Source organism: Gossypium arboreum, chromosome 6 (genome assembly GCF_025698485.1).
Source record: "Gossypium arboreum isolate Shixiya-1 chromosome 6, ASM2569848v2, whole genome shotgun sequence".
NCBI lineage: Eukaryota > Viridiplantae > Streptophyta > Magnoliopsida > Malvales > Malvaceae > Gossypium > Gossypium arboreum.
In genome coordinates this window covers 103,940,813-104,012,901 of record NC_069075.1, presented here as the reverse complement: position 1 = coordinate 104,012,901, position 72,089 = coordinate 103,940,813, and the positions used below count along the sequence as shown (strand labels likewise).

At 31.8% G+C, this 72,089-nt stretch overlaps 3 protein-coding genes and 2 long non-coding RNA genes across 9 annotated transcripts; 2 read left to right on the top strand and 3 right to left on the bottom strand.

Moving 5' to 3' along the window:
* Positions 1-14,114: 14,114 nt before the first annotated feature.
* LOC108486335 (reticulon-like protein B21) lies at positions 14,115-28,016 on the bottom strand. Its single transcript, XM_017790338.2, has 9 exons — positions 26,868-28,016; positions 26,709-26,765; positions 26,521-26,623; positions 26,367-26,441; positions 26,141-26,285; positions 25,994-26,063; positions 25,154-25,219; positions 15,177-15,299; positions 14,115-14,411 (listed from the first exon to the last, which is right to left on the bottom strand). The coding sequence occupies exons 1-9, from the start codon at positions 27,835-27,837 to the stop codon at positions 14,218-14,220; spliced, it is 1,803 nt and encodes a 600-aa protein (XP_017645827.1). The 5' UTR covers positions 27,838-28,016; the 3' UTR covers positions 14,115-14,217.
* A 9,034-nt stretch (positions 28,017-37,050) lies between these two features.
* On the bottom strand, positions 37,051-45,999 carry LOC108486134 (formin-like protein 18). Its single transcript, XM_017789978.2, has 19 exons — positions 45,743-45,999; positions 45,565-45,654; positions 44,496-45,196; positions 43,857-44,078; positions 42,087-43,780; positions 41,847-41,970; positions 41,359-41,430; positions 40,265-40,363; positions 40,046-40,087; positions 39,733-39,813; positions 39,596-39,646; positions 39,419-39,500; positions 38,945-39,039; positions 38,720-38,791; positions 38,518-38,634; positions 38,357-38,425; positions 38,202-38,268; positions 37,441-37,812; positions 37,051-37,341 (listed from the first exon to the last, which is right to left on the bottom strand). Exons 2-18 carry the CDS (start codon positions 45,635-45,637, stop codon positions 37,634-37,636), a joined length of 3,840 nt encoding a protein of 1,279 aa, XP_017645467.1. The 5' UTR covers positions 45,638-45,654; positions 45,743-45,999; the 3' UTR covers positions 37,051-37,341; positions 37,441-37,633.
* A 237-nt stretch (positions 46,000-46,236) lies between these two features.
* Positions 46,237-51,876, top strand: LOC108486135 (uncharacterized). Of its 5 annotated transcripts, none has more exons than XR_008284085.1 (6): positions 46,243-46,375; positions 47,033-47,108; positions 48,070-48,152; positions 48,894-48,969; positions 49,916-51,236; positions 51,633-51,876. It is a non-coding gene; the product is annotated as an uncharacterized LOC108486135 (long non-coding RNA). The 5 variants fall into 5 exon arrangements; XR_008284084.1 differs by having other exon boundaries at positions 48,065-48,152; XR_008284086.1 differs by having other exon boundaries at positions 46,300-46,375; positions 46,992-47,108; positions 48,065-48,152.
* A 634-nt stretch (positions 51,877-52,510) lies between these two features.
* LOC128293728 (uncharacterized) lies at positions 52,511-54,448 on the top strand. Its single transcript, XR_008283911.1, has 2 exons — positions 52,511-52,835; positions 53,469-54,448. It is a non-coding gene; the product is annotated as an uncharacterized LOC128293728 (long non-coding RNA).
* Positions 54,449-56,694: 2,246 nt separating this feature from the next.
* LOC108485515 (BTB/POZ domain-containing protein At2g24240-like) lies at positions 56,695-58,846 on the bottom strand. The gene has a single exon (XM_017789366.2). The coding sequence runs from the start codon at positions 58,264-58,266 to the stop codon at positions 56,938-56,940; it is 1,329 nt and encodes a 442-aa protein (XP_017644855.1). The 5' UTR covers positions 58,267-58,846; the 3' UTR covers positions 56,695-56,937.
* Positions 58,847-72,089: the final 13,243 nt, after the last annotated feature.

Genomic DNA, 72,089 nt, shown 5'->3' with positions numbered 1-72,089 from the left:
GCGAGAAGAGAAAGAGATCCTCGACACTTTTCGAAAGGTAGAAATCAACATACCTCTTCTTGATTCGATTAAAAAAATTACACGGTATGCAAAATTCTTAAAAGAATTATGCACAAGTAAGAGGAAACTCTTGGGCAATAAAAAGGTGAGTGTCGGAGAAAATGTCTTTGCTGTTTATACCACCTATATGTAAGGACCAAGGTATGTTTTCCATATCTTGCAAAATAGGTAGTATCGGTATTAAAAAATCTATGTGTGACTTAGGCGCATCAATTAATGTTATGCCTTTGTCAATTTATAAACTACTTAATGCGGGTACTTTGAAGGAAACAGGTGTAATTATTTAGCTTGTAGATAGATTTGTAGTGCATCCGGAAGGAGTGCTGGAGGACGTTCTTGTTAAGGTAAACAAGCTAATATTTCCTGAAGACTTTTATATTATCGACATGAAGGGTGACAACTCAGCCAATTCGTCTGAGATACTTCTTGGGAGACCATTCTTAAGTACCGCGTGAACGAAAATTAATGTTTGGAGTGGAACACTCACTATAGAATTTGACGGTGAAGTGGTTAGGTTTAATGTTTATGAGGATATAGGACATCCTAATGATAAGTTACAAATCGTGCCTTGCAGGGATGTAGATATCGATATTAAGCAAGAGGCGATGATAAAAAAGCCAATATGTGAAGCTATCATGAAAGCCTCGAAATTAAAGCTGAAACCATTTCCAGAACGTATAAAGATTCCGACAGAGAAAAATGAAAACTTGAACGGAGAAGCTCAAAGACACCTCAATCCACTAATGATAGGGGAATCCGAGAAGGGCTTCAAGGAATGTGAGCAAAGGTCGAAACTTTTCTGCAAGAACATCTAAGTGCACAAGATGAAAAAATTAATTCTCAATAAGCCAAACGGATAACATTTATGGTCGTCATGCTAACGATGTTAAGCAAAAGCGCTTTTTGGGAGGCAACCCAAAATTATTTTCATTTATTTAATTTTGAGTTTAGTAAGATTTAGGTTGTAAATAAATAAATTTTTATTTAATCCAGTGAATTTGTTGTTTTTAAGAACGTAACAGAGGTTATGAATTTTTCCAAAAGTCGGATAATGATGGCGGCGTAGGCAAGCCGTGCTAAATACTGACAATTATTTCCTAACGCCAACAACTTCATTAGAAACACATGGAGAGTATTCTTAACCTTTCTCTTTGCTTGTTGTTTGAGATACTGAACTTTATTGCATATAAAACATGCTTGAGGACAAGCATGAGCTAAGTAGGGAGATTTGTTAACATATTAATTTGCATGATATTTTATGTTTAATTCGGTTTATTTCTGTATTGATCCTAGCTAAATTAGTACTTTTATGTTTTAATCTTGTCAGGGATGCAATTGGAATGCTAAGAGACAAAAACGAGCAGAAAAATACCAAATTGAAACACAATCAATAAAAATGAGGCCGAATCAAAAATGTGGAAAAAAGCTAAGGACTCATCAGAATATTTGACTTTGTAAAAGTCAAAAATAGAAAAAAATTCTTATTTTATTTTTGTTTATTTTGATTTTATGTTAACTTAGTTAAGAAAAATATAACAAATTCTATGTGTATAAATAAGGCCTTAATGTTCTTTAGAAAATCATCATTTAATTTTACATTCCTACTTCAATTTGGAATTGAATTATTCTCTTTTGTCTTTCAAATTACAGTGAGCATAATGCTACTTTCATTTTATTTTTCCTTGCTTTTACAAAATTGGGCTAATTTCTTTCCAAGTCCTTTCTGTTCCTTTCTTCACCATAATAATCAAACCACTTCCCAAAGTTTACAAAACATAAATAATTTCATGCTTCACTAAATTTCATCTTAGCCTTAGGGCGGTGTTCTTTCCGGTTGGGAATCGTGAGATACGAGTTCGTGCTAAAAATCCTTCCATTTGGTATTCATTTTTTTTCCCTAAATATCGGGATAGACCAATCATCCCTTAAAGTTAAACTCGATTTCAAGTCAAAGTGCACCAATCATCCCTTAAAGTTAAACTCGATTTCAAGTCAAAGTGCACGTTGGGTTTGAATCGTGTTTGCTAACAGTTGGAGAAACGAGTCGATCATGCTATATTCGGATCTCCAAGAACAAATCAAGGAAGAAGTGATTAGGTTTAAACGACTCACGCGGTTGAGGCCGTTAATTCGAGTTGGGTTCTTCAGAACGCAAGGCTACCAGAATCTTGAATTGGGAACTCGTGTATCTCGGTTAGATAATTGGTAAGGGTTGGTTTGCAGGTCGTGCCGGAACTAGCTACGAGAGGAAGAATTGGTGATTAGGACGTTCTTAACTGCTATAACCAACTTATCGTTGGAGGAGAAGATTAATTTTTGAGGATCGATTATTGATACAGAATTTACTGAGTCTAAGGCTAAGGCTTATTATTTCTATTTGAAAAATTCTGAATTTATTTCCCGAAATAAATTTATTTCTAATATTATTTAATTGTTTATTTACGCTGATAGATTATTTACTTTCTAAACATTCTCGAAACCCCCCGATTACTTGTTTATTTTTGTTGCAGGTATGTTTGAAGTCATAAGTACGACTCTTGCCACGACCTTTGACACAACGAACATTCTGTTCATAAGTAAACACGGAAGTTGATTACAACATTCAATCCCTGTGGACTCGACCCTGCTACCACTCTTTACTACAATTTAGAGTTATTTTTGTAGGAATTATTTTTTGTGGTTTTGACGCCCATCAAAGAGGTAACTCCCCCATTCTACTTGGCTTTTCTCCATATAATTGTTGCAAATAGCTTACTGCCTTTGTTTGGATTTTGTCAGCATCATATAGCCAATCTTCGCTCTTGTTATGCAAGGCAATAATACGGTTAATCTTCATTCTATGCATTGTGTGACTATGAAAGAACTTCATATTTCTATCTCCTAACTTAAGCCAATCACATCTAGATTTTTTGTTTCCAAAGTAATTCTTCATGAGTAAGCATTTCATCAAGCTCTCCCCTAATCTGCATCTTCTTCCTAGACAAAGAGTTTGAATTTGACTTATCCATTTCCTTTGGACCCAACTTAAGGAACTTAACAATTTATATTTACAAACCAAAAATAAACTTATTTAATCATTCATAAAATAAAATATTCATACGTAACTATACAACATCTTCCTTTTATGAGGCCATACAAAATATCTAAATTTTTATTTAGTTGTATGTGTTTCGATTTAATTTTATGTTAGATTATTTAATAACGTGAAGACTTATTTGGTTAAATTTAAATTAATATTTTTATATGAATGCAATTTTTTTATAATTTATATAAATACAAGGTACAAAGATAAATTTATCTATTAATACTTACAATTTTGTTATTTTTGCACCTTTTTATAAGTTAAATTTGACTATCAACCTTTTAAACAGAGTCTAATTATTTTTTAACGATAATATTAAAATTTTAAATATGAAAACTTGCATAACAATTCTAATGTACTTTATGCTTTTCTTTTTATCAAATTTGAATATTTTTATAATTTTTTAAATAATTCATTGAAGTGTGACATATAAGATAAATAACATTATGTCAGTATGAAGTATACATTGATTGCCACAAGAATTGTCACACCAACATCATTAAAAAAGTAATGTTTTAGTCAGCATTTTCGATAAAAAAATATTTAACTCTTTTTAACGGGTTAATCGCCAAATTTAGTTTAAAAATGATCAAATTGACAAAAAATGTAAAATCTTAAAGGTTAAATTTGTAGTTATGTCTAAATACAATACTTAAATGTAATTATAATTGGCATAATGATAATTTTGAACTTTAAAGTTTACCCCTTTTTATTACGTTGGTCCTAATTCTTTTTCTAGTCTTTTATATTTCAACATTCAAAAATTAGTCAAATTAATTTTTTAATAAAAAAAGTTAACCGAACTTTTCAAAACTCAATGACACTTGTCTGGCAGCTCACGTGTCAATTTATATGACTAACATGAATAATATTTTCAAAATATGAACATTTCTAAATTTTAATAATTTTTATACATATTTATGAAATATACATAATTTACAATACAAATTGCTACATCAATATTATTAAAATTTAAAATTTTAATTAATTTTAAAAATAAATAATCAAAATGTCAAAAAAATAAAATTGAAAAGAAATAAAAGCTGCGTTTATCAATGTATCATTATAATTTTGAGTCGGTAACTTAATACAATTAATGTCCTTATTGATGTTGTAAGTAGAACTGATTATGGAATACTGGCCTGGGTCTGAAAGTTTGCTGAAAAAATAAAAGAATTTAATTAAAAATATAAGCTCAAAAAATGAAGTTAAACGAAAAATAAGATCCATCCGTTTTCTAAACAGGTTGAGTCTCAGGCAAAAATTTTTGGTCCGGACCTAGCTCGACTCGAATCACATGCTTATATATATATATATATATATATATATTTGTATTTTCAATTTATTGGAAAAAAGTTATTTTAATTTATTAGAAAACATTTATTGTAATTTTTAATATATTTAGTATATTATATTTTTAAATTTACTTTTATATAAAAATAATCTAAAATAATTATTACGATGGATTGAAGTCGAGCTTAGTATTTCTAATATGTGTTAAACTTGAATAAATTTTAAGCTGAAATTTTTAAATCCATCCTGCCTATAAAATTTGATTGGAAACGGAACATGATGTGGCGTAGTTTGTAAGAGAAAAACTTTTAAGCTAGGCAGAAAATTTAGGAGAAAAATTATCCCACATTATAATAATGAAAAATAAAAATTACAATTTCTTGGAAAAATAAATAAAGGAGAGTGCAATAATTGTGACAATCAAATCAAATCAAATCTGAAATCTTTGTTTTTCAATTTGATTGGCTGATAATATTTGTGGATTTCCATTTACCCTTTTGTTTGTTTCTTTGTTTTCTTGTGTGTTTGAATCGACACTTGTACACCCTTAGCTCTACCGTCATTTTCACTTGTGTTGTTTCTTTCGCTTTGTCCATTAATTTTTTCCCCAATCATTTAATAAATAGAAATTATACAATCATTGTATTAAATATTAATAGATGAAACAATAATAGAGTGAATTTTAATCTTTAAATTTATTACATATTTCATTGATTGGAAAAGTAAAGTGGACTTCTTCTTAACGTAGACTAAGTTCAAATTCTAGAGTTGTTACTGTTGAGATGACTTTACTTGAATTTGAATAAGATTGATCTCAAACCATAAAATGAATAAGAACGTGTGTAATTGTACCAAAAAAAAATTATTACATGTTTGGTATTAGTGCATTTATTTAATATTTGAAGTTTCTTATGCTTAGGATGTCCCAAGTTAGTCTATATAAAGGCTAAATGATAAGTGTTAAAAATAATATGTTTTAACCTCATTCTTAACGTGTTTTGGGTGATTATCTTATCCTAATTGTAAATTTTGTACTCTTAATCCTTTATCATATTTTAATGCTTAATAGAGCACTTTGGAGCAAAATAAGCAAAAAACGGAGCATCGGAGCAAGCTAAAGAAGCCACATGGGTTGCACCTTTATTGTGAGTTTTAAGCCTTTTATTCGATATTTCAATCTCAAGCAGTGTGTACAACTTTGGTTTGATAAAATAGAGATTATTTGACATCCATCCATTACAGATAAGATTGTGATTTCTAAATCTTGCAATTTCATTATTAAAAGTCATGGTCAAGTCGTCTTTATATAAACATGCAACATAAATTAAGTTTCTTTTGAAACTTGGTACATAGAAAACATCTTTTAAAATATTCTTCGTAAAATTATCAAAATAAAGATGTACATCTCCCACAGCTTTAGCTGCCACACTTGTCCCATTCCCGGTCCACTATGGTAAGCTCTTATCTCTAAGATCTTTCGTCTCCTCGAGCCCTTGTAGAGAAAAACAAACATGATTACTGGTTTTTGAATCAATGACATAGTGGTCTATTGAATCATCCACTAAACTAGCTTGAATCATCCACTAAACTAGCTTTTATCATCAAGAGTTTCACACCTTTACCTTTGGTAGCTAAGTATTCATTCCACTATTTATAATTTGTCTTAAAGTGCCCTTTCTTGCTGCAGAAGAAGCATTTAAACTTAGAAAAGTCTTTAGGCTGCCTTTCTTAGCTTGCTTTCCCTTCCCTTTTGAGGAAGAAGCGATGACTATATTCTCTTCTACTCTTTAGACTGGCTGACCACTGTTCAACATCAACTCATAGGATTGTAACTTCTTCATGAGTTGTATAAGCATCAATTTTTTGTTTCCAAGGTAATATGCGGCCCGAAAACTAGCAAAATATTTTGACAAGCTTTTGAACACCATCTCAATTTAAGTATTCTGTCCAAATTGGCCTCATTGCCCGCGGCCTCAACAAAGTAGCCCATAAGAGTGGTCATATGGTATTTGACCGGAGTGTCGAACTTTTGCTAAGCATTCATTAAGCTAGTTATAGCAGACTATTGAGCCAAGGCGACTTGGCCTCTGAATATGTCTTCTAGCTTATCTAGAATCACTTTAGCAATCTTATAGCTCTTAGTTGCTTATACAGAGTACTGGTCATGCTTGCCAGCTTATAGTAATGAGTTATCTCATCAAACTCTTCCCAGTATTTTCTAGCCTCAGCTTGAGTGACCAAAGGGCACTTAGTATCAAGAACTGTTTTAAGTGTCTCACAGCTCAGGACAATTATTAGGTTCCTTTTCCATTCTTTATAGTTATTTTTGTTCAGTTTGGTTTTTTAGTGAGTATGTTCAATAAGGGAGTTTGTGCCATTTTTGAACTGAAAATAAAACATTCATATATTAATATCTTTGTATTAAGTAAACGTTCGAAAAGCGTTTTGCAACATAACAATATGCATTAAGATGATACATAAACCTTGAAAATATTTGTAAGTCATTACAATGATAATTTTCACACCCATTGAATCAATCCACCTTGTGGTGATCATGATGAACTAGTAAGAACATGAATTTTCATCCAGTTAGTACATGAAACTAATTCCTTAGGCATTCACATATACTAATAATCGTGTAAAATTTTAGCCATCATTCTAACTTAAGCATAGCTCCTTGAGGAGTTACTTAACTAGATGATCGTGAGTGTATAACCATCAACTCAACACTTATCGCATCATGCACCAAAAATGAGTTATATTGGGACAATCTCACTAAGTAGAATGTTGTGACTAGTTGTCCTCTTTAAAGACAAAATTTCTTAATGCATTGCATGATAACAGCTACCATAAGGGTCGGTCTAACTATCATATGATCATAAGAAAATTCTGCTTACTTTCAAGAAGTCTCCTTAGTGAAATCCACATGACAACGTATACCTTAGGGTAGGTCAATTTCATGCCATAACAAGTTTGGGGGAGTTTGATCTAGTGCAATTCATTATATCAAATTAAACTAGTTTTCATACTTAAGGAGTTTGAATATAATCGATTTTATTATATTTTACTTAGCTTTTCAATTATAATTTTTTTATTAATAAAAAGTGTAATTTGAGTCGTTTATATGACCTTAAGGGCCAAAGTAGGCCTAAAGGAAGGCTAACATGTTTAGTGAGTTTTAAATTCATTTAATCAAAAGAAAGCGTCCATACAATATCCATAGGACACTACTACTAACAATCTCCTACTTGCACTAGGCCCAATTATTAAAGTATCTCATACTTATAAACTTAGCCTGACGATCATGTTTTGCTTGTGGCAAAGGCTTAGTTAACGGATTAGCAACATTTCATCTATTAGGACTTTGCATATCTTAACATCACTTCTTTCAACGATTTCTCGAATTAGATTATAATGCCTTAGAATGTGTTTGGATCGCAGATGTGATTTAGGTTCCTTAGCTTGTGCAATAGCACCATTATTGTCACATTAAATGTCAACATGATTTGTGATGCTAGGAACCACTCCAAGGTCACTAATGAACTTCTTGATCCAAATTGCTTCCTTTTGCTGCATCAGATGCTGCTATGTATTCAACTTCAGTTGTAGAATCAACAACAGTGCTTTGCTTTGAACTTTTCCAGCTGACAGCACCACCATTTAAACAAAGCACATATCTTAATTACGATAGGAAATCATCTTTGTTGTTTTGAAAGCTTTCATCTGTGTAACTGCTTACAACTAGATCATCTTCCAAATTGCCATACACTAAGAACATATCTTTGGATCTTCTTAAGTACTTAAGTATGTTCTTTACAGTTGCCCTATGACTCTCACCAAGATCTTATTGGTATCTACTCGTTATGCTTAAGGCATAAGAGACATCTGGTCTAATGCATAATATGGCATACATGAAAGATCCTATTACTGAAGCATAAAGAATTTTACTCATGCAGTCTCGCTCATCTTTTGTGTTAGGACACTAAGTCTTGCTAAGATTAATACCATGAGACATAGGTAAGAATCCTCTCTTGGAATCTTGCATACTGAAGACTTTGACTTAGACCAATCAACCTTTTAGATTAATCTCTATGGATCTTTATCCCAAGGATGTAGGCTTTTCGCCTAAGTCTTTCATTGAGAAACACTTCCCTAACCAAGACTTGATATTTAGCAAGGTAAGAAAAATTAGGTGAAGCAACCTACATCTTATATTATTAGTGGAAGATCGAGAGATCCTGCTAGGTTAATTGCTAGTTGACTGAGTAGAACCTGACATAGGAATTAATTATGACTACTGAAGTTAATTAGTCTCCCATCCTTAGATTTGATTGAATCAACAAATTAGTTTTCTTGTTTTATTCTTTTATTCAATTTATTTATTTTCTTATAAAACAAATTCTTTTTAATTTATATTCTATAGTAATATAATTTAATTAAAATACTAATTAGACCTATTAATGTTTAGGTTATTATTGATTTAATACTTGTCTCCCTTGGGTATGATCCTCGGAGTACTCACCTACTTTGTTTTAAAAAATTATATTACAACCTGACCTGTATACTTGCAAAAACCACCTAACTTTCATATTTAGTTGCAGGAAATTTACTCTAAACGTTAGTACATCCGGAGGCAGTCAATAGGCATTAAACAACTACTTAGCCCTTTTACAATTTTATACAACAAGCTATTTAATTTGACAAGTTTTCCTAAACATGACAACCACATATCAACAAGGTGAGTTCATCATATAACCATATCATATATCAATTCAACATTTAACAATTCTATTCTATTCACATAATCAAATCAACATTTAATCAGCTGAAATGCAAACTCATATAATTTCATTACCATTTTCATTTTCATTTTCATTTTCATTTTCCAATAATAATTTATCCCGAAGAACTCTATTGGATAGGTTCGGATACACGGGTAACTACACCACACCGGATTGCTTGTCAGAGCAGGAACTACACCACACCAGGGTATCGTAGTGCAAAGCTTGTAGGCTATCATTCATATAATTGTATAAAAATACATCCCTCCACCACACCAAGGTCTCCGTAGAGACATAAAACTCAGTAATCTGCAACAAACGCTGAATTCCAATATAATCAGTAATAAACTTCGTACAATCACAAACTCCGTACCATCACATATACCCCATACCAATGCACAAATAACCCTATTGGCATGCCAATCATATCCTATCATTTATTACGTTCACTCGAGCACATTTAGCACATATAATCATTTCTTTACAATTTAGTCCATTTCTCACCTTTTGTACCAAATTGGAAACAATTCAAATTTCAATCACATATACACGAGTTCATAATTCAAATATATAGTAATTAACATGCATTCATACCATATGAACTTACTTGACAAAATCAACAATTAAGTTGAATTTGTAAGGACTAATAATTTTATTTTTTTCCCGATTATCCTCTATTTGATTCAATTCCCGATCTATACAATAATTTTGTCCAATTTATCAATTTCAAACATCTTATATTATTCAATTATATGCATGGAATAGTTCAATTTTATTATTCAAATTCCCCTAAAGTTTTACATTTTATTCAATTTAGTACCTAAAATCGAAATGGTCATAACTTTCAAATTTGAGCTTCAATTTTGAAATCGATCTCAATTACATCCTTCTATAACCCTATATTATCTAAAATTACAAAAAATTCATAGGAATTTTGAAATTTATACACTTTAGTCCCTATGTTCAAAAACTAGCAATTAAATTTTACAAACTAGTCCTTTTTCACTTCTAAACTTAAAATCTATCAATTTAACATCAATTTCTTTAAGAACTCATCAATGAAAACTTTTAGAAATTTTAAAAAATTTTCAAATTGGTACATGGGCTAGCTAAATCAAAGCTTCCACGACATCAAAAACATAAAAATTATAAGAAATGACCAAATTGAACTCACCAATTGAGGGACTAAAGCTTAGAACCCTAAGGCTGAGTCTTTTATCCTTAATAATGGAGGTTTCGATGCATGAAGAAGAAAGGAGAATTTTTTTCTCCTTCTTTCCATGTTTTCATATTTATTTTATATAAACATAAATATATAATTTTAATTTTAATATTATTTTAACAAATATATTATTTTATATTTATGGATTGGTTTTATAGAAATGGGGTTCCGAAATCGCATTTTCTGACAACATAAAATTCGGGTCATTACACCAAAATCGAGCGATTCAATTTTATAAACCTCTTCTATGAGTGTTCTACCATCTCATGGTTGTAATCCTTTTTAAATTTACTGATTACTTGTCTCTTTGTTCTAACATAGCTCTTGGCTCTTGTACAATTTTTTCTATCATCCATTCTTTCTCTCTCTTAGTAAACACTTTATAGTAACTTCCTTTTTGTGACTATCTCTCTTATCACTTGCCAATATCACAGTGAAGCCAACCTTATTCGCATAGGTCTCGTAAAATAAGACTGTTTCAATAATGACTCAAACTTCATACCTTGAACGTATGCTATCATTAAATCGGTTGCATTTCTACCATTAAAAATCCATTAGATTCATGGTTCTCATCTAATTGGCTTTCTCTTATCGATGATTAATTGAAGATCTCACCTTATTAGATCTAACGCTCGTAGTCAATATTATCACTCATTTCAATTTTTCATAACGTTGATCCCAAATTACACTTTTCCAAAACCTTAATCCCCAAATCTTGAACACCATATAACCTAAAACTACCACTATTTCTAATCGACTTCCAATCAATTATATATATAGTAAACGGAGGCAAACACTTCACCGGAAATAGCAATGCCAGCTTTTCTTTACCTATGCTTGCCTTTTCTTCCATTTTGAATACCATTCCAAATTTCACCTTCACTTTGATTGGTACCATACTAAGGATTTGCGTGATCCAAGTTTTCATAAGAAATGCTATGAAAAGTGACTTCTTTTATCATCGAGAATGGAATGCAACCGGTTGAACCACCAAATTTGTAGGTATCATTTTATAACGCATGGCATAATGGACGGATCAGCACACCTCGTATTGCTCACCAACCTTTCAACGCCTCAAATGAGGATGGTTCACACGGTGGAATATATCGCACCTTAATTGATTAAATAGTTTTTGACTTTTTTCTTTCATTAAAATTGGGAGTTTGGGAGTGACATATAAATGACAATTAACAAGTTATAATTAGTGACAGTCCCCATCAGATTATGACAAAACAACAACGTAATAAGTCCTTATACACCTGATACCGTAAGTTTAGTTTCAAAATATACTCTCTTTTTTCAATTAAAAGTTTTTTAAAATATTTTATGTAAAAAGTTATTTTTTAATTTGTTCCTCAAGTGATAAAAAATGGGTGTATATATTTTATGATTTATTTAAAGATTATATAAAATATAAAAAAGTTAAAGTAATAATTATAATGGGAGCGAGACATTTAATACAGGTTTAAAATGATAACGATCCAACTTTCATATTTCATATTTTATTTATATAGATTATACATGTGAAATTTGATGTAAATTAAAATTTTATAACTATTTTCTTTATGCAAGAACTTTTAACCCTTCAATAAAAATTAATATATAATATTTCATATCAATATGATATAGATATCGAATCAGTTTGAAAATCTACATGTATGGTAAATATAATTATATTAATAAAATCAACCGTCATATTATTAAATTATTAATAATAAAAATAATATGAAACAGTATAAAACTACAAATCATTAGACTTAATAAGTGATGTGACTTGAAATTTTAGACAATGTGTAACCATTGATATCTTATATAATTAAATATTGACTTAATAAATTTTTTATGTAAATTTAATACATTTTAATGTGGTAATTATGTTTTTATTTTTATTTTTATACCCCAAAGTAACAATGTTAATTTTAAATTTTTAATTCAAACTTTAGGTTAATTTGATGAAAATTAATAACTAATATTATTATGTTTGAATTTTAATGATTTTGTTAATAGAATATATTCAATGTTAACTATGAATTTATTTAGTTTTGTAATTAATTCATTTAGTACAGTTTGATGGCTATGATTTTTTTAAGTTTTAGGATTGATTTGATGAAAGTTAATTGCTAATATTATTAGTTAATTATGAATTTTCATCGAATCAAACTAAACTCTAATTAAATACTAAAAATTAACATTGTTATTTAGATACCAAAATATATAAATTTTACCAAATACAAGTACCACATCATTAATAAAAAAATTAGAAATATCATATTAAAAAAAGTGTTAGACTCAAGATATTAACCTCTTTACATTATCAAGACATTATATATATTGATTAAAATAAATAAGTATTGAAAGAGGAAAATGAGAGCCACACAATAGTAATTCGAAGGATCGAAGAGACAAAATAAACCATCCACTTGATATCAAACACCACCATTTTTGGCTTTTTTTATTACATTTATTATTTGAATAATAATAATAATAATAATAATAATAATAATAATAATAATAATTGTTTTATAGATAAATGCTGAAAACCATTGTGATGACAAGCTCAATCACCTTAATCAGTACACTATGGGCAAAAGAATGATGAAAGAAGCCTAATTAAGTAGGTAAATATCTCAATCATGCATGCATATATATAAATGTCAACTATGTATGATTATATTAATTTCAAATAGGTTAAATTTTGTTTTAATCCTTTTATGTTTAAATTTGAAATTTAATCTTTATCTAGTTTTATGATGTAATTAATTACTCCAAAGTATTTAACTAAAACATAGATTTTTCTTTGAAACATCTGTCCAATACCAAACATTTTAGCATGATAAATGAGAAAGGTGTTTTAAGAAAATTTATGTTCACATTAATTAAAATAGTTAATTTTGTTAACTACTTAGATTAATCTATGGAATTATAAAAATAGTACTAATTATGCTAAATTAAAATATAGGGATACTAACAAGTGTTGGGGTTGTGGTCATTGCACTTCCAATTTCATGAACTTAGGTTCAAACTCTAAAAGTGACGCTTTTGGAAGTGGCAATAGTAAATCCTAAAAGGATTAGTTTTCATGGATTGTAAATTGGGCATAAAAGATACCTTGTTCAAACCAAAAAAAATAAAGAACAAGTATAAAATCTAAATATGAGTATAGTAGAGGGACCAAACCTAAATTTGACCTTTAAAGCAATATTTTTGCTTGGATTTCTTAGGGGACATGGCAGAAGCTCATTTGACATACTAAACAACAGTTGTTTCAGATGAGACAAAGTAGTCAATTTTTGTGTTGAATTTCTTGATGATTCATCTAATGAATTCAGAAAATTCTTGTTCAACTTGAATTCCAATTACTTCTTATGTGAATGTATCTCATATGAGGATAATTACAATAAAAGATGTTTTGAGGTCATCTTGTTTTCCAAATATCACAAATATATGAAAATTTTACACATGGATATTTTATTGATATAATATATTGTCTTCTAATTTAAAGGTGGGAATGAATTATGGATAAAAGTAAATTTATATAAGAAAAATATGATTTAAATCTCATTAAATTAATATTTTTAATTTTTAATTTTAGGGATATAATATAATTTGCCAAAACCCCTACCTGCATACACTTGTTAGCTAGTAAAGTAACTTAAACCAAAACAAAAGAGAAAAGTTACTCACTATAAAACTTTATATATCAAAAAAATGAAGTGAAGCAAAGAAGAAAGTGTCCAAAACATGTTGTGACGTGTGATATATATATATATATATATATATTAGGATCTTTTCTTTAATTTATTTGGTAGCATTTTAGATGGCCCAACAACACCATGTCTTAGTCTTTTTTCCATTGGATTTGGTGGTGCTTGGTATGATTCTCCATTGGTATGCCCAGTTTCAGCCTCCACCCAATCCTCCTCGCCCACCATTTTTTGTTGATAGTATCGGAAGGCCACAAATAGCATGAAAGCTACACAATTTTAAATAATAATTATCAACTCAAGCTCAAGCACGAACATTATAATACTCAATTTAAAAGAATTGATAATCTAATTAATCTTTTCATTATAATATATTTTTATATTATGAAAAATTACATGTTTATCGTTATTTTATAGAAAGAGCTTAAGTAGGAACAAGATCGAGTTTGTATACAAATAAATTTAATCATGTTCGAGCTCAAAATTAAATATGAAAATTGATAAATTAACTTAATCAAACTTAAATTTGAGCAGCTCGATCTGAGGTTGAACTTAAAAATTAAGTTCAAATTTTACGTTGACCTCGAACTTATCAATATTTGAGCATACCTCAACTCAATTATGTTGTTAGTTTTAGAGATTAGTTAAAAAAAAGTGGTGTGAAATTATAGTTTTTGTCTTTATATTAAATTTGAAGATTTAGCCACATAATTTAATTTTTTACCATTATTAATATTATTCCTTAATCTAAACCATTAACATCTTCACCAAAATTCCTTATCAAGTTTGATTTCGATTTTTAAAATTAAAAAACTGCATTCCAAATCATATATTAGCGATTTAGACTTTTGAATTTTGGATTTTTAAAGAAAATCCTATAAACCAATTACCAGAAATTTTTAATGGTATTAGCGATTTAGACTAAGGCATAACATTAATGGTAGTAGAAAGATCAAATTATGCTAAATTAAGTATAGTATAGGGACAAAAACTACAAATAGACCAAAACAGTGAAGTTGTGTCAATTTGCTTACCAGCCCAAATGCGAGCAACAATTGAAGATAGGTTCCAAACCAGGGTGAAGATGGCCACTGCCACTGCTTTTTTATGTGTGCATGTCTCCCATGCATCTTCAATGCGTCCAATCCAAAATTTTCCTTCATATTTCACATAAATTTTTTAAATAATAATAATGAGATTATTTTGAATTTTATATTAAAAATAATTCAAATATGGTTTAGGTCCTTCTACTATGTTTAAAGTTGACATTTAGTCCTTGTAATTCTCAGCACAATGAGTTGAAAAGAGGCTTTTAGGGGGGGGGGAATCCATGTCAACAGTTAACCGTGTTAACTATTTGGACTAACTAACGACATTATAAAAATTGAGAGACTAAAATTATCCAAATGAGAGTATAAGGACTAAATCCAAAATTTAAGTATTGTAGGGGGACAAACTATAATGGTCAAATAAGAATAGATGACATATTAAATAATAAATAGTTAGTTCAAGCCTTTTAACAGTTTCAAAACATTAGGTAGTTTAAAGTATCACTTAATCTTAAATTTAGGATTGAGTCCTTATAATTATTCGCACAATGAGTTGGAGGGGGATTTTAAGGGAAGGAAATCCATGTTGGCATTTTAAATGGAACAGTTGACATAGTTAATCATTTGGACTAACAAATGACATTGTAAAAATAGAAGGATTAAATTATACCTAATTAAAGTATAAAGATGAAATCCAAATTTTAAGTATAATAAGGGGACTAAAACTATAATGATCAGATGAAATTTTAAATGATATATAGTTAATTCAACAATTTAACGCTTTCAAAAGATATTGGTTGGTTTTAAATTTGAAATTTAGTTCTTATAATTTTATCGAAGAGTTACAATGAGCACCTTCAAGTTTGTTGTTGAAAAGGTTCGGAGGAAGTTGGATAGTTAGGATGCTCAGATGCTTCCAATGGCAGGTCGAGTCACTTTGGCACGGTCAGTCTTGCTATCGATCCCTAACTATTTCATACAATTTGTTAAGATCCCTATTTCTGTTTGTAAAGAGATTGAGAAGATTGCTCGAGGGTTCATTTGGGGGAGATCCACTACAAGTCAGAAGCCATCTCTAGTTAAATGGAATGATTATTGCCAACCTCTTTCTGATGAAGGCCTAGGTCTCAAAAGTCTTATAGATCAATACGACTCGTTTCTTCTCAAGTTGGGGTTTTTTTTCTTCTCTAATAAACAAGCTTGAATTGTTGGAATAAGGACTTTGATTTATTTATTTTAGTTACTTTAGTTATTATAATATGATTCTTTAATTATGTCTTGTTTATTAAATGCATCTTTAATTAATGCCTTGCATTATTGATATACATCTTTTAATTATGACATGCATTATGTGTTCTGCATTTAATAAAGTCATGCATTATGTAACTCCCATGTTAATTAAAGTTTGCATCTTTTAATGAAGTCATGCATTAAGTAATACATTATTCATTTAGTTTACATCTTAATTAAACCAAACATTTAGGCATCTTAGTTGTTAAATATGTTTGAGTTTGTTTATATAAGTATGTTATTTAATTTGGCTGTTAATTTTTTTTAATGCTTAAGTTATAGTGTGTTTAATTTTTCTTAAATAAATTGATTGTGTGATTGTTGTAGGAAAGTCCAAAAGGCTAGTCACATAGCTACAAAAAGGCTATTCGTTTGGCAAGAAAAATCAAATGCTGTCACATTCAATTGATTGTCTAGTTTTGGCATAAAAAAGTGTGCATTTGGTCACTTAATTGCTGGTGCATATTTGGAACTTTTTTGTGGGTATTGGAGCACTCAAAGCTCATTATGGTGACTTTTCAAATGGACCAATAGTGGCTCTTCAAGTCTGATCGGTTTCATGCACTCAAAGCTAGTTATGGTGCCAATTAAGAGATGAATACACAAGCATTAAGGCATTTGGTTAAGGAGAAAATGAAGGGACATCAAGGAGTACATTTAATGGACCATTAAGCTTTCATCAAGTGAAGAGGCATGATTTTTCAGTTATGCATGAATCAAGTGAAAAGACATGACTCTTTGGCTGCCCATTAAGATTATAACTGAATTTTAATATTTTGTTAATAGCTGATATGAATGTTGAATTTGAATAGTCATAATAATGCCTATAAATAGCTTGTAAGAAAATATTGTTTTGGTTAGACTATTTTTTTGCTAAATTTATGAAATATTTGAAACTTTTGAGAGTTCAAATCTCCTTATTCTTTTTGGGACTAATCTGACTTATCAAGCTAGGCTTGTGACGTCTTATCCTCCTTTTGTTTTTCCAAACTTATCACTGCAAAGTGTGGCATTAGTTTTACCTTTGGTTCCTATCTCGTTAGATAATGGGTCAAGGTTTATTTGCTGATTTTACTTTTCATTATCCATCTAAGTGCTTGTAAGTCTTGGGTCAACAATCTCTATATTGTTGGTTCAGCCTTTGCGTTAGCCGAGTTTCCTCTATCCATCTTCCAAACTCTTGCTATCCACCTTAAGTGTTGTTATAAGTTTCGGATCAATACTGTCCTATAGTATTGGTTCACTCTTCAACCTTAAGCCTAAACTATTCCATCTGAATTGCCAACTTCAAAATATACCTATATTTGCCTTAGTTAAACCTATCCATTTTTTTTTCTAAACATTCTTTGAACCTATCTTCTATCCATCTTCAGCCTTTTTCTTGTAACGAATCAAACTTACTCAATTTCTCAATTAGGCAACTAATATGACTCAAATCATCATCGAACCAAGTTCATATCATTTGGTATCAAAGCTAATGAAATTAAAGTAAGTATTGACGTTTTCAGCATTACGGTATTGTAATTTGAAAAAAAAAATCAAAAAAAATTTCAATATCCATTGAAGTTCAAAGTGTGAAATATCAGTTTTTAGGAATACAAATTCATTGGAAATTAAAAAAAAAAAAAGCTAGCTTGGAAGTGCATTTGCTGTCCGACTCAATCCATTCATTACCTATCATTTGGCCACACTTAAACATTTCCATATTTGTTTTTCTAGCCTACCTTTTGTCCTAACATCATTTCCTACCTAAAATCGAACATCAAAATTGCAAGCCGATTCCACAATGATTGTTGATTTGTCTAAGTAGTCCATTGAGAAATTAGAGAGAAGAAGTGAGCAGAAAAAGGCAAGAGTGAGTTGTGAGATCATTAGAGTGCTGAAAAGCCAATCTTGAGTGCAAACATGAGTGGAGTGGACTGATTTTCTTTGCGAGTGAAACGTGAGGTTTGTATTGGTAAGGTACTCATTTTTATCTTTAAACTCTTTTCTTTTCCATCAATAAATCATGTTTTGAGAAGAGTTTTCAGAATTTGAAATTCAAGATTTGATGAAAGAGATGGACCGATCGTTCGATAGAAAAATAAAACTCCTACAAGAACGATTAGTTTGTGCCGAAGAGCGGGGCCAGTGAGTAAAAGCCCAATGAGAACAAATTTCTCCAAATCAAAGGTTGAAAACAAGATGGTTACGGAGACAAACATCCAATGACTATGTGGGAAGAGACTCATATCAAGATTCTCATTCATCAAGGAAGTCAAGTCGATATGAAGCAAACCACAAGTTTGAAACTTTTCGAGGCTACCAACAAGAAGGTAGAAATTTTTCTTCAAGTGCCTTAATGTATTCATCTACGGATAAGTCCTTACAAAGAAGTGAACGTGTTTTGTATAAGTATTTGTCCATGGAGGCTTATTTACGAAGAAATGATCGTGATTTATATGAAGATTCTTCCACTTCTTTCCAACAAAAAGTCTATCGTTCTGATTCTTTTGTATTATCTCCATCTTGTAATGAAAGGTTGAAAGAAAAAAAAATTAAAAAGAAAGGAGAGACAAGAAATGCTAATAAAAGAAAATGAGAGAATATGGAATGAAATTGAAAAAAAATAAAAGAAAAAGAAATTGAAAAAGAAAAAGAGAGTGAGAGAAAGCAAAATGAGTTGAGATTGAAAAACAATGTGAGAACGAAAAGAAAATTGAAAAGAAGAAAGAGATTGGAGAAAGAAAAGAAAGAGTGACATTGTTGAAGATGAAAATGAAATAAAAAGTGAGAACAAGTCTTCAAAAGAGACGATTGAAAAAAAAAAGATTGTGGTCAAGAGAAAGTGAGAAATGTTTTTACTAACCCATATTCGAGTTGTTCTCATATTACATCTTATTTTCAGGTATCTAAAGACTTGATTGACAAGCTTCAACTTCATCACCTTCTTGATAAGAGACGATTTCATTTGATCGAGAAAGGTAAGGTTAAAAATGAAATCAAACCACAAGCGCCTAAAGGTAAGCAAGATAAAGAGTTTTTAGCCATTGAATCACGGCAATCACATTTGAATGTTGTTGAGAAAATTGCTGAAGACTTAGTTTTTGAAAGAACTCCTCACCTTGATTTGATTAACTGTCATTTTCTGATTGTTAATGATTTTGCTCCAACTAGTGGCATGAAGAGTTTTTCTCATGATTTGTACTCTGTTGGCAAGTCTGTTAGTGAAGTGAGATTAACTCGACGTCCACAAAATTTGATCATGTTTGATAAAGGGTTTTCATGTGAAACACTCAATCTATTTGATCGTGACGATATAGAGAATTCTTTAACTCTTAGTGCAAAATCTTTGTATATTTGCATGAGATTCGAGAGATTTGATTGTTTGAAAGTTTGCGTGTCTAAATCTTGTTTGTTTGGCATGTGTGATTTACTTGTGAAAACGAAATTTGTTACATGCTGGAACAAGTGATCAAAACCATGTGTTTAAACCGGGAGCAAGTTTTCTTAAATTATCATTAAGCAGAGGTGAGCATCATAAATTTTATATGAATAGAAGTGCGAACAATCTTTTCTTGTCTGATGTTTTATCATTATGTTTGAAAAAAAAAACATGAGAATTTTGTTGCCTTGCAAAGGCAAAATCCAATATTTGATTCCGAAGATTGTTCTATACTATGGTTTGAGAGATTTGGACATGGTTCGCATAATTATAACTTTAGCTTGCTTCGTGTTCCTACCATGTTGCCAGTCAAGGAATTTCCATGTCAAATTGAAATGGTAAGAAACAATTATGTTTTTGATCTTGATGATCATAGTTTTATATTATTGTTCGAGGGACTTGAGCCATGGAATTTTGTTTTCCAAGATTATATCTTTCGAATACTTTGTGATTCTGGTTTGTTTCCATTGAAGAACATTTTGATTCATTATGAGAAGGTGAGATCAACTTCTATTTTTTATCCCGGTATCGGTTCAAGCATTCCAAGTTTGGATTGGTTGTCGAAAAGTTATTTTCTGTTCAAAATTCAAAGTGTCACTAATTTCTTCCATTATTGTGTAGATGACAATTTGGAATGGTTTCCTCCTAAAGAGGGAGGGCATGAAAATAACATCTTTCCTTTTCGAACCATTTGTGGTTATCAGGTTTTTAGAAACAAATCTGTTAGGTTCATGAACAAAAGTGTTCGTGACGATGAAATTTTTCCACGAGCACGTGGCCCGATTTGAGGACAAATCGTTTTCAAGAGGGAGGGTATGATGCGATTCCGGACGCATCATGTTTTGAAACAATTCGACAACATCGGGATTGGCCCAAACTTGAGGGGCCCAAGTGCAACATGAAGCTTTTAGTTCCAGTTTGTTAATTTGGTTGCTGGAATAAGGACTTTGATTTATTTATTTTAGTTACTTTAGTTATTATAATATGAATCTTTAATTATGTCTTATTTATTAAATGCATCTTTAATTAATGTCTTGTATTATTGATCTATATCTTTTAATTATGACATGCATTATGTGTTCTGCATTTAACAAAGTCATGCATTATGTAACTCCCATGTTAATTAAAGTTTGCATCTTTAATGAAGTCATGCATTAAGTAATTCATTGTTCATTTAGTTTACATCTTAATTAAACCAAACATTTAGGCATCTTAGTTGTTAAATATGTTTGAGTTTGTTTATGTAAGTATGTTATTTAATTTGGCTATTATTTTTTTAATGCTTAAGTTATAGTGTGTTTAATTTTTCTTAAATAAATTAATTGTGTGATTGTTGTAGGAAAGTCCAAAAAGCTGGTCACATAGCTACAAAAGGGCTGTTTGTTTGCCAAGAAAAATCAAATGTTGTCACATTCAATTGGCTATCTAGTTTTGGCATAAAAGAGTGTGCATTTGGTCACTTAATTGCTGGTGCATATTTGGAACGTTTTTTGTGGGTATTGAAGCACTCAAAGCTCATTATGGTAACTTTTCAAATGGACCAATAGTGACTCTTCAAGTCTGATCGATTTCATGCACTCAAAGCTAGTTATAGTGCTAATTAAGAGATGAATACACAAGCATTAAGGCATTTGGTTAAGAGGAAAATGAAGGGACATCAAGCAGCACATTTAATGGACCATTAAGTCTTTATCAAGTGAAGAGGCATGATTTTTCAGCTATGCATGAATCAAGTGAAAAGACATGACTCTTTGGCTACCCATTAAGAGTTATAACTGAATTTTAATATTTTGTTAATAGCTGATATGAATGTTGAATCTGAATAGTCATAATAATGCCTACAAATAGTTTGTAAGAAAACATTGTTTTGGTTAAACTATTTTTTTGCCAAATTTATGAAATATTTTAAACTTGTGAGAGTTCAAATCTCCTTGTTATTTTTGGGACTGATCTGACTTATCAAGCTAGGCTTGTGGCGTCTTATTCTTCCTTTGTTTTTCCGAACTTATCACTGCAAAGTGTAGCATTCATTATACCTTTGGTTCCTATCCCCTTAAATAATGGGTCAAGGTTTATTTGCTAATTTTACTTTTCATTATCCATCCAAGTGCTTGTAAGTCTTGGGTCAATAATCTCTATATTGTTGGTTCAGCCTTTGCCTTAGCTGAGTTTCCTTTATCCATCTTCCAAACTCTTGCTATCCACCTTAAGTGTTGTTATAAGTTTTAGGTCTATATTGTCCTATAATATTGGTTCACTCTTCAACCTTAAGGCTAAACTATTCCATCCGAATTACCAACTTCAAAATATCCCTATATTTGCCTCAGCTAAACCTATCCATTTTTTTTCTAAACATTCTTTGAACCTATCTTCTATCCATCTTCATTCTTTTTCTTGTAACGAATCAAACTTACTCAATTTCTCGATTGGGCAACTAATACGACTCGAATCATCACCGAACCGAGTTCGTATCACTTTTCTTCATGTGACCTTAGCGGATGTGTGAATGAGTCTATTCTTCATTTCTTACGGGATTGTTGTAAGGTAAGAGATGTTTGGGAACAGGTCATTCCTTCGAGGTTACTGCGTCGTTTTTTGTCTTACTCGCTAAAGAACTGGTTAATAGTCAACTTGAGGAATGAATTTGGCTTAGTTTTTCAAGAATTTGATTGGCAATTTCTATTTGGTATACTCTACTGGAAGATTTGGAAACAGAGATGTTTGTGTGTGTTCTAGGAGGTTCTGTTCAATAAAGATCATATCCTTCACTCTTCTTGGAGTTGGGTTAGAGCTCACAAGTGTTTATCTTGAACACCCACTAAAGATACCGAAAGACAAACTAGGTGTCGTAAATGGAATCCACTTCCGACGAGTTCCATTAAATTGAACACTGGCAAGGCTTGTAATCCAGCGTCGAGTTTAGTAGCATCGATAGCAGTGGCGAGAGATGGATTTGGAAACTGGGTATGTGGGGTTGGTAGAAATATTGGCAGGTGTAGTGTGGAGCAAGCGAAACTTTTGGCTATCTATAACGGTCTTATTATGGCATGGAATGCCCAATGGAAAGATATTTTCGTGGAAATGGATTGTGCACTTGCTATTAAAGGGATCAATGGCGACTCGAGAGGTTGTGCTCACAGGGATTTGGTTCTTAGAATTCGGGAGTTAAAAAATCGATATTGGAATGTTGCCATCTAGCAGATCCAAAGAGAGGTGAATTATGTCGCACACTCGTTGGCTGGTATGATGAAGGATTTCCTAGTTGGCACAGATATTTCATAGGCCTCCCTGTTTAGTCTGTCATTATGTAAGGACGGATAACATGTATATGCTTTTGAATCCCATTATTTCCTGCTAGTTTATTAATCCTTTCTTGTTACCCAAAAAAAAAATTTTAAGGAAAAAAAATCTATGTCGAAATTTTAAATGGAACAATTAATGGTGCTAATGATTTGAATTAATTAATGACGTTATAAAATTAGAGGGACTAAGTGATGTCAAATTAAAGTAAAGAATTAAATACAAAATTTAAGTATAATAGAGAACTAAAACTATAGTTATCAAATAAGAATAGATGAAATATTAAATAATGTATAACTAATTCAAGCTTTTAACAGTTTCAAATGAGTAGATAGTATTTTTTATACAATGCCTAAAACTTCCCATAATCCCTCTTCAACCATTAAATAAGGAGATAAACACGCTTCAGTGCGCTTTAACTTACGTCCTCTTACACAGGTAAGAATATCAATATCAATCAAACTAACACTTAGTCATCAAAGATTGGGTAGTTTTAAGAGTATTGGTTGAGTTATTTGACTAATTCCCAAAGACCCAAACCAATAATAAAGTTAATGCATAATTATTTATGTAATATGACATTAAAATTTGAATTAAAGGTTTTTTTTTTTTTTTAGAAGTTACAACTAATGGTTTCAATTAGAAACAATCTTTATAAACATTGAATTGAATAATTAGGCCACATTGGAGAGACAAAAATGTAGATTGGGTGAAACTTTGCTCATGGTCTGTAAAATTAGGAACCATCACAAGCACTTCGATTATAAAATTATTATATTAATTTAATATTCTTTAAAATTCTAAACCCTAAAAGTTAAAAAAGTTAATGTTAGAAAACAAAAATTCTAACAAATCAGCGTAAATGATGCTATAGTTTTTGACTTTGATGTGTTTTTGGAATTTGAATTGATGACACCAAATATAATGAAAAAAACAAAACATAAATAATATAGATATTAAAGCAGTTTAAGTACCAAGTCGTATTAATATTAAGCAAATTTGAGGATACAGCAAATTAATTTATGACCCAATATGAAGCCTTTCCCTCCTTTATAGGTCCTACACTTGTTCACTATTTGATGCATCTAACTTTCATTCCCAAGCATAATGGACCTACAACATTATGCCTCAACTTTTCACTTTATGATGTACCTAGATTTTCAATTAAAATCACAAAATTATAACAGTTTTTAAGCTTTATATCGTAAATATAAGTCCCTTTATGTGTGGATTTATTTTGTTTTTATAGCTTCCTTTTTCTATTCTTTTATATAGGCTAAAACTTGATGTCAACCAAAATTTAAACTAGTTCAACTTTGTTTGAAAATTAATAAGAAAATTTACCCTAAGAAGACATGATCAAATCATATCAGATTTGTTTTGGGGTCAAATTACTTAGGATTCATGTCAACATTTGGTTGAGTTTGGGTTCGGGTTTAGAATTTTTGAGTCAATCATCACGATTTTGATCATTTCGAGTTCAATTTGTTTTGAGTTAATGTTTTTCAAGTTTGAGGCAATGTTTTAAGTTTGAGTTGCACAGTTTCAATGGTACTGTTGACTTTTTTATGATTAAATCAAGATTGAATTCAAATTGATTGATTAATAATTTTCAAATTCAAGTCAAGGTTAAAACTCACAAATATAAATTAGATCAATCAAATCAAACATACAATATATGAAGAAAAAAGACAAATGTAGGAGTAATGATATTATATTAGAGGTGTTCATAGATCAAACAGTCAACTCAACTTATTTTAGATTATGCTTGAATTTACATTTTTCAATTTAGACTAGTCTAACCCGGCTTTTTTTTTTTTTAACCATAAAATGTGTTTTTAAGATGTGTTCAGGCTAAAAAAAAATTTAAAATCGAACCTCGATCGGGTCCAATCCATGAGTGTATAATATATGATTGATGGGAGATAATTGGGATAGGAATTTTTACCGTAGGCAGTTAATTGGTGGGAATAAGAAGAGCAGACTTTTGGAACAGTGAAAACCCCAAAAAACCCTACAATCAACAACAAAACCATGCCTCAGTTAAAAAGGTAAAAACATGCAGTCATTTAGATCTCGTTTTCACCGAAACAATTTAACTGTTCTGTTTTATATAGTTGTTATTTACTTCAGCCATGATTGTCTAACTTGCTTTTATTTACAAGGTCAAATTTTAGCTTTCGTCCCTCTATTATACTTAAAATTTAAATTTAATCTTTATACTTTAATTTAACATAATTTTTACTTTTATAATGTCTCGTCCAAAATAATTAACTATTTCAATTAAAATATTGAAATGATTTTAAATAAAAAACCATTCACTCCAATACCCTAAAAACCATTTCAATAATATATACCATTATAATTATCGATATTTATACTATTATACTTTGTGTGACCGAGTTGATGTCAACAATTCAGTTGGTGTAAGTAAACAAAATAAAAAATCTGTAAAATTCAAAATAAACTGGATTAATTAAGTGTTTTAATTTTAAATTTTATTTTAAGAAATAATTTATTTTAAATATCTAGCATTTACCTTCAATTTATTTTAAGAAATAATTATTTTAAATATTATTATTTTCTTAAATAAAAATTTATGTCAAATATTTTTTCACCCATATTGTTGTGTATATGACAAATTCTTGCAAAAGTAGAAGATTGCATTATGTCAAATTATGCTAATAAGTATTAAATATCAAATTTGAGTATAATAAAGGGACCAAAATATAATTTGACCTAAAACTCATGATCTCAACCAAGAGGTAAAAAAAAAAAAAAAACTTACCCAATTTGGCCATTTTCCAGACAGTTATGGAGCTGCCACATCTGGCCAAAACAAATAGTAGCACTGCCAACTGCAAATGGTCCCAATTGATCAACTTTCTTTAAAAATCAAAACCAAATGGTTGAAAAAAAACAATGGGAAATTTACCTTCATTGTAGTATAAGGATCACCAGAAAAAAGTGCTCTCAGCTTTAATAAGAACTCGTTCAAATATGGAAGAACCAATTTAAGTACCCAAATTGCTTCTTCTTCTCCAACCACACACCTTGATTCATCTACATCCACAACTCCCCTGCATTATCATAGAAAGTTAGGGGGGAGGGGGAGAAGGTCTTTATTTGTTCATTAATGGCATCTAATGCAATGTGTTTACCTGCAGATGATTGATCTGTAAAGGAATATAGCAGCAAGGTAAACAAGTCCCGCATAGGAAGTTACTGTAATGCAGCTGTTGAAACATTGAACGAGGAGTTTTAGTGATGGACTCAAAAAAGATTAGAAAGGAAAAAGGATGACAATTCTGAGACCTGATGTCGAGGTCTTGTGTGTAAGATGATGAAATGATGATGAATGTTCCGACCCCGAAGATTAATGCCGATTTCGATACATCCCTCCACATTACTAAATCAACTGAAAAGATGAAAAGGGTTTAATAAAGTTGCAGCTATGGAATTCATTGATGTTGTTTCCAAGGAATGGAATCAGTTAAATATACCTAAATTGTGCAATTGGTTCTGAGTTTGGGGGAAACTTTGATAATGGTAATCGTCATCTGCAATTTATTCCAAGCAATAAGGTCATTAGCAACATTCATTTAGCACTAAAAGAGAGTTGCTTATCTCAATATAGCATCAAATGGGAACACAAAACTTACAAAGGGTAGCATTCTTTACTACTGGTGGTGGCTGCTTGTTAAGAGTTGGAGAAAATGGTGCAGCTTTGTTAGGGAATTGACTAGTATTCTTCACTCCATTAGTAACTGTGCTAGGCTTGTTATCTTCTTGCAACTTTTTCACTTCATTTACAGCTTTATTGGGCTTCATTTCATTAGGAACTTTGTTAGGCTTCTTCTCCACCTCTGGTACATTCATTTCCTTAATATCAAAGCTTTTCTTTTCATCCCCAACATCCTCCATTTCTTCATCTTCTTCATCATCACCATTGCTTGAAATGACCATTTCTTGGCACACACCAAACTCTTTGCAATGCTCCTCCCACTCAGATTCATACTTCAAGTTTTCATTTGAGTCCTTGTCACTCCCTTCAATTTTTTCATCATCAAAAACTAAAACTTTATCATCATTTCCATTTTCATTACAAGATTGAGCTGAGGCCTTCACTGAATTCCCCTCTATTCCCTCGCCTGATTCAATGCCATCTTTGCTGCTCATCTCAACACCCTTTTTAGCAACATCAGATCTTAGCTTCTTACTATGAATTGGGGTTCTCTCAATTCCATCAACAGATTTACTAAGATCCCTAATCCCTTTCTTGACCTGAATGGGAACCTTCTTAATCCTATCAACAGACAAGCTCAAGTCTTTGCAATGCTCCATGGATTTTCCTTTAGCTACCCTAATTTGGTTCTTCTCCAACCCTTCAAAGCTTTCACTTTTCCATGTCTTTCTCTTCCCACTAACACCTACACCCCCAAAGGTTTGCCCTTTCTTCAAGCTCAACCTTTTATTACCACCAGCATTGTTTCCCTCACCATTGCCGTTTTCTTCTTCATTGAAGACCTTGATCCCACCTTTGAATTCATCACTTTTCATCCTGGTTTCCCACACTGAGCCTGCAACAACACTGCTTTTACCTCCTGTTCTTCTGCTATTACTTGAATCCATCTCTTTTGCCCTCCTATTTATCTCACTTTCTATTTACCCTTTGTGGGAAACAACTCCTACTGGGACATGGGTGTTACAATTATTGGATAAGAAGCTTTAAATTGAAGAAATGGAGGTCTTTGTGGGATCAAACAATGACAGAAAAAAGAGAGGTATATATGAGTGAATTGCCAGGGAGGGGGGGGGGGGGGAACTGGGTTTCCTTCATTTTTACTCGGGTTTAATTTTGCTCTCAGCCCCTATACTTTTAAGACTTTTAAAATTAAATCCCTGTACAATTCTAATTGATAACATAAATAGTAGATTTCTGTTAAATTTTATTAATGTGTGGCCTTATGATATTCAGAGTTCTTACTTAGAAAATAAAGTTAAGTTGATATCACATGTTGAAATGAGATAGTGATATTAGTTAGACTTGATTTTTAGTGCAATAAAAATGTGGCATTTGTCGTTTTTTTCTTTTAAGGAACATGTGTCATTTTTATGGACAATCTTTTTAATAAAATAGACAAAAATCATAGTTTATATGTTAAAATGAGAAAAAAAGTTTAAATAATAAAGTGAAGAAAACGTTATATTTGGAGACTTAAATTAGACTAGTAGAAAGGTTAAATTATTGAAATAAAAAACAAAGGACTGAATATAAAAAGTATAAAAAGTACAGGGACTGAAAGACAAAATTAGAGGTTTTAATTATTGTTGGATTTTGGGTAAAGAGAATTAGAAGATTTTACATACATGGTGTTACGGATTTTTCTTTCTTTTTCTTTTTGCAGAAGTATTCTCTCTCAAAAGGATATGTAAGACTGTGAGTTAACACTGCAATTTCACATTGTCCTTACTGAAAAAGGGCTTACTTTGGATCTGAGGCAACAATTATCAAATTTTGTGCATATGAATAACAAAATCCCAAAAATGTCAAAATTATGGTTTTGGTTCCCTACTATATTTAAATTTTAAATTTTAAATTTTAATATAATCTTTTATTTTTATAATGTAATTAATTCATCTAAATAATTATCGCGTTAAATTATTTTGATCAAAATATCATTTTGGAATTTTGTTAAAATCAATATGAACATAATATGTTGGAAGAGATGTACTATTTCCTACTGCAATAATTCAACATTTTAGATAATGTCGAGGAAATATTTTATATATAAATTAAGATTTAAAATATTTATAATAGTATTAGTAAGTTTAAACAGTTTCTATCAATAGTATTAAGAAGTAAAGAACTGAAGAAGAGCAGCAAAATGTGTTACCAAGGTATTAGAAGATTAAATTAAGAAGGACTAAAACAGCAATTAAATCATGCATTTTTATTTTTTAAATTATGAAATAAGGTCCCACCTACCCCTTTCTGTTAAACAAGCATGTGACACCATCTCGTGGCAAGAGATGGTGCCTTCATATAATTGTCACCGACACCCTTTTACTCATTTTATTAACTTTGGATAATATTTTGTTATAAAGCAATTCATCCAAATCATTTTAAATATGAAAATATTTATTTTGCAAAAGTGAGCTAGATTCAAGATTTGGACAAAGATGGGGGATTTGTGTGCAAGTGCCATGATTAATTAATCAACCTTATTTTTCAAGTTCTCAAAAGTAATTATATATGAAAATTAGAGCATACAATAAATAATAATAATAATAATAATAAGTATAATTTGAAATTAGTTGTAACAAATGAAACATATATGATATTAAATTATGAGTAAAAATAAAATTTAAATACAAAACACATCAAATTGAAAATACTAAATGGATACAATTGTTTATCATTGTATTGTTATGGATCGTGAGTTAGTCTCAAGTTAATTTGTAACACTAACTTAATGAACAACATCATTAATATTAGAAACTTTATCACATGTGTATTTGTGTAGAAATCAAATACTTAAAACGACATTTATACAAAAAAAAACACACATGAAATTAACACAACAATATTATTTTACAAATACACTAGTTTTTTGGTACTTCCATGATTCAATTAGGACTCAATTGATGGGTGACACCAACTTAATAAAAGACTTAAAAATAGTATAGATGCACAAATATATAAAAAAATATATATTTATTAAAGTTTCATATAAAAACAAAAAAAAATTGCATTAAAATAATTGGCAAATGAAAATGTTTTACATGCATGGTGTTCTTGGCTTGAATCTCATCATGGATAATTTTTATCTGAGTTATAAAATGTAAAAATATAAAAATACTCATATAATCATATATTTTACTTAGCAAATGAATTAGTTTTTTTTTTTTTTTTATAATTCCCTAATTGAGTTAGAGCCTAGTTGATAGGTAACACCAACTCAATAAAAGACTTAATAAATAATATAGATAAAGATTAATTGCATAATATGTTCCTTAAATATGGTCAACTTTAAAATTGATCCCTAAACTTTCAAAACGTACCAAATGATCCTCAAAGTAAAAATCATTCCAATTAAGTCCTTCCACCATCATGAATAAGACATATTTGAAAATATTTGTAATAGTAGTTTAAGGATTGAATTAAAATGTTTTGAAGTTCAAGAATAAATTTAGAATTCAACTCGTAGTTTAGGGATGATTTATGAAATTAACCCTAACATAAATATACTTACAGATTTTGATATTTATATTTTAGTAGTACTTTGACTTTTATAATATCATTAAATAATTCAAATATTAAACAGTATTAATTGCATAGGTAAAATGTCAACCTCAACTTTTTCTTAAAAATACTTTTTCAAAGTAATTTCTAAGAAAAGTCTCACATCAATTATTTTAGGTAAAATATTAATAATGTTAGCGGTTATAAAAGTAACGGGTCAAAATTTATTAAATTAAAATATAAAGATTAAATTTTTAAATTTTATATAATAAATAATAATAAAAATCAAAATATGGAAGCTCTCAATTGATAAGTAAATGGAAATAAAAGCGAGGGAGACGAAGATGCAAATCTATAGAAGTGGTGGATTTAGGGTTGTAACAACCAAAATTCATTTGGAATTTACTTAAATTAAAGAATAATAATAATATAAAGTATAGAGTAGGCAGTCCCCAATTTTGTTCCGTTTAAGGCACGTGACTCGCATCGCACGCCTCCAAAGTCACGCTACCAATTTATTCTACACATGTTCACTTTGGTCAAATTCTCATTTCAGTCCTACTACAATGTACCATTTTTTACTTTAATATAACATAATTTTTTAAAAGAAATTTAGTTATAGCCCAGAAAATTCAATTCAGAAAAATATTAAAAAAATAAAAATTAATAGATTCAGCTCAAAATAAAATTGCTTTAAAATGAAAAGGTAAACTACACTTAAGATCACTCAACTATTAGTCACTTAACATTTTGGTCCATTAATTTCAAAAAGTTACAAAATGATCACTAAATTATTCAAAAATTTTCATTACTAGATTGTTAAATTTGTTGGTGTATAACCTTCTCTATATGCAATACCACGTGAAGTGAAAGTTGTCTTTCCCCTTCTCTTTAACAGTTCAAATTTTCTTTATAAAACAACTTTAAACGACATAAATCTACGAACTAAAATCTAAATAGCTTTCTTCTTCAATCTTTGATTATCTAATCAACTAAGATTTAAAATATATTCCTCTACTAGTTGATGGGTACTAATTTACTATTACAATCTTTGAATCGCCGCTTGGAGTTACTAACCAAACTTCTTTAAAAAAACTTCATAACCCAAAGAATTCAAATAAAAATATTTTAAATAGTTTATGACCATTTTGTAACCTTTTGAAATTAAGTGACTAATATGTAAACTTCCTAAAAGCTTAATAGTTCTAGGTGGAATATACCCTAAAAAAAAAGCGATACGGGCGACGGCCAGCGAGGCATAGTTTTATTTGGGCAAGAAAAGATGGGGTTTTTTTACCCCAATATTATAAAAAAAAATTTATACACCAAAATAGGTTGTCAGTCAGATTAATTACGAAAATGGTATACTTTTTGGGGTTGTGCCTACATGTGCACAACCTATTATTTATTATTATTTTTTTGTTTTAAAAATTATTATTATATTATTTTAATATTTATATTAATATATGGATAAAATATGAGTTTTATACGGATAAAAATACTAAGCAATTCGAGGCACATCGGTGAATTACTAGTCGTGCCTAACAGAGCACAACACCTGCACATTTCCCTTTTCTTTCTTTGCATTTTACAAAAATTGGTCTTATATCACTTTTGGTCCCTCTACTAGGCCTAAAATTAAAATTTAATCTTTATACTTGAATTTCTACAATAATATTTGGTCCTATTTTTATAATTTTTTCCAAATAATTAATATTGTTAATTACTCATTAAAGTTTTTAACGTGTTTTTTAAGAATATTAGTTTAACAAAATAATGATATGTTAAGTCGTAATAAGTTTTAAATAATAAAATTTCTAACAAAAATGTATTCCAACTTAACATATCATTGTTTTGTTAAACTAATATTTTGTTTAAAAAACACGCCAAAAATTTTATCGAGTAATTAACAAAAATTTTAATACAATTTTGTTAGAAATTTTATTATTTAAAACTTATTCCAACTTAACATATCATTGTTTTGTTAAACTAATCAAAATTTTATAGAGTAATTAACAAAAATTTTAATACAAGTTTGTTAGAAATTTTATTATTTAAAACTTATTCTAACTTAACATATCATTATTTTGTTAAACTAATTTTTTTTTTAAAAAAACACGTCAAAAATTTTATCAGAGTAATTAACAATATTAATTATTTGGAAAAAAATTATAAAAAATAGAACCAAATATTATTGTAGAAATTCAAGTATAAAGATTGAATTTTAATTTTAGGCCTAGTAGAGGGACCAAAAGTGATATAAGACCAATTTTTTGTAAAATGCAAAGAAAGAAAAGGGAAATGTGCAGGGTGTTGTGCCTACCTGTCAGGCACGACTAGTCGTGCCTACTCGACAAAGCTCAATTCGCTTTTATTTTTTTATCCGTAAAACTCAGATTTTTATCTATATATTAATATAAATATTAAAAATAATATAATAATAATTTTTAAAACAAAAAAATAATAAAATAATAGGTTGTGCCTGTCGTGTAGGCACAACCCCAAAAAGATACCATTTTCGTAATTAATCTGATCGACAACCTATTTTGGTGTATAAATTTTTTTTATAATGTTAGTAAAAACCCAAAAGAAGGCCTTGATTATCATTTTTCCTTTTATAAATAATTATTCAAAGAGTGAAAATGTGTTAAATATAATTTGAAAAAAGAAAATTTCTGTGTGTTATTTTTAGATAGCTTTTGAAGAATTATTTTAGATAAAGCAAGCTAAACGTAGTAAAATAAAATGGATATCCCAACATATATAATAATAGTAGATTTTAAGATCAGTACAAAACAGTATTACCCATGATAATCAATATCATACCTACAGACATATCGTTTTTACTAATATTAGTACATATCAATACTTATCTAAATTTATCGCTATTTTCAAATAATTTATATATATTTGAAAATATAATACATTTAAAATATTAAACTAATGAGACAAATATAATACTCATGAAAAAGACATGAATTCGTATGATACAAAGGAAAATTATTTATATAATTATTATTTAATAACCTTAAAAGCAATCTATAGTTAAATAGACTCAAAATAAACAAAGGCCTTTTTATTAAAATAACTCATAAATTTTAAAAGAGTTCCAAAATGATTCATTTTTTTAATAAAACACCAAAATGACCTGAAATCTACAGTAAAAGCTGGTGGAGCCAAATTAAATGGAGCCACCAACTTGCCATGTCAGCAGGGATCATAAAAAATTAATTTTTTGGTGGAGCTATGTAGAATGGCGTCACCTGTATAAATATTAGGGAAGTATTAAAATTTCTTAAAACATAAGAGGACTTAAAAAAAATTATCCATTTTTCTGATGGAGTCAAAGTAAATGACGCCACCAGTCTACCCATATGTCAGTATTTTTTTTTACTATTTAACTCTTTTACCTTTTTTTTTGTCTTTTATCTTTATTTATTTATTTTATTTATTATTATTAATTTTAAAATTTTTGAAATATATATTTAAAATATTTTATTAATATATATTTTTAAATTTTAAATATATATTTTGAAATTATTTTTTAATTATTTTTTAATATTTAAATATTTTAAACTTTCAAATTTGTTATTAGTTTTATAATAATTTAAATATTATTTAATTTGTTTTATAATATTTTAAATTATAATTTTAAATTATTTTAAAAGATATTCGCTTTTAATAAAAATAACTTAAAATTTTAATTAATTATCAAAATGACACATTTTTTAATTTGGCTCCACCAACTTTTATCAGATTTCAGTCACTTTCGTGTTTAATTAAAAATTAATTATTTTGATAATGAATTAAATTTTTGTGTTATTTTTATAAAAAAGTCAAGATATTCAAACCATTTTTAAATTCTATTTAAAAGTTAAAAATAGTATTTTAATTAAAAAGTGAAATTTGATTAATTAGAAAATAAAAACAAAAATAGTATTTTAATTAAAAAGTGAAATTTGATTAATTAGAAAATAAAAATATTTGTTAAAAAAGATTTATTTGTTAAAAATGAATTTATTTAAAAATATATATATTAAAAAGTAAAATTTAAATTAAAAATTAATATTATATATTATAAAATCACATCATGTCGTTGATGTGACAACACAAAATAATATTTAGAAAATAACTATTATTGTAATGGGATACATGTTCTATTAGGTATAAGTATTTAAATTTTTATTTTTGTAATGTGATACATGCGTAAATATATATATATATAGAATCATATTAGTGAATCTATAATACATACTTCATCCGATAAAGTATGCATTATTAAAATTAAATTAAAATATTAAATAAGAAATAAAATTATAAAACAAAATGTTATTTGAAAAATAATTATTATTGTAATGAGATACATGTTTTATTAGGTATAAGTATTTAAATTTTTGTTTTTATAATATGATACATGCGTAAATCTATATATATATATATATATATATATATATATATCATATTAGTAAATCTATTAATACATACTTTATCCGGATAAAGTATGCATTATTAAAATTAAACTAAAATATTAAATAAGAAATAAAATTATAAAATAATATGTTATTTGAAAAATAACTATTATTGTAACGAGATACATGTTTTATTAAGTATAATTATTTAAATTTTTGTTTTTGTAATGTGATCTATATATATATAATCATATTAGTGAATTTGCTAATACATACTTCATCCGGATAAAGTATGCATTATTAAAATTAATGGTTTGTTTAAACACAATATAGTGAGTTGAAGGGAAATAAAAAGAAAATAATAAATAAGGAGGGCTTAAAATAAAATTATCTAAATTAAAGTTTGGTGCTGCCACACTGCTATGCGGCACCTTGCCCTTCCTTTTCAGCAACCATTTAAAAATAGAAAATTACATAACAAGTCCCTAAATATTTTAAATCATTATTTTTTATTTTTTTACTGTTTTAGGTCAGAAATCTAGGGTGGTGCCGCCTATGCACCACCCTCCACTAAAACAAATGTACCATTTTGGTACTTAATTTTTGAAACAACTTATTGTGATATTTTATTTTATTTTTATATTTTTTTGGTAAAAAATCCAATAAATAAAGACAAAAAGACAAAAAAAAGGTAAAAGACTTAAAAAGTAAAAAAAAAGTACTAACATATGGGCAGACTGGTGGTGCCATTTACTTTGGCTCCACCAGAAAAATAAGTAATTTTTTTTAAGTCCTCCTATGTTTCAAAAAATTTCAATATTTTCTTGATATTTATACAGGTAGTGCTATTCTACATGGCTCTACCAAAAAATTAATTTCTTATGATCCCTGCTGACGTGGCAAGTTGATGGCGCCATTTAATTTAGCTCCACCAATTTTTACTGTAAATTTCAAGTCATTTTGGTGTTTTACTAAAAAGATGGATCATTTTAGAACTTTTTTAAAATTTATGAGTTATTTTAATAAAAAGGCCAATAAACAAACTAACAAAATTATTCCGTCGTATTTATAATTCGAAAAATCCAGAATGACTAATAAAAATTCAAATTTAAATACATTTTAAAACTATTTTTCAATTTTTTATGCTAGCCGGTACGCATCACAATCAACTGTTATATTTTGTGGAACATAATTGGTTTGATGTTCTGATTTACTTCCATAGCGACTACAGAGTAGCTGTAAATTTAATAAAATGTGCCTACCACACAAAATTAGTTGTTTCTTTTTTACTTTGTTGTTTTTGAAAGCCTAAGATACAAGTAGTTTAAGAGATTAATAATAATACTCACGTAAAAATATAAAAACACTCGATAGGCTCAACAGTCTAAGTCAAATATCATTAAACTCAAATTCGACTCGATTGATAGTTCAAACAACTCAATAATTACAAATTTTTTCGAACCAGCAAACATATTTATGTATTATATAGAAGGAAATATATGTATAAAATTAATAATAATTCAAAAATCAAATCCCAGACCAAAATGAAATATGGGGTACTAAAAGAAGAGTCACCAAAATTAAGATAGAGGTAGCTCACTTACCCCCACATAATCTAGAATGACGTTGATATTAAATGAAGTGAATTCCTCAAAAATATGGGGATTGCAGTTGGTGCTGGGAGTGGCAACAATCACCAACATCACATCTTCATAATTTCAACTACCTCAACTTCAATTTTATTATCATTAATATATATATATATATATATATATATATTTGCATTCAGTCTCATCCCTATATATACCAAAATGTTTTGGTGAGTTTACTAATCAAATAAACCAAAATTTAACATCTACTGTCCCTTAAACAAGAATTAATATTTTTTAAATACAAATGGAATTAATTTTCAAATCCCTTCCAAAATTTATTATGGAAAGTAGAGTAATACCATATGAGCTTTTTATTTCTATGTAATAGACAGACCAAAAAATATCAATTTGCAAAACAAGCACTAAATCCACAATTATAAACCTAATGGGTTAGGTATTTGAATCAAAATTCAAAAAATACTTAACTAAAATTCATCAGCATTATATAACAGAATTTGACCTTAAAAAAATATATTACTTCGAATGAAGTTCCAGCCATCATCAAAACATCTCTAAAATCATAGGTGAAGCTTGAGAATTAGAATCAGAACTGAGAATGAAATATCCATCTTGTGAAGAAGAGATCCCATCAATGAATATGGCAGATTTACAGTTCCCACATCATTTATTATTGTGAAACAAACAAAGACATTGGCTAAAAGCATGGTCATGAAAAAAATCAAATCAAATCATGGCAACAAACTCTAGTTTTTATGGAAAACAAAAATTTATAATCATCTTTCTTTAACACTACTTACAACTTTTGTGAGGGGATAATGTACAAGTTGCCCTTAGCCAAGTCAACGGCTAGTAGCCTTAACTCCCATCTCTGCCAACATAGATCATTTAATATCAGTATGTCATATATGGAAGGGAAGAATTGAAAAGGAAGAATCTATAGAAGGGGATAATGGGCAAGGCTTAGTACTTTTTAGGGTGCTTGTCTCTCAGAAGCTTCTGAGTTTGAGATAAAATCTGTCGTCTTTCATATTTACAATTCAAGTTTGATGTATCAGTCTGTCCTCTCAACAACAATCTATCCATTACCTTCGCTGTGCAGATGCTGTTACCATCTCATCTCCAAGAACAGGAAGCATTTTAGGTTTTGAGGTCTGAATGAATTAAACATTGCTGGTCCGAATGGAACTGCGTAATAATTCTTCTGATTCATTCTTTTGCGAAGCATTCATCTTCAACTTCTCACTTTCCGACAACTTCTTCATTTCGTTCTCAAGCTGCTTGCAGTTCTCTTCATGAGCTTTGTTAAACAACCTCACGAAGTTAAGTAGAGTTGAAGTAACTGCAGTGGTTTACAAGACTAATAAATAGAGGAAAATAACTGAAAACTAAAACATCGATTGTTCTAAGGCAACTATTAACCGTCCAATAAAAAGGATACAAAGAAGCAAAGGATTTTAAGATGAAGTAAAAACCAGATAAACACAGAGCTTACCTGTACATCTCCAACAGAAGTAACCAGAAACTGGTTCATTCTTCGAAACATTATAGACCAATAAACAAAGAGAGATAAAAAGTACAACAGACTTTGCAGTAGAGTAAGCTTCTCTTTTTCATTTATTTTCATGTTCTTTCATTTCCATGCTGGATTAAAGCCGAAGGCTTTACTTTTGCGTAATTTAGAATTCATAATAGAATTAGCATCACAAACTGATGACAATCATTGAATACCTTGTTCAAAGGGACAACGAGCTGGATCCTCTCCAAAGTAAAGAATCAATGCGTCCACATTTCTTCCCTGTCAATGTAAAACTAAGATGTAATGAAGAGTTCAATTTGAACATTACTAAGATTGCCACTGTTTGCAACAAAACCTAGACACATACCACCGTGGAGTATAGGGAAGCCAAGGATCTAACTTCGGCTTCGGCAAAAGAGAGGAACTCCTTTAAGTTCTGGACAACAAAAGAAAATAGAATACATATGTATACAAATGAAAATAGATTATTGATTACATTTATTAAAACAGATTATACACTTAAAATACCTCACGGAATTTTTCTGACACAGGGCCATCATTTTCAGAACTGGACAGTTCCTGAAGAACTTTCTCCAATCCTTTGCTTATGGCTTGCATCTCCTCTGCCAGAAATTTAAGTTGTATCTAGATGGAACCGCGTATCAGCCAAAGATGTTAGGTCAAACTTAAATTTTTGTAAAATTATTTTCAACAAGAACTAGCAACATACCTTAGATGCAGGTTCTAAACTTGAAATATCTTTTGAAAAATCTAGTACCTCTGGCAGCTTTTCAGCAAGCACCTATAATTTATTATTCAGAATGTTATGACCAACTGGATACGTTAAAAGCTCCGGCACACCAGATTACAGAACAGTTCATAACTATTTGAGAACCAATACATCAAGGGTGTGGTTACGGTCACAAGAGTCCAAGTGATGAATAACAACTTGTACCTTGCAAAGGTAATGCATGAGAGTCATCTTGCTGTTTCGTGCACGTGTATCTGTTAGTTTAAGGAGACTGTCCAACCTAAATCCAATAGCAGAACCTACAGCAAAAGTACGAGCATTCAATAAAAAATAGCAAAAATTAACATCATCAAAGAGACTTAGAAAAGCGGGACACTAGACATAAGCAAATGTCAGACAAAGAGAAACAAGAATAAACAGTGCAATTAGAAGTGTGTGATAAAAATAGAAAAGGGGAAGTTGTAATTGTTGCAATGAGAGAGACCAGTGGTTTAAAGAAGTTTACAAGCAAAACATTAAGGACATTCATCACTGAATTGAATGCTAGTGGTATTGGGGAATGGCATTAGAGCTAGAGTTCCAATTTTCACTTTTGATTATGGTCTCCCCTAATATTGAGGATATGCATGTATTATAGTCCACCACTATCTTGTACCAGAAAAAAAATGCTTAACTCACCTCTTGCAGTTCCCTGATTCAATGCATTTCCTAATGAAAGAATTGTCTGCATTATCCTCTTCAGTTTGACAGAATTTCTTATCTGATAAAAGAAGTTTTGACATTATTGTGCTGCCAACCATTGGGTATCTAACACGGTTCCCAAGAAAGAATGCAAGCAAAAAATTTATAACTTGCCTCCTCTGCCGTGGAGTTTACAATGTTAAGGTTATGTCTGACGTCGGAAACCTAGAGTACAATCCAAGGTCTGATAAGTAACAAGGAAAAGTCAACATTTAACTTCTGTGGAATTCAGATACAGATTTTGATCAAACCTGGGAGCAAAATTGCTTCTTAAAAGAGAACACCCTGAGCTTGGATTCTACTCTGGGAATTTTCATTAGCTCCAAGAAGAACTGTTATTGGAGGTACATGAAAATATTGGGCCATTAGTGATTCTAAAGTGATAATATAAAAGTCTATAAGTTGTTAATAAGAAAAAGTTATTCAAGTGAAAGCCAATTGGCTAGTTCAAATGTCCTTTTTATGTTGAAAAATTATGATATCCAGCAGAGAGTGGATGTTTACAAATTGACCTACAGACAACAAATAAACAATCATAAGGAAACAACAATAAATCTTACATACCTGTTCACATTTCCCTAACTTTTCATTTTCTCCAGTGTAGCCCTGAAAAGGAGTTATTTATGTTATTATAACTTAAGGAAAAAATATTCAAGTACCTTAAACGCAAGATGGTTTGACTACATCAAAGGCAGAAAGATTATTAGAGGAAACCATCAAATCTATTGTTACTATGATGAGAAATTTGAATGAAATTAATCAAATTGTAATAAATCATTTCACCTTTAGTAATTCCATCTCCTCTTTGGTAGGGCAAACTTTTATGAGGTTATCAACCTGGTCAACATCTAATGCTAATTCATCCAAGGCAAGCACCGAACTCTGCAGAAGTTTCGCTGAATAGAGTAAGGCTAACAAAAAAGAGATTACCAACCTACAATGGTATGAAAGATCTCCTTTTTGGTGAATCCACATTTGAATGGAGATGCATTTGTAAATGCATTTTGATATTTGGGCTTATCAAGTGCACATCCTTATTGTTAAGGACTTGAGAAAATCAAGACTTGCATTTGATAGCACAAGGATGTTCAAATATACATTTCTGGATGAGCAATATATGTTTGCCAGGAAAGAGCAAAACATTATAGGGATCAGCAGACTTTCAATAGTACAATATGGTAGTGACCTCTGGTTACACATTGAGAAATCCAGATTGGGACTTAGCATGCACATTTTATATCTCTTTAAATTAGCAAAAAACTATAGAACTAGACCAAGATTTGACTAATGAAAATGTTTGGGTAGCTCTTGTCCTAATATTAACAATAGTTCCTTTGGTATCCTTAAACTACAACAAGCTTTCTCCTTAAAGCTGTATAAGCTAAGCTTTGCACTTTCCACCAAATATTTAGTAACATTTCCAATCAATCTAAAACCACAGATAGTTCGAAGGACTAAGTTGTTACATGTTAAGATATGCAAATAGAATAATATAGCTGACAATTAGGGATTACAGCAAGGTATTAAGGATTTGATTTTATTTACTTTCCTTATAGAGTGGACTCATGCTTGTATATATATGTATTGTTTGATGATGAATGATATAGAATTTCATTCTCTCTTTCTCCTTGTGCCTCGTTAATTATTCTTTCAGTATTTCATTCATTACACATAATGTACATTTGTTAAGCAGAAAGAGACTAGTATGTTAGCTGAATAAGCAGCAAACTGATAAAAGGATAAAATTTATCCATTTTCCAATTCCAGAATATGAGTTTGAAGCTGATTGAAGGATTTAGATTTACTGAAAGTAAAGTCTCAGAATGACAACAATAGACAAGTAAATGATTACAAACTAGTGAAACGCTTCAACCTACCATTAGGTCAGGCAAGGGCACCTTCACTTTTGAAAGCATAATTTCGCAATTATATGCTCGTCTGTGGTCAATCTGCAACAAAGATTGTTATTAGACAAAAGCATATTGAAAAACAATAATAAGTTACATCATATGATTATCACCACCAAACCATCAATGAAGTTTTTGTTCATGTCTGAATATGAATTAGACTGAAAATTTGCATTTCTTATGTGCACCATTATACAAAGTACTAAAGTATTTATGTTCATTTTCTGGATTCAAGTGTGTGATCTGGAACATTTACAATGATTCATACTTCCTTTGGCAATCAAGCAGATAAGCAATGACAATCAAGTCGATGAAAACTGCATTTAGCATTTAATATACAACACATTTAGCAAAGGTTAAATAATATAGTACTAGAATTAACCTATAGATAGTAACATCTATGAAGCAAGCAACTGACTCATCAACTACTTCAGTTAAATATTGAAAAAATACACTACCAATGTCACTTTCTCAGATTTTGGTGCATGTGCAGTATGCGAATTTGATTTACCACCACGACCCGTATTAGGAGCAGCTGCTGAGAAAAGATTCTCAAGCTCTGACATGTCAATCTCTGGAGCTCTGAGAAGAGGGTTAATCATTCCAATAGAATAAAAAGGAATAAGTAAATGACAGTAAGACTTACACGGGACTTAAAATGAAAACAAAAAACTCAAACTTAGCAGAGCAGCACATACTTGGAAGCTTCACCCAATTTTTGTGCTTCAGCCCAGAGGCTTCCCTGCACGGCTCTAGGTAACTTCAACCAATGCAACGGCTTTAATTTCTTTGTCTGATGACTCTTTGAACTAATAGTACGTGAAAGAAGTCTGTTTTTTGAATTTGTAGGAGAAGTAAAAGATGGTCGTCCAGGAGCAGAAGATCCACTACTACCTACCGCTTGAGGTTCTGGAAAATTGCCATTTGTCTTTTTACCAAAAGGAGCAGGGGGTGGTGGGGCAGCAGGAACTTGAGATTTTGATGCCAAGGCAGGGGTGGGTGGTGGCGGTGGCGGTGGTACTGATGATGCCACTTGCCTGGCATGAAGAGGAGGTGGTGGAGGTGGAGGAGGTGCAGATTTAGATGCTGAATTTACCTTCAAAAGTGGCATTGGAGGAGGAGGCGGGGGTGGTGGGGTTACAGGAGATCCAGCTCTAATAGGTGCAGGAGAAGGGGGAGGTGGAGGTATAGGTGTGGCAGGAGTTGTGGCCCTCAAATTTTCCTCCAAAGATGGAGATGCTTCCAGATGTATGCCGCACACTTTTGTAGGTGGTGTTGGAGGAGGTCGAGGGGCAGGAGGGATGGCTCTAATAGATGGAGAAGGGGGAGGGAGAGGGGGAGGGGGAGGGGGAGGGGGAGGAACTGCAAGAGGTCCATCTCTAACAGCTTCAATTTTATTCAAAGGAGATGAAGCAGATGCCACTGGAGCCATAGCACTCAGAGCTATATTTTCCTCCAAAGATGGAGATGTTTTACAAGATACGCCATTGCCTTTTGAAGGTGGTGTTGGAGGAGGAGGAGGCGGAGCAGGAGGGATCATTCTAACAGCTGGGATCTCCTTGTTAGGTGGTGTTAAAGGAGGTCTCACAGTTGAAGCTGCTGCAGTGGCTGGAGAGTATGTACAAGAGGAAGCCTTCAAAGACTGATCTTCAGGTAATGCAGTCTGATCTTTGTCATGTAAGTAAGTTCCAGATTCCGTGGCAAGTGAAGGCTTAGCAGGTTCTGATGCTGAGGAAAGAGAACTTGGCAAAGGTGGAGGTGGTGGAGGGTGAGGAAGAGCTTTTGTTGTACTAGAAGTTGGGGGCGATTGAACTGGAACACACAGAGATGTTTGTGGTGAAACTGAAATGTTTTCATCCACTTTTGGTGTATGTGATACGACCTGAGAATCATTTACTACAGCAGCAGCTGCAGTTAAGCGACCAACCTGACTAATGGATGATTTGGAATCATGCAAGTTTGCAGTAGACTGATTACTGTGTTGATGCTTGACATCGGACCAACTGAATGGCTCCATGTCAGATACTTCAGGTTTAGCCTCCTTACTTGCATCAGAATCAAGAGATGACTTTTTTGAGGGTGCAGATAGAATCTTCATACTCATAGATCTGGGACTCCTTGGGCTACTTGGTAATACCACTGTGAGCATTGTTTCCTGAAGACCTTTAGTAGCTGATCTGGGACTGTCAGTCATTTCTTGAACGATATTCGATGCACCCATTTGTTGAAGCATGTTAAAAGCAACATCTGCCCGAGGATCCAACCAGTCAACATTACTAAAGATTTCATGAACTTTGGCGAATGCTTCCATAGGAAGACCTCCTTTTTCTTCAAAGCCAGAAAAATCCAGGGAAATTACAGATGTAGCAGCATCCATTTCTGAGAAAAGAATCTTCATCCACAATGCAACGTTTATTAGGGAAGAAAAAGACAACAAAATTGCAATAAAAATGCATGCAGATATATACCTCAGCTGTAAATTCTTTTGGAAACAGCTCTTTAGTATCCCACAATGTATCAATTTCATCACGATTGAGCATCAAAATGTTTGATCTAATAAATGCTGTGTTAAACACAGCTCTGAATATCATCCCCTCTCTTTCCATGTCATCATTCAAGTTGATACACTCAACTACAACATCACCTTGAATATGGCAATTAATGTCAATTTTAACAAGGCTGCACTCTTTCTGCAATTAAATTGTAAGAGGTTATACAATCAAATGTTCAGTGGAATCAAAGAGGATGAATATAAAATAAGATGTCACCATATGAGCAAGCATACACCTAAAAAGTATGAGGGACATGTCTTTAGATGGAGTGAGGACTAAATGAGATTATTCTTACACAAAGCAACAACATTTTCATTATATTAGAGCATAATTCACCAAGCGTGGATTTTAAGAACAAGGTTATAAGCAGCAGATGTAATGTCATTAACCACTGAAGAACCTAAGAAGAAAAGGCCATTCATCCTTTTACTAGTCTTGCACACTTGTCCTGAGATTGTAAATTAGATGTGGGACATGCTTTTAAATATTTAAAAGATATGAGGAATGTCAACCGCTTTGAGATATATATATATATAACTAGAAAGATGTGATTACCTGCTTATAATACCTTACAGATTTGCTTCTTTTGGGGGTTGAGTACAAAACTTTTGGGGTTTTATCATCAGCAAGAAAAGGATCCTGCCCATATATTCTAAATATTGGACGGCAACCTCCATATCCATCAATATCAGGAATGCATCGAAGAATGACACAATCCAAGGTGAGAGCTCGATCCAAAGGAGGCCATTCTGACCCCACATTTCTCCTACAGACAAACTGTAGATACCTCAATTGTGAAGGCACTGGATTCAGGGGTGAAAATAACTGCAAAACCTCACGAGGAGCTTGCCTGTATATCATGTCCAGAGTCTTCTGCTCTCCACTGTACTGCTTCCTATATAACAGCAATGCAGCCAACACAAAGACCAATACAGGCCAACCACCCCTTTCGCAATGCATGAGTAAAAAATTATGCTGACCGAGTGAGAGCCAGCTTTCGCACGATCTCAGAAAATGGTGGAGCACCTCCATTGCAATTAACGGACACCCTTCGTAGTGACGTGGGTAATCCATTATTGTCATATCATACTTGGACAGTAATTCAGCTATCGAGCTTTGTGTTTCTCCTTCGCGAAAATTGAAGACCAAGAACGAAGCATCGGGGAAGTGTTCTTGAAGATTAGTAACTATTCCCTCTATGTAGACTTTGTAGTTCTCTTCTTCCCAAGCATCAATGGTAAAGCAGTAATCAAAAACTATACGCCACCACCAAAGCACACAATTTATCAGACACTAAATGTAAGATACACAGCTACAATTTCAAGTAATAAAACTTTCCAACAAGAAATAAACTAGAATTCATTTAGCTATACTATAGCTCTTTTGTAATCACTTAAACAGATAACTCACGGGCAAACTTCGCATTTCCTTCCCTAATCTCCTAAGCAACTAAACAGAACCCATATTCTAAAAAACAGCAATCTTCTCAAAATTTACAATTAATCACCCAGATATTAATCATTTCCTAAGTGACCAATATTTCCACATCTCAAAAAGGTAAGATAACTGAAAGCTCAATAAAAAAAAACATAAATTGAAAAAAGCCAAGAAGACAAAAACGCACCGTATACACCTTCACAGATTTCCAGAAGCCCATCAGGCGGCTTCTTGTAAAACAGTTTGCTAAACAATCCCATGTTTTTGCTCCAGAATCCTTTGAAACACAAACAACTAAATCATACTCCAAAAACAGTTGACAAATAGTTAAAAAAAAAATCAAAGAAGAAGAAAAGAGAGCTTGCCCTTGAAGTAAACAGTTTCTTTAAACCTTTCAGGCTTGATGTTGAAGGAAGCGATTTGGTGGGTTCTTCTTTTTTTTTTTTTTTCTTGTTTTTCTAGTAAACTTCAAAATGATGATTGGGTTTTTGATAAAACAGAGAAAAAAGAGGGGTAATATTAGCTTGTTTGTGCAATAAACCAAAAAAGGCTTAAACTTTCTTTGCAGCTGACAAGTAAGAGGCAAAATATGTCATTTGTCACTCACCAGCTCATGCTTTTATTGACGTGGACACCGTCTCTCGCCGACAAATCACTTATTTATCGGGTTTTTTTATTTTTTTATTTTGTGGGAAAAAAACGATTGGGTTTCGTGCAAAACCCCCCAAAAAAGGGCAAGTTCTTTTTTTCTTTAATGAAATTAATTTGGTGGAATCCATAAAAACTTTATAGTTTTGTTACTACGAGGCTACGAGCTAAAAAAACCCATCAACAAAACATTTCGTGGTTTTAGTCAAATCCCCGTTTAGGGTGATTCTCTGTTTAGTTGTAGAAGCCTCTGACTCATTGCAAGCCAAACGACGTCGGAGCTGGGGTACGGCAACGAGTGACGCTCACCGGCCTCATGGAGTTAATGAATGAAGCCTTTTGAGTAAAGGGTATGAACTTCTTTTTCTTTTATTGCATTGGGATGGTGGGGGTGGGGGATGAATTTAATTCCAGTTTAAAGATGGGTTATTTTTAGAGTTGTTGGTTAGCTGATAATAAGCACTAAGAAATAGTAGTTAAGTAGTAAAGAAGAATGCGATACTCTTAATGAAGGTTTGAGGTTAGAATTTTGTAGATGAAAAACAGTGTTAAAGATAACTTTGTTTCTGTTTAAAAGTTCGTGCTATATAACTTTAAGATACTGAGAAAGTCTTAAACTAATAATTTGATCAAGTTGATGAGATTAGGGCTCAGAATTTGATAGTGTATTTAAGTGGAAGAACAAACGTCTATGTAGACACGAATGACACAGACAAAATAATAGCCATTAGTGGGAAAGACGTTTGGATTGCTATCTACCAAAAAGGTTGTTAGATAGCAAGAGACAAAGAGACAACCCGGAAAGTGTGAACTTTAGAGCATTTGTCAATTCATTCATGGATTAGTATATGGTAGTATGCTTTTTTAACTTCACAAGTAAAAATTGTCATGTTTCTTATTTCTTTTATATATTTATTTTTACTATTTCCTACATTTACTTCTTATTATTTATCTATACAATAATAGGTAGGGGATGAGATCACACAGTTTGATTTCATGTCAAACAGGTGTTCGATAAGAGCTTTACCACTACTCCAAACACACCGGTCGAAGGGAACGCTTGTTATTATTTTAATCCCACTTGTAGAGTTTTTAAACTATGCCAATTATTTTTTCGTTTTATTTATATTGGAGAGATTTAGAGCGTTTTCAAATTATCTTTTTCTCATTGTGACATCCTCAATGTACAGTGAGCTTGGTAGAGTAACGGGTTAGAAATATTAGAGAATTTTAGAAAATAGATCTAATAGAAACTTTAGAGGATTAGTATAGAAAGTATTTAGAGCCGATAAGAAATTAGAAAATGCATTTTAGATGAGGAAAATTAATTTGAGATATTGACTAAATTGTAGAAGAATAGAAAGTGTTGTGGTAAAAGTAGAATATTAAATGTTAGAAAAGAATACATGGAATTGGGAGACAGGAGGAAGGATTAGAAGTGAAATTTACCAATAAAACATAAATAATGAATGGTATTGTAGAGAAAGTTGCAGGGTTAAATAGTAATTACTTAAATTAGATAATTATGAAAAACTTAATGATTAAGGATGAAATTGTGTTGAAATAGGATTGGTGGACTAGTTTGCAAATTTATTAAATTATCTATTAAATTAATATATATTTTGGAAGAATTGTGTAGAAAAGAGTAGAAAAGATGAAAAACATTCATCTTCCATAAAAAGAAGCTAAAACATCACCCCCTAAAGCCGTCATCCAAACTTTTGCTTTTATTACAGTTTGGTTCTTCCACCATTTTTAAACCTTTCCAAGCTCATCTTCTTCCATTTGTTTCATGTTTCCTTAGCAAAATCAATAGAGTAACCTAGTAGTCACCTTAGTTTCATGAAAAGAGAACCAATATTTGTCTTGAAAGTGAGAGAAAATAAGGACTAGATTGTGATTTCAAGAAATTAAGGTAAGGAATGATAAGTTTTCCATGAAGTTCATGTTAGTTTCATTAGATAAACATAAATATGTTATTTGATTATTATTTTAACAAGTAGATGTTAATGTGTTTTTATATGAAAATGAATAAAAAGAGAAGAAAGGAGAAGATCAAATTGAAGACAAAGGAAAAGGAGTAGCCAAGAAGTAAAGAGAAGAAAATACTCCATTCAAGCCTTGGTTGTAAGTAATTCAAGGATTTTGTCTTATTTCTTTAGATTTAATTTATGAAGTATGTTATTTAGTTAATTAACTAATATGTTGTTATGATAGAAAATGACTAAATTGTAAAGAAAATAGAATATATCATAAGGACATAAATGAAGACAAAAAGGAAAATAAATGAAGTATATGTTAAAGTATATATATTGAGAATGTGAAATGTGTAGTAAAACTATATGTTCTTTGAAATTTATGATTTCAAGGACTAAATTATAAATGTGAAAAGTTGAATTAATTCTACTAAAGCCCATGTAGACGGTATATGAATTATTGGGATATTGATGGCATGCCGTTAAGGAAGTTTAGCGCGCTCTCTGTTTAGTTTGAGCACTTTAGTGTTGTTCTGTTCTAATAAGCACTACAGTGCTATTTTGTTCTGATAAGCACTACATTGCTATTCTGTTCTGTTAACGCACTTCGGTGCCCTCTATATCTGTTCTGAATATTTAAGTGTTCTGTATATTCTACAATTGGCTAAGAAAGAGGAACAAGACATCCAATAAGTGTGGTTAACAGTGAATAGGGTAAGTGGTTTAAAAGCTATAAGTTGATAAAAACCGTTTATTGGGACTATTATGTAGAATGAAGTAAATTTATTCATATGCTTGTAGTTAATATTATCATATTTTAGAAATAAGATTTAAATTCTTATAGTACCTACTAAGCCATCATAGGCTTAACACGTTTCTTTTCAATGTGTAGGGAAAATCTAGTTTTGACAAGCTAGGACAGTCATTGACGGGGGCTCATCTCATCACATCTTCTAGCTTGAAAGAGAGTAAGGCTTGACATTTTGGTTTTAGATATGGCATGTACATAGATATGGTCGGTTCAAATGAAATGGGACTTAGTTGTGAATTATGAATACTTATGTTAGTATTATAAATTTTGCTATAATTAGAAGATATCATGATGAGTTATTTGATTATTGGGTTAGAATTGAAAGTTTATATGATTGAATTGGGTATTGGGTTGATATATGTGTGTGATTTGAACAAAGGACTAAAGTGATAATAAATTTATAAGTGTAGGAAATTGAGATGAAGTATCGATACCATGGGCTTGGGAAATTTTACCAACTTTTTGAAACATCGAACCTGATTTTGGTTTTGATACTAGGGGCTGAGTATCGATGCATTGTATAGGGTACCGATACATGCCAAATTTTGTTTAGATTTTTCTAAACTTCAAAACTAAAAATGGTACCGATACCATGGTAAAGTATCTATACTTTACGAAAAGTATCGGTACCTAACTAAGGGTATCAATACTTTGATTTTTCATCCAATTTTTCTGAAACTTCGAAGCTAAATTTGGTATCGGTACCACATCAGAGGTATCGATACTTTGAACCAAAGTACCGATACCTTGACCTCAATTTTCGTAGAAAATGTTTTAAAAGTATTTTGGAGACAGAAATTTTATAATCCAGGTATAAGCATAATTATTTATTGATATGAATTAATCAAAATTTTGTTTTACTGGTGTGAGTATGTCATTTATTCTATTTAAAATATATCTGTTAGTTAAAAGATTAATGTAGCATCCAAAAACCTTAATTCAGCTAGCGGTTAGAGTTTAAGGGTGTTACATTTCTTGGTATCAAGGCCTTGGATTTCTGATTTTTAGGTGAAGAACGAGTGTAGAAGTACATGTCATATAGGATATATTAATGTGATGAGATGAGATTTTGTTATTTAAATGTGGAATTTTGTGATTTATAGAAATCTGAAGATGTCAAATAGATCCCGTGAAGCCATTGATGATGAAGTAGAAAGTAGGGCTTCAAACATTAATAGGGATGGAAATCGTCGAATGCCCCTAGTACATAATGAGCTTGATGAGCCCGTAAATTTAAGGTCAGATAGGAAAGAAAGATCCGAACCAGAACAAGACTCTGATAGAAGAATGAGAACTGAACCGAAACAAGTACCACCTAGAGAAGAAATACTGGCTTTTGAAGCATTCTTTCAGACATTAAATCAGTTACTACAACAATTTATGAGGACTGCTAATGTACCTCCAGTTCCACCTCCACTCCCTGTTACTGTACCTCAATCGCAACCATCTGTTTCTAGTCAGAGACCCTGTCTGATAAAAATAAGAAAATATGGAGCTAAAGAATTCAGAGGAAAGAAAGAAGATGATCCGACTGAAACTGAGTATTGGTTGGAGAATAGTCAGAGAGTGTTTGAAGAACTTAGTGTACAGAAGAGGATAAATTGAAATATGTGGTTTCCTTATTAAAAAGATGATGCCTATCTCTATTAGAAGCTTCAATCCTGCTGAGAAGATTAACTGGAATTTCTTTCTAACAAAATTAAGAAGAAATATGTGGGCCAACTGTACTTGGAGAAAAAGAAGAGGGAGTTTCTTGATCTTAAACAAAACAATCTAACAGTTATTGAATATGAAAGGGAGTTCGTCAGATTGAGTAGATACCCGAACGAATTGATTGCGACGGAAGCAGAAATGTGCCGAAGATTTGAATGGGGATTGAATGAAGATATTTTTGCTTTGGTAATAGCCTTGAATATACATGATTTCTCTATTTTGGTTGAAACGGGTCAACGAATTGAAGAAGGGTTGAATCGCCAAAAAGAAAAGAGTTTCGGAAAAAGAACTGCAGTTAGCTCCATGCCATCGTTGGAGGTTCGAGGTATTCAACATCTACTGTGGGACCAAGGATAAAAGGTCAAACAAGTCCGATACAACAGACAACTTTAGTGGCTAGCACTGGAGGCTTCAGAAGAAGACCAGTGCCACCATGTGAGCATTGTGTCAAATCTCACCTAGGGGAATGTCGATTGATTTCCCGAGCTTGTTTCAGGTGTGGGTCCAAAGACCATATGATTAGAGATTATCCAAAGATGTCGGTCAGGGGTGGTCTAATTTAGCAAAGGGGCCGGCGATTAGGGGTTATCAGTGGAATGGGTAATGGACAGAGATCAACAAAAGAGACAGTCAGCAGACCAGAGGGCCGAGCACCTCGAACATATGCCATCAGAACCTGAGAGGAGGGAAATACACCTGATGTAATAACTGGTAAATTTTCTTTATTTGATTCTCCTGTGATTGCTTAATTGATCTCGGTTCTACGCATTCATAAATCTGCGTTGCATTGCATTGGTGTTGTTCTTTGTTAACGCACTTCGGTGCCCTCTGTATCTGTTTTGAATATCTTAAGTGTTTTGTTTAGTCTACAATGGGCTAAGAAAGAGGAACAAGACATCCGGTAAGTGTGGTTAACAGTGAATTGGTTAAGTGGTTTAAAAACTATAAGTTGATAAAAATCGTTTACTGGGACTATTATGTAGAATGAAGTAACTTATTCATGTGCTTGTAGTTAATATATCGTATTTTAGAAATAAGATTTAAATTCTTGTAGTATTTACTAAGCCGTCTCGTCTCAGGCTTAACGCATTTCTTTTCAACGCGTAGGTAAAAGCTAGTTTTGACAAGCTAGGACAATGATTGGCTGTGGCTCATCTCATCACATCTTCTAGCTTGAAAGAGAGTAAGGTTTGATATTTTGGTTTTAGATATGACATGTACATAGTTATGGTCGGTTCAAATGAAATGTATTATCAGACTTAGTTGTAAATTATGAATACTTATGCTAGTATTATAAACTTTGCTATAATTAGAAGATATCATGATGAGTTATTTGATTATTGCGTTAGAATTGAAAGTTTATATGATTGAATTGTGTATTGGGTTGATAAATGTGTGATTTGAACAGAAGACCAAAGCGATAAGAAATTGGTAAGTGCAGGAAATTGAGATGAAGTTTCGATACCATGGGCAAGGTATCGGTACTTGCGAAATTTTATCAAATTTTTGGAACATCAACCCTGGTTTTGGGATCGATACTAGGGCTGCATATCGATATCGATACTTGCTGAATTTTGTTTTGATTTTTTCAAACTTCGAAACTAAAAATGATACCGATATCATGGTAATGTGTCAGATACATACTTTTTGAAAAGAATGGGTATCGATACTTTAATTTTTCATCTGATTTATCTGAAACTTTGAAGCTGAACTTGGTATCAGTACCACATCAGGGGTATCAATACTTTGAGCCAGAAGAAAATGTTTTAAAAGTATTTTGGAGACCAAAATTTTGTAATTCAGGTGTAAGCATAATTATTTAATGATATGAATTAATCGAAAATTTGTTTTATTGGCGTGAGTATGTCATTTGTTCGATTTAAAATATATTTAGTGTAGCATCCCGATTGATTTTGGTTATTAATTTTTTTTTTTTTAAATTAACAAGGTTTTTTATAGGAAATTATACTTTCAGAGGTTAACAAAATTCGCTTGAAACAAGTTATTGTGGTTATATTTAATCTCTTTTGCGAGAACATTTTTTCTTTAGAATAGTTATTGTTCAAAATAATGATTGTTTGAGCATATCTATATTCAAAAAAAGATATATTCATGTTCAAAATAGCTGGCATTCAAGTACAATTATTTCTTCTGAACAGCTTCGATGTTCTGCAAAGATATTTCACACTCTACTTCTTCATCAAAACAGAAGAACTGAAGATAAGCTTAGAATATTGTAAGATTCTTAAGTTAGTTTCACTCTCGGGATCTTCCAAAGAGTTTGGTTTAATGAATGGATCAAATATGAAGGTAATTTAGAGGGTTCTTCTTTTCTTTTACCTTTTCTCTGTCCCTTTCTTTAAAATTGCAGTGAACTCTTGTTCATTATTCACCTTGAACAAAAACTAAACGAAATATTTATTGCATTCCTATCGTTTATCCTATTGAATGACTAATTTTATAAATTCCTATTTTTGAAACTTATAGATACGAGTCTTCACAACTTTTTGACATTTTGGCTATTCTAACTCTCTTAAACACTTTCTAAATATCTCTAAGTCTACTCTTTTGCTCAACCTTATTCTCAATTACGCTTAGTTTGTTTGACCAATTCTCCATCTTAGTATCCACCACTTACAGTTACACTTTAATGGAATAGAGTCTGCTCCAGTCTTCTCTTTATTGTCTTTATGCATTTCATTTCACTTATTGGTAACATTTCCTCCATCGATTAAAAAACCCTCTATAGGCTAAAGGAGGGAAAGGTGCTCTAAAGTTGTTTGCTTTCTGCATTTCTTACCCCGTGGCTTGCAAAATCTCAAATTCCATGTTTCTTTGTTTGGCATGCTCTGTTTCCTCGATGACTCATCAAATCTTCTTTGTTTTTACCTCTCTTTTTTTCCTTTTTTTTTCTTTTTTTTTTTTTTTTGGTTTTATTTTCAGGGTCCAAGTCATTAAGAGTCAAACTATTGTTTTCCATTCTTCTCCAGGTATAGAACTTTCTCTCTCATTTTTAATCTTTTCCATTACATTCAATAAGTTCAAGTTATGACCTATTGAGTAAAGTTTCTAGTTCATTTGCTGGTTTTAGTTTTCTTAGTTTGATGTATTTAGTGTTCTTCACATTACTAGTTTTGATTGCCGGTTGAGTATGCCAATTCAATTTCAGGTTTTAATACTGTCTCAGTCTCTTATGTAAAAATTATTAGTATCTATGATTCCAATAACTAGGAAATTTGGAAAAATGAATCGTTCACCCCGAGAGTACGAAGTTATAGTGTAATCAAGGAACATACAGTTGGTATGACATCATTTTGCTTGCAAAATATGACATGAGGTAACTTTTAAAGCTAGGAACAATTAAGCCACCATGTTGCTCTAAATGGAAGTCTTTCCCTTAACTTCTTACCTTATACTTGGAACGACGCTCGGCAATATGATCGACTGAAAGAACTTCAAGAGGACAAGTGGCTAGTCTTTTTTTTATTTTAGTTCATCATATCACATGTGAACCGTTTTGCCAAAAAATAAACTACATGGATTTATGAGAACAAATTTATCTCAGACATGAACTAAGCTTCTTGAGCTATATGATGTTGAGCTGAATGGTTTCATAGTAGATTGAGTCCTATCAGTTTGTATGCATGGCTGTCTTATATAGCTCAGAGTTGTTGGCCTTTGTGCTTGCATGGTTAGCATTTAGTGTAGTATGAACCCTATATGTTATGTTACATTAAAGGGACATTTGGTTCAAAGAATGTAATATTATTTTTGGTATTATTTTTGGTAACAGAATTACTAAGTCAAATGTCGGGTATCTTTCTATTTGCTTCATTTGACTAGAATGTAGGATTGTGGTGTTTGGTTGACGGAATGTAAAATTAGCAAAAAAATAAATTTTACTAAATTGTTCTTGATAATAATTTGTGTTTTTTAAATAAATTTATTTCTTTTAAAAATTTTGGTCTTACTTTTCATACAATTATGATAAATTGTGATAATTATTGTTTTATACAATTTATGATAAATTGTGATAATTATTGTTTTTATACAATTTATATATGAATAAGTAACTATATGATGTCAAAATAAATTTATAAATGGTAATTACAATCATAATTGATATACTAATAAATAAATAATTATAAATAATATAGTTTTAAGTTAGGACATCTACTTTTTCACAGTAAAGAAAAGGAGAAACTTTTAATTTAAATATTACGAGATTTAAAGTAAGGTAATATGAACCAATTGCACCTTAAGGATGCTATAGACTCCCTTCCATACGTCATGCTTCCAAGCTGCACGCATAATTTGCCCTGAATATGGTCTAAAAAATAATGCTTTGCCATAGTGGACCTGCTGAATGAATTTCTGGGCCAGAGCCAGATTGTGTTGATGAGAATTTCATTAAAGAAGGGCGCCTTTGCTCCTCCTTTCATGGTTGGAGATAGTTGCTGATAACCAGATATCAGTTGTTACATATGTATATATGTGGATCACTAATAACTGTTACAGTTAACATATATAGATGAATCACCTTTTGCCCATTCTCTCACAGAACATCTTGTTTATTTTCTTTGGTTCGATGTCCTTTAAGAGACAGGGAGAATGCTGGATTTTATATCTTTGACATGGTTGAGATACTCTGCCATGATATCAGTGTCCTCATCCCATCATACTCTCCAAGGATGCCAATCTTCAAGCCGCCTATATGTCTAGTCAAGAGAATCAAGGACCGGTATGATTGGCAGCAGTTCAACTTTAGTTCATCAAGCTGCTCTTCTTTTGTTGATGTTAGATTAGAACTTTGATATATTATTACCAAAAAGAAAAATCATGCAAAAGCCAAGTGACTCTTTTTAAAATCGTTGATAGAACAACTTTTTGGTCATTTAGAAACTCTCTGGGAAGATGCTAATGAACATCTCTTTTGCTGTTGATGTTGATGACAATAACTAAAAGAGGTTTTCATGGATTTGGCGTTTGATGAAGACAATAATGACAACATGCCACCATGTTCACAATAAAGAGCTATATTACATTGCTTTTGATGAAGTTGCCTCTGAAGAATCTTCTCCAACTATGCTTTGATATTTTTGAGACCTTGGGGTCCATTGCTTTTTTTGTGTTCTTCCGTATCTGTTAGCCATCACTTTCAGTTTCACAAGTGCTCATTCCTACGGTGAATCATTATTTTTCAACAGATTCCCTATTTAACAGAAGAAGAAATAATATAGAGGAAATTTCCTGCACAATTGCTGTTGATTTTTGGCCGCCATTTTAGATTGACCTAATCTGCCAGTACTTTGCTTAAAAAAATATTAAAGAAAAAATATTCAGGGTATCTTCTTATATCTATATATATGTTCCTAAATCCTGACATTTGAGCTATTAAGTAGCTATTAAGTCTTGATTGTAAACCTAATCTTGGTTACCATTTTTTTATTCATTTATGTAAGAGAGAACTTATATTATTTTCACTTATGTCGGGTTAGATGAATTGGGATTTTTTCCTGGTTTAGGAGATTAACATATTGAGCAACAATATTGCAGGGTTTACAATTTGATGGACCTGCTGGTTCATGAATGACCAAACACCATTATCATTAGTAGATTAGGTGTACCAGAAAAAGAGTGCTATTGGATTCGAAGTAGGTTTAGGATTGTATCGGATCTGAACTCATCTGGAACTAAAGTAGTTTGCTACAAACTTTAACTTTAGGCAAAGCATGAGTTCATAGTTTCATAACTGCAAGATAATCAAGCAGTTGCAACTGCTCATATGTAATGAGCATCTTTTGTTCTTTTGGAACAAACGGACACAGACATTGGATCAGTGAGATTCTTTATAAAAAATGAAGGGGAACTTTGAATGTGTATGAATCTTTAGAAGGGAGCTAATTCTTTTAGGGTTCTGGAAATAAGAGGGGTTGCATATGTTGATCATGGCCTAGTCTAGCCAGTGCGATGGTGTTCCTCGGTGTTCAAGCACCACCTGCACCAGCTGGCCTTGGTGTCTAAGTGCCATTGACACCAGCTAGACCTTTCTGCTCAATATAAGATAATTATATGAACCAACGAAATTAAATTTCGATCTCAATTCGAGGGGAGCTAATTTTTTTTATCAATCAGTGCCATTTCTTTTGTAATATATCAGAACACTAGCTTTCTATATTATCTGCTACTGGTGGTTTAGCAATCAGTTTCATTTCTTTGAAATAGCAAGCAAGCTATATACAGACACAAACTTCATATATATATATATATATATATAATATCACCCTTCAAAACTTTTTGTCTAACCTATGATATTTGTTTTAACTATAAGTTGATCCTCCATATGAGATTACTGTATATCCAAAAAATAAGAGAAAAAAACAGTGCTACTGTAATGAAACCATGACCTCAATCATATAACCGGCGTTGGTGGAGTTTCCCAAATATCAAACACATTATCCTCACTGTGAAGTGCAAAAAGCCGATCACCCCCTATCGAAAAATCACATATCGAACCACCATAGCTCCTTCGAAGCCTAGATGTTAGAACCCAATCTGGACCGCAAAACACCGAGATGGAATCATTCATGGATGAAAACAACTGGCCATTATGCAATGCCAGTTTGGGGTAGCAAGGCTCATCTGGCATTTTCCCTTTCATCAACCTACTCCTTGAGCTCCACCTCACACTTCCCGCACTGATCCTCAAATCAATGAACCCCAAATCCTCATACTCATTCACAACACATACAGAATTACAGTCCTCCATTGCAATGGCATCCCTCACCCTTTTCTCGTCAACAGTTAAGGGAGCACCAATGTCGGACCAAGACCAGACCGTTGATTTCTGTCTGAAATCTAGCAAACTGATGTAACAGTTGTCTTTCCTGGGAAACAAAGTGGCAACTAGCAGACAGGTGGTTCCATTTAGCCATTGTAGTTTATCAGCTTCACCAAGAGACCAACCAGGTGTTTCATAGAAGAAATCAATCTGTTTGCCAGTGAATTGGTCCCAAACCCCAATCCCATACTCATTGCTTCTCCCTTTACAGCTTGCAAAAATCTTATAATCCGGGCTGAAACACAATGCCCCAGCTGTGTAGCTCTTGATTTGATTATCATGAACAACATTAAACTTGTACCTCAAGTCACCAGTATATGAACTGAACAACCCCATACCACCATCTCCTCTCCCTAGCCTTTCACAAGCACTGATCAAGACACTCTCAGCGTTGACCCAACCTATGTCGTTGACTCTCTGGTAATCCAGATTCAATGGGGGGTGTTCTTCCAACATCCAATCAAAAACATGGACCATGCTACCGTGAGCCACACAGCAGCCACCATCTGGACCGGCTCTGATGGCGGTTCCATCCCCTGGGGCTCGACCTGTCACTGATTTTGATAGCTTTAACCTATTACCATCAAAGGGTCCACGCTTAGCCGAACGAACATGGCCTATTAAACCATAAAACATGGCTTCTTTGTAAAGAAGCCGTTCGGGGACATTGGAAGGGATGTAGAGATCGCCGGTGCGGAGGAGATCGAGGAGGACGGCGAAACAGTCTGGGTTTCGATCGATAAAGAACTCCCGGCCGTTGATCGGTTGTTGTAAGTCCCAATTGTCGTCGAACAATGCACCGAAAAACGAATCCCGGCCGGCGTTTGCAAGTGTAGTAGCCGTCGTTTGAAAGATTCTGCCACCTACGTTGAACTTTACTATGTCGTTTTGGATTCCCATGATTTGAAGAATCCAAGACAGAGAATCAATGGAAGGGAAAATGAGATAAATTCCCTCAAAATTTGGGGAATCTGTAGGTAAATTTAAGATGAACTAAAGACAGGAAGCCTAACAATGAAGCAAAAAAAGAACTTTAACTTTAATGGCGAAAATGAATCGAGAGAGGGAAATGTAATCAAATATGAGATCTGGGTATTGGAAAAACAAGGTTTACAAAACTGGGTTTTGAATTTCGTGGGATTGGGTGAAGTAGAACGAAAAAATCGGAGATTCTGGATTTCAAAATGTATTGACTTTTTTTTTCTTTGAGTTGTCTCTCATCCTTACATTGATTGCTCCATGTTTTTCGGTCTTCTTCCACGTTTGGTCCGAAATTCGGACAATGGGTTTGTAGTTAATGTAGACCAACTAATTAAAATTTCTAGTGGGTTCATTTTTTTTTTTTTATGCTTCCTTATCCTCTTTCATGTTTCCACACCATTGATCGATCAAATATCAAAAATCACATGGAATTTCCATCAGTCTAACGGTGGCTATACCCTTGACTTCATTATGAAAGAGCTCTCAACAGTTAAATCAGTTTGGAGGAATATATCAATAACACAAAAAAAAAAAACCGAAAATTGATTTAAATTTGGGTGTTGTATTTTTGTTTTAACTTAATTTGTGTTGAAACGTTTGAAGACAAGGTTAATTTTGTTAGTGTTTTTGTGATTGAAATGGGATCGCAGCTTTAGGCATTGATCCATTGTTAAAATTGTTTATTTTCAAATTTTAAACAAAAGTATTGGGTTATCTATTGTTGGAGATATAAAACGAGTTAAATCGAAAAATATAAAGACCGATTAAGTTGAAATTGAGGAATTGAAGATTAATTTCTTACAAATTAAGATTGATTACTTGCAGAACAAGTAAAACCACTTATTATAGTTAAAGACTTTGGACTGCACCAAAACTCTTATAAAAGTATTATTTTATGTTGATTTTGAGCTTTACTTTATAAAAAAGTAATTAGATTATAACTCTTATCTAAATAAAACTTAAGTAGTATATAAGTTTAAGTTTTAATTAGGTTAAATTAATTCATGGAGAGTAACCAAAAGATTAAGAGCTTGATAGAGTACACATTTGTTCAAGTGAGGAATATGTATGTGTGCATTATTTTTGTAAGCAATCAAGAGAGTCTTTTGAGTTGCATTCTGAAAGGGAAGTTTAATAGTAGAGTGATTTAGTTTTTATACAATGGTGAGGTTGCTAAATTAGTTAGTGTTAGACTAGTGTTAGAACTTAAATTATTGGTTGTACTGTGAGAAATATAGTGTATCATTGTTTTGGACAAAGCCCCATAAACGTAGATTAAAATCAATTTGCATAAACAATTTCCGTATTCTTCTTTATTATTTTCGCACTTTTAAGATTAAAATAGGGATCACAATTCCAATAGTAGTTTCTACTTTGCAAAAGCAAATACTCCTCATTTTTGTTTCTATAATTTGGTTTCAGTTTGATTTTAATTTCTTGAGCCTTACTGAATGAAGACCAATCAAATAAAAACCTATTGTCAAGTGTTCAATTCTCTCTTAAAGTCTTTTTAAGGAAAATTTTACTTATGGGTTTAGTAACTTTGCAATAAATAATAAATTGTTAAGTCGTCAGCAATTAAATTTGTAAGTTAAAATTTGTTATTTAGTCCAACATATTCTCGTACCTACAATGTCATGTGAATTTACTTTATAAATATCATTCACAAAAAATACTATATTATTTTAATTAATGGATCTAATGGTTAATCTAATGGTTACTATTTGAGTTAAGATCGAAATTTTAAAAGTTGAAAAGTACAAAGATTAAATATGATTGAATCAGAGAATGATGACTAAATCCATACTTTATACACGACATGAGACTAATAGTAGAATTTAACCTAATTGATTTAATTACTGCTACTTTTTAAGAAATGATAGAAATTTCTGAACTTACAAAAATACAATGACTAAAGTTGATAGAACTCAATTTAGACTACATGTTCACTCTGGTAAGGAGGGGTCTAATTATGGTTTAGTCCTTATACTATGTTGAAATTTTAAAATTTTATCTTTTTTACAATTTGACTTTTTTTTCTTCTACTAGTATAATTCTTTTTGTAAGTCTCAGTTGTTAGTTGTTGTTAAAATATAATGCAAAATTCTTTTCTAAAAATGGCTTTAAAGAAGCAACTGTTTAGTATTAGTCGAACATAGCCTAGTGGCTCTCCATGTGATTATGCGATCAAATGACAGTAAAAGAAAATCGCCTCTTCACATGAAGTGCAACAATTAGTAATATTATCAATTTAGATACGCTAATAACACTATAAAAGTAGTCAGACCAAACTATGTAAAATTAAAATGGAGACATTAAATTTTTAATTTTAACATAATAAAAGTTTTAAAATGGTAAATAAATGACAGGTCATGGAGGGCACATCATGCCTGATAGGCTTTGCTACAACTACAAAAATTCAACTAGGTGGCATACTAAAATTCACTGCTTATTCTATGTTCATATTCATGCTTTAGGGCACTCTCTGTGTAACACCCCCTAACCCCAAACCGTTATCGGAATAGGGTTACAAGGCATTACCGAACATATTGGTTAATTTACAAACAATTCATGAATAAACAACAAACATACTAAAATTAAATCATTAAATCTCTATTATGAACCCTAGAGGCCTAATTCACGTATTATAAATGAATACGGACTTATTCAAGTACTCCGAAATTTTTTTCGTAATATAATTATTTTTTTATTTTTTTGTTTATTTATTTTATTATTATTATATTATTAAAAAAAAAACTCAATATAACCCCTTTAGAAACATCTAACCTTCCCTGCAATTTCAAATTTGCAACCAATTCAACACAAACAACAACTCAATAAATACAATCTTCATCCAAATCACATTCGTTCATAACAATATCACTAGTTCTTATTTTATCTAACATTATATCCATTCATACTTTCAAGTAGTATTTAAACATCTTAGTTAATTTCCATTCATATCATATATCAACTTATATTAACTTAACTAATATATTCATGAGTTAATACAAAACATAGTCGTATAAGCTCCTATGCATGCCATATAAACCATTTAAAGTATTTATAACAAAATCTACTGGAAAATCGAGATAGTGTGACTTGAGCGTGATGATCCGATCCTCGACCCTCCCGTTAATCTACAAAGAGCAATAAACATTACAAGTAAGTCGACTATAGCTTAAATGCGTTAAATCGGCTTTAACTATAAATCTTACCAAATATTAGTTTTCCAAAATTCAAATCATATGGACATTTCAAGTAAATTACTTTCATCCTGTAAGTCATAATCTCATTTAAAAAAAATTTACTTAATTGAGCTCAATAATAATAATGATAACATTACTTACATTTCTTTTTCCACACGTTACATTTACAACTTATCAACTTGTCCATTTAAGGAACGACTTATGGATTTGAGTACATCGTGATCTGAAGCCCGAAGTCTAGATGAAGCACATAAGTGCTAAACGGAAGCCCGAAGGCTAATTGAAGCTCATTAGAGCTGAACTGAAACCCCAAAAGTATTAACTGAAACTCATATGAGTTAACAGAAGCTTGTAATAGTTAAACGGAAAGCAAACACGAGAATTCGCAAAAAATACTGAATCTTGGTTTACTTGGGTAATTTACCGTCAATTCATCTTTTTCACTGAACGATCGTACTCATTTCCTGTGTTCCGTTCCTCCGAAATATTCAGTTCAATTTCGTAACTTTTGTACATAATTTACTTATTTTCAACAATTAACTTACATAAATATTAATCATCATTCATAAAATAATATTGAAATTTAATAATTTAACCGTACGAACTTACCCGGAACAATTTGCAGTAGTTGTAGAGATTTCTGGAACTATTTTGAAATTTTCTCTTTTCCTCATTTATCCTCGATTTCTTGATCTATAATATAAAATTTTTCCATTTATTCATTAGTATTTATTCAAATTCTACTCTAATTTACAGCTTATGCATTTTAATTTTTGAAATTGCACTTTTACCCCAAATTTTACAAATTTTACAATTTAGTCCTTACTCAATTAACCCTCAAATTGAACTGATTTTTCTCAATTAACACTTGATTATATTACTTTAAACTACTTCATAACCTTTTTAAATCATAATTTCAGCATTATACCCTAATTCCAAACTTTTTCACAATTAGGTCTTAAAATTCAATTTCCACTAAATTGCTTATTAAAATAATCATATAATAAGATTAAAACTTCAAATCCATGCTAAATCATCATAAAATTACAGAACTTATTCATGTAAACTTTCAATTTCACTCATATAATAAAAAACAAATGAATTTAATAGTAGGACCTAGTTGTAAAAGTCTTAAAAACACAAAAATTACAAAGAAAAAGCAAGAATTAAACTCACACGATGCAAAAATATGAAAAACCAGCTTGTTCCAGGCCTCCTATGGTGTTTTTAGCTGATTAGAAAGAAGAAAAATGAAGAAAAACCTAGATAATTCCAATTTAGTCCTCACTTTATTTAGTTAATCTTGGCAATATTCCAATTTTGCCCTTATTTCACTAATTTCCTGACTTTTTCTCAGTTATTTCCGTCCAAAATATCTCCCTTGGGAAAATTTTCTCTTTAGCTCCTTCCTCATTAGACACTTAAGCTATTTAATCACTTTCACAAGTTTTACACCTTTACAATTTAGTCTTTTTTATTTAATTAACTACCCAAACGATAAAATTTTCTAACAAAATTTTAACATCATATTACTAAAACTCCATAAATATTTATAAAAATATTTTTGGCTCGGTTTTACAAGATCTAGGTCTCGATACCTCGTTTTCAACTTAATTTATTTAATAGTTTCTCTTTAAATTTTAATTTCACCTATAACATATCTCTCACTTCTAAATATAATTTTATTTTAATTTCCTAATCCCAATCATCGGATTTGGTGATCTCGAATCACTTTTCCGACACCACTAAAATTTTAGGCTGTTACACTCTATAACAGCCCGATTTTAGGCCTAGTAGGAACAGTGGTTTCGAAACCACTGTTCTGAGGCTGGAGAAATGATTTTTAATGATATTTTATGTGTTATAGCATGATTATATTAGTGCATGAAAATTTTGATGAAATAATTTTAGCGATTTCATGCTTAATTGCGAAAAATGACTAAATCGCATAAAGGAAAAAAGTTTTGTTTTGCTAGCTAAATATGTTAAATAGATAGAGAACCAAAATTTAGGGTGTTTAAAGATAAATTAGACCCTTAAAATGTTGATGGCCGGTCATAGGGGGGACAAAAGAGTTGAAAAGTCAAAAAATTGGTATGGTTGGTATTTGATGACATATACAAAGACTAATAAAATAAAACAAAAATAGCCACCCTTCTTCTCCATCTTTCTCCACCGAAAATTAGGGAAGAAAAACAGCCATGGGAGCTTGAAAATTTCAGCAACATAAACCTCTCTTATGTAAGTCATTTTGGTGTTGGTTTTGATGTTTTTGATGTTTTTGAGATCCTTGAAGCATGATATAGCTATTTCTATCATTATTTTGAACTAGGGTTTATGTTCAAAAATTCAATCATGTGTGCCATTCATGTTATTTGATGTTTAATGGAAGAAAATGAGTCTTGGTTACGTAATAAACAACTTCTGTGAAAGGATTTTCATAGAAAACACCTAAATAGGCTATTTTGTAAAAGTTATAAAAATAGGTTGTAATTGGGTGAAATAGTGGAAATTTGGGGTTATCGTAAGAGTAATAATTGGTCGGTTAAGCTTGGACAATAAGGAAATTCGATAAAAATAAATTTTCGGGCCTAAGGGTAAAATGGTCATTTTGTGAAAGTCTAGGGGCAAAATGGTCATTTTTCCAAAAATGTGAATTTTGATTATCCAAATTTATTTAGTGATTAAATGAGTGAATTTCATCATGTTAGATTAAGAAAATCGAGATTTAGGCTTAAATCGAGAAAGTGCGTGGTTAAGGACAAAAAGAGAATAATTAGCCGAAATTGCATTTGAGGTAAGTTCGTGTGATTAAATGAGTATGATATTTATGCCATTTTTATTATACTTGAAAATCTATCTTTCCATGATTGTGTTAAAGTTTATGTTGATGATATTGTATAAGAGAAAGTGATGTCAATGTAAATAACATTTATGTGTTGATTAAATGCTTGGAGATTTGATGGAATATGATATTCCATTGAAACGAGTAAGTTGTATGTAAATAATACAACTACATTGTTATCATATGTGTTTAAATTGATATAGCATGAATTTCTTGGTTGTGGAAATGATTATGTATGATGAATATTGAGATAGTAGAATTCCCGTTTGAACCTTAAAAAACAATTCGGATATTCATGCCATGACATTCGGATTATTTGTGTACCAGTGTAAGACATGTCTGGGACATGTATCAACTACATTATGAGAGCCAATGTAAGACCATGTCTGGGACATGGCATTGGCATTGAGACGAGAGCTAATGTAAGACATGTCCGGGACATCCATCGGCCTCGAGATGTAAGCCAGTGTAAGACATGTTTGGGACATGCATCGGCTACGATATGTGTCAGTGTAAGACCATGTCTAGGACATGAAATCGGCACGGATATGTGAGAGCTAGTGTAAGACCATGTCTAGGACATGGCATCAACATTATACCCTATGTTTGAGGCTTAGTGAATATCCGAGAGCTTTCTGAATGGTTCAACGGTGAGAGTTACGATTTAAGCTAAATGGGAAATGTTATGACCATATTGTGAGTGGTACAGGTACTTACATGAAATTGATGAGATGTGAATTCAATTCATGTTATATGATTAATAAGGAATGGATGTGAACATGTTGAGTAGCACAGTGTTTTCAAGTTAGCTCGGGGTTGGAGATTGTCGGAGGCAGTATCACACTATTAAGTCGCTACCTTCGGAATAATGAAGCATATATTAGAAATTTCAAGTGAATGGTATCTATAGGGATCTAGTTGATTGACATGTATTATTTTGCTTTAGCCAAATGTGTCAGCTTATATTGAGTTATATGTATATGGCCATGAGATGTGGCTCATATTGATTATGGCTTGTAAGCCTAGCTATTCATGTCATGTCTAATGTTTATAAGGTGATTATGTTTGTTTGCCATGCATGGTTAGTAATATGACATGTGTGTTGGATGTATGCTCTATGACCAGTTGACGTGGTCATAGCCATGTAGTAATCGCACGTTATAAACACAATATGATAATGATTGAACTTGAGTGCTTGATGGATAAGTTGGTAACCATAGTATAATGGTAAAAGTGGTCATCAAAATGACAAGTCTTATGAATGTGAAATAAGGAATCTAGACTTGGTATTGCATAAGTAGATGCATTACTTGTAAGAGGATATGTTAATGTTAAGGATATGTCTTATTAAAAAGTGTTTAATCACTAAAATGATGCCATGATTTACAATTTTGATGTGCATAAGGTTGTAAGATATTATAGGTAACATGAAGGCTTAGAAAATAGCCTAAGTGTTGGCCACACAGGCTGAGACTGAGACACGGCCATGTGTCTCAATCGTGTGAGAGACACGACCTAGAGACACGAACGTGTGGCCCGACCGTGTGGTTCGATGTGCATGCTGACATCATAAACAGAGAGTTACACGGCCTGAGGCACACGGGCTTGTCCCTATGTCCACACAGGCGTGTGACCCTATTTCATGAGAAAACTATCTAAGTTTTCCTGAAACTTCTCAAAGTTCTCGGTTTAGTCTCGAATCGATTCTGATGAATGTTTTGGGCTTCATAGACCCAAATAAGAAATGTCATGCATGTGTTTGAAAGGTTTTGAATTAAAAGAGTTTTTATGGCCCGATTTTTGCATGAGTGTGTATGTTTAAGTTAGGTAATGCCTCGTACCCTGTTCCGGCGTCGGACATGGTTAAGGGGTGTTACACTCTCTTTGAAACTTGAAAGCATTGTATAAAGCCCCAAATTTTGTAAATTTTTGTTTGATAAATGCGAATTTAGTCTTAGTTTAATTGGTATCGTTGTTATTTTAATAATTAAGGATATGTGGATTTAAGCATGTTTTACTTCTGATTTAAAAACTTAAAGGATTTTTGGGTAAAAGAGGCATTGCATAAAAGAAACAATGTGAGCCAGTATCTTTTTAATGATTATTTATAGTTAAGTCCTTATTCTTCAAGGCTTCCCCAGTCAAATTATCTATTTAGTCATGTAACTTGTGCTTATGGGTCGGGTTGAGCTCAAGGGTGAAGTCAAAAAAAATTTTTAAGGAGGGAGAAATTAAATTGTAACTTTTACGATAGTAAAAATGAAATTTCATCATTTTAATTGCCTATATATTTATAATTTTTAAAGAATTAAATCAAATTTTTATCTTTTTTAGGGGATCAAAATGCAATTTTACCTTTACTAATTTAAAATTTTAAAAGTTTTAAAGGGCTTAAATGAAAAAAAATCATTTTAAGGGGTGTCGGGGCCCTTGTCAGCCCCCTAGCTACACCCCTAATTGAGCTTGGATCTAATTTACATATGGTATTATCACACTTCCAACCTTGTTCAAAATTATTTTTATGTTTCTTATATTGTTTTTAATGCTTTTAAAGAAAAAATATTTTTAGTTTAGTATTTAATAATTTAATATTGTTAATATTTAATTATGTAATAATTTTATTTTACTAAAATTTTAAACACAAACTTAACATATTTTTTTAATGTATACATTATAGTATAATAAATTTAATTTTTATGTTACATAAATTACATAATATCTGAAATAATATATTACAAAATTAATAAATGGGTCGGTCCAAGTCAAGCTCAAGCCTTGAAAGTTGGTGTCGAATTCTACTCATATTTTAAATGAGCCTAAATATTTTTATCCAAACTTACATTTTAAGCTTAATATTTGTCAAAATCCTCTCAAATTTTGAAGTTAAGTTATAACCCTTGAATTAAAGTATTCTTTTGTTGATGCAAATGTGAAAAAGATAAATAGAATTAGATTGAGTTTAATTGTTTGAATTATTCAATCATTTGTATGGAGATGGAAATGTAGTCCATATTAAGCATTCTTAGCTTTCTTGCCCTTTCTTTGTAAATTGTAATATCAATCCTCACGGTTTGACAGTTTTTCCATATATGCCTCTTCTCCTGAACAGCTTGTTGCTCTAGAAATCCCAGCAGAATTTCCAGCAGAATGGAAATGAGCAGGCTATACCCATATCCATTTTGGTGCTATACGTCTTGCGCTAAATTATCACGGAACAGTAAGAAACTGTTAGGTAAGAATAGCATTATTGGATTCTAGATACTTAGAATACCAAAATGCTTGCATAGCAACGATTGAAGCAACACTAAACTCTGGACTGGTGATGGCGACCCTCTTTCCAAACTTCACCATGGCTCGCGCACCTTAATCTTACCAAAGGCTTTAAAAGTCCAAGTCCAAATAGCAGAGCTCCACAAATAGCTTCACTATAATCGCTACCCTTCATTACCAGATTGTTTATAGAATTCAAGATCACTCCTTCAACCTTTCAAACCACGGGACAGAAGATTCCTTGCTTATCTCAGTAAACACAAATGACCAACCTCATTGTGTCCATGTCCCTAGAAAAATTCCTAAAAAAGAGCTCATAAAGCTACTCCCAGAAAAATGGATCACAAACTATGAACAGTTCCATGAGCATAGTAACCCGATCCAATCAACCCTGAGCCAAATTACTTCAAAAGGAGATGGAACCACTGAAATCAAATTTGATCATAGCCACCTTCAACCAAAACAGCCTAACTCAAGTATCTTCTCAACACGCTTGATGATGCACCACTTGAGAGTCCTACCACTTCATGACAAAAGAGACCCAGATTGTCATTGTCCACTATGTGAACCAGCCGTAAAGAAGTCGATAGAAAGCTTCTACGTAAGGAAGGCCTCATTACATGTTTAAAGACCCCATTCGACACCGCCCATGGGCTTTAAAATGTTCATGTGAATTATGCACCGATGATGATCACGCCTATGTTGATGCCATGGACAAAACAAAGATCCAAACCAGAAAAAGAAAAACAAAAAGTCTTCCCAGGACGAATTCTACAAAAGATGGATGGCGGGAGATCTAAATATTGGACCACTTGGTGAAGATAATGGTAAATATATTTACCTTGTTGATTATTCAACCCATAAACCTTTACCAGAAGTACAGGTTCCTCCTGAACCTTGTAAACCACCTTCTCCTCCTCCTCCTAAGACAAATTTCTTATCCCCTAAAAAGCAACCCAAAACACCAAAACCTTTCTCCCTACCATGTTACAAGAAAATAAACAAATGGGTAAAAAAGAACCCAGATTTTCTTAAACCACAAGACCCAATCCCCACTGCCTGCATGATTAAACCAGCAACCTCGACAACATCATATGACAAGGATTTTCCACCACTTGAAGAATACTCAAGTGAAAATCATGTCCATGCCCCAAAAATTTCATCAAAAATACAAACCAGTACTCCGGGGACATCACCAAAGATCAAGGTCTTTGCAGGTTACCCTCAATTGGCAAACCAAAATGCCATCGCTCAAAATCACATCTTGAAAAGATTGATTCAAAGATCTCAAAAGTTGAATCCAAAATGGATGACAACACAAAGATGGTCAGAGATCTGATCCAACTGTTACAAAAAAGACTGGATGAAGTAGCAAAGCAACCAGCAGCACCTGGACAAGATTTCTTTTCTCACCTGGCACAAAGAGAGAAAGAAATTCAGAAACTCAAAGACCAAATCAAAACTCTCCAAGAGACAGGAAAAATTCCTGAACCGGCACCAAGACGAGAAACAATTGAATTGTTTCCTTCCGTCAGAAAACAAAATCTACTCCCCGTAGAAGGTGTACAGATTACTTTCCCAGAACCTCCCAAACGTACTAAACCAAGTACGTATGAAATCTTCCCGAAATCAAAAACAAAGAAGCAAAAAGAAAGAAAAGATGATTGCGTAACAAATGGTTATCGAACCTAGTGACCAGAAGGAAGAACAAATCCAGAAAAAACTGGGAAAAAGACCAGTTTCTGAAGAAAAGACGCCACCAACTTCTCCACCAAAACAAACTTCAAAATCTTTGATGATCCAAGAAGATGAAGACCAAAATCCTTTATCAAAACTCTTAAAGGATTATGTAAAATCTTCAACTCCAAAAATTTCGGTCATCCAAGATCAAGAATCCAGTGATGAATCTGACAAAAGCTCGAGTTCAAAAGAAACCAGATCTGAATCTGAAGAATCGGAGGAATTATCATCCCAAGAAGAACAATCGGAAAATGAAAATTTGGGAAAAGTACTCCAGACCACAAAAGTAGAAGAACCAAGTGATGATGAAATGCAAGAAGAAGAAGGTTCATCTTCAACACAAAAACATCCACCAAAGAGTTCTATTGGCAGAATCACATTCACTTTAGATGATTTACCACCATCAAGATGGCCAGAGAGAATCCAAGAATTCCACTCTTGGCTTGAAACACGAAAGCTCACCGAGGATAGCAATTACAACATTCTCATGGAATTTGTTTCCAGATTCACAGGAATGCTTAGAGACTGGTGGAACTCAATTGATCAGCACAATCAAATGCAATTCCTAGTACTTCAAGATTTGGCACAACCCATCAGAATTATCCATCAACATTTCGTCGGAAATCCTGATGATTTGCTCACTTTGAAGAGAAGAGAATTTCATAAAAGAAAGTGCTGCTCGTATTCCAGAAGAGATTTGGAAAAACATTTCAAAACAATGACAAGATTATTCTGTGCCTTGGGACTCAATCCAAACCTCAAGCCAGTAATCCTTTCATCTCTTCCAAATCCAATTCAAGTTGTAGTCAATCAGGCTCTCCAAACACAAAACAAAGACATTCTCCAAATAACAGTTGGAGAACTTCAACAAGAAGTCTTTGTTGCTCTAGAAGACATTTGCAATAGAATAATGATATTCAGAGATTATCTCCATGGTGATAAAAAGATTGATAAAGCTTGTGATGATTCTCATCTGAAGATCAAATGCCCAAAAGACAATCGTTTTTGTGACTGTCGAACGAAAAAGAAGAAACACTTCAAGAGGCATCATGATTATTCAAGAAGAAGAAAGAAGATCAAACCCCGTTGGAGATACCTTAGAAAAAAAAGGAAATCTACAAAGTCAGATCGTTGCTACATTTGCAACCAAAAGGGCACTTCTCAAGAATTGTCCAAAGAATAAAAAGGCAAAAGATTGCTCAGATAATGAAGAAGTCTGGAATAAAGATTCAAGATGATGATGATATTGAATCTGTTTGCTCTATTGAAGACCAACCATCAGAGAAAACGATTTGTGCCATCCCAGCTTACGACTCAGCTAGTTACTCAGAGTCAGATTATTCTGATTCCCTGATGATACAAGCTAAGGTACAAAGCAGGACCATTAACAGATCCATTGATGAAGCAGCTTCAGCTTCACACATACCAGTAAGAATCTATTTAGACAAATATAGTAAACCCATTACTATAATTGCCTTCATAGACACTGGAGCAGCTGAAACAATCATGAATCCAGACATCTTGCCAACAAATTGGTGGAAGCCTCACACAAGAATCTTCGAATCAGCCTCAAATGTTCCTTTGATCACCCGTATAATCAGCAAACCAATTACCATACAGTTTTTCCCAAACTGTAGTATCACCACTACATATAGGATCAACGCCCTCGAAAAGACATTGTAATAGGCTTTGACCTTTACAAAAAGCCCAATACCTTAGAATCCTCGCCTCAAGGTATCGTATAAAACACCTGCTCCACCCTTTGTCAAAATCCCAAAACTGCTCTCATCAAGTCCGAAAAATCATCCCCATTATCCAAAACTATCCTGTGTCTCACACTCTACATTCAAGGAAATTTGCGGTCAGGTATTACAAAGTTTGAATTTCATCTTCGAGGATATCAATCCAGTTCCCTCATCCACGGTTTCTGAGATGGGCGAATGGTTTTCAATCATCTCAGCAAACATCTCTTGTTCTCAAACCTTAGGAATCAATCTGATTCTCATTCACCCAATAAGTCAATTTGTTCAACCAAATGAATTAAAATGGTTTTATGGTACCTTACCCATGATCTCCAGAAATATTGAACCGAACATCAAAATTTCTTTACTTTTCTCATTGGTTTACTACAATGGCTCAGATAATTGAACAATCCAGGAACTTATGTCATTATAATTTTCTATAAGCCTCGATTAATGGATCATAAAACCTCGAAGTCTTCTAAAATATTAAACCTCGTAATGAAGCTGTCAATATCTTGTTGTGATTAATATAAGATCCTTGAATAGAAGGGTGCAGTCAGACTCTTTTGGAAAGGATGAACTCAGATGAAAAGATGAAGAATAAAAGGGATAGTGCACAACTTTTCATCGTATATGAAATGCCCTCGATTAAATAATAGAGTATGCTCGTTGGAATGTTTTGGATTAGATAGATACTGCTACATCTTCTTGATTCTAGTTTCTTATGACGGTGTGAGTTAATAGAAGAAACTAGAATCAAGAAGATGTAAAGCAGGTATGCTATGTCAACACTTAAGCCCTTAATCCACACGGGAATTTCAACAGGCACTGCCTTTTAGCTACAAGGTCCTGACTCAAGGATCTTATATTAATCACAACAAGATTGACATCATTCTGAGTTTTAATATTTCTAATGTACAGGATCCATTAATAATG

Excerpts from the sequence above, each read along its gene's own strand:
- LOC108485515 (XM_017789366.2), bottom strand. The coding sequence starts at position 58,266 with ATGGGAATCCAAAACGACATAGTAAAGTTCAACGTAGGTGGCAGAATC.
- LOC108486335 (XM_017790338.2), bottom strand. The coding sequence starts at position 27,837 with ATGGATTCAAGTAATAGCAGAAGAACAGGAGGTAAAAGCAGTGTTGTT. Across the intron at positions 26,624-26,708 it reads GAACCAATTGCACAATTTAG|TTGATTTAGTAATGTGGAGG; the intron begins GTATATTTAACT and ends TCATCTTTTCAG. Across the intron at positions 26,442-26,520 it reads ACACAAGACCTCGACATCAG|CTGCATTACAGTAACTTCCT; the intron begins GTCTCAGAATTG and ends ATGTTTCAACAG.
- LOC108486134 (XM_017789978.2), bottom strand. The coding sequence starts at position 45,637 with ATGGGATTGTTTAGCAAACTGTTTTACAAGAAGCCGCCTGATGGGCTT. Across the intron at positions 43,781-43,856 it reads CAAAAGAATTTACAGCTGAG|ATTCTTTTCTCAGAAATGGA; the intron begins GTATATATCTGC and ends TTGTGGATGAAG. Across the intron at positions 40,364-41,358 it reads TGCCCTTGCCTGACCTAATG|AGTTCGGTGCTTGCCTTGGA; the intron begins GTAGGTTGAAGC and ends AAACTTCTGCAG.